The sequence below is a fragment of the Xyrauchen texanus genome, chromosome 25, assembly GCF_025860055.1.
Source record: "Xyrauchen texanus isolate HMW12.3.18 chromosome 25, RBS_HiC_50CHRs, whole genome shotgun sequence".
Classification (NCBI taxonomy): Eukaryota; Metazoa; Chordata; class Actinopteri; order Cypriniformes; family Catostomidae; genus Xyrauchen; species Xyrauchen texanus.
The window spans coordinates 14,944,418-15,016,506 of NC_068300.1; the positions used below are offsets into that span (position 1 = coordinate 14,944,418).

Below are 72,089 nucleotides of genomic sequence, written 5' to 3' on the forward strand. Positions count from 1 at the left end.
ATATATATATATATATATATACTAATAAATAAATAAATAAAATAAATAAAGCTTTCTTCCACTCCACTCTTTTGGTGTTCCACCAATGTGGTGTTTCTTAAAATGTGTCCTCATGTAGTGTCCACTACATCAGTTGCATTTGAAACATTGTCAGACCTGATCATTTCCAATTACCGTTCTGGTTATATCTACACATGTAGGATGAACTCTTGGCATTTTGAGCACTGGACCATGAGCTCATTGTAATGAGCGGTTCTGCAAAGACAGTAAACTGGTATTGCAGTTTTGGTCACGTTTGCCGCCGCTTTACTCTCTCGAGTCTTCATGCCAAATGTGATGCTGTTTTTTGTTAATGAAGCATACAATTGGGCCCTTAGCCTGCCTTCATTAAATATGCATAACTCTGGTGGATGACCCTTACACAGAGCATATGCAAATGCTATTGAAAATACGCCACAATTGCTCAGATTTGATTGCTGCTGCACAGCTGGTTGCAGAACATCAAATTGGTCTGACTTTGGCCTTACTAGCCAGGACAGTGTCTGTAGAGTTCTTGGGTCCAGAGGGGCACTTTTACTGTCATACACAGAGAGCTGATTTTCACCACAAAATAAATTGCTTACTGTGATCCAGTGGTTTTGCCGAATGTTCAATATCTGCACAAACTTTTCTTGTGGAGTTCCCACAATTCCTCTGCGTGCAATAGCACTAAAGGGCAGAACTGACTGAAACCCATCAATGTCCATATTGTCCTTTGCCATGAGGTAGCTGGCCAGGTCGATAGTATCACAGGTCAACCAGTAATCCTGGTGAAGGATTTGTTGCAGCATGTTTATTTTTGGTGGCCTGGATAGTCTTCTAGGGGCAGTTATTTCCAATGGACATGACTCGTTCCAGATTGGCCCCTCGATTTTCTCCTGATAATTACAGTAATATTAAGAGTCACTCTGAACAGGAATATATTGAAAGAATGAGCAAACCTATGAAGGAACACTTTATATGAGTGTTTGAAAATGGGACATGGTGTCAAGTGCTAGAATGCAGTTTGATGATTGGGGTGTTTGTCTTTACTTTTCTCCAAAACTATACAGTAAAATGACTTGACAATAATTACAGTAATAGTCAGAGTCACTCTGAACATTAATCAAATGTAAGAATGGGCAAACCTATCAAGGAACACTTTATATGAGTGTTTGAACATGGTGTAAGTGCTAGAATGCACTTTGATGATTGGGGTGTTTGTCTTTACTTTTCTCCAAAACTATACAGTAAAACGACTTGAAAATAATTACAGTAATATTAAGAGTCACTCTGAACAGGAATATATTGAAAGAATGAGCAAAACTATGAAGGAACACTTTTTATGAGTGTTTGAAAATGGGACATGGTGTAAGTGATAGAATGCACTTTGATGGATGGGGTTGAGTTTGCCTTTACTTTTCTCCAAAACTACACAGTAAAATTACCTGAAAATAATTACAGTAATAGTCAGAGTCACTCTGAACAGGAATCCAATGAACAAATGAGCAAACCTATGAAGGAACACTTTTTATGAGTGTTTGAAAATGGGACATGGTGTAAGTGCTAGAATGCAGTTTGATGATTGGGGTGTTTGTCTTTACTTTTCTCCAAAACTATACAGTAAAATGACTTGACAATAATTACAGTAATAGTCAGAGTCACTCTGAACATTAATCAAATGTAAGAATGGGCAAACCTATCAAGGAACACTTTATATGAGTGTTTGAACATGGTGTAAGTGATAGAATGCACTTTGATGTGTGGGGTGAGTATGCCTTTTCTCCAAAACTATACAGTAATATAACATACTTGTATATATAAATTGTGTGTGTGTGTGTGTGCGTGTGTTTTAAATATAATTTGTGTTTCATTCAACAGGTATGCAAGCATATTTCATAGATCAGGTTTTTATTGTTCATATATGCAATTCATGGATAATTGACAGATTAAAGCCACCAAAAGCCTAAAGTAAATAAATAAATAAATAAACATTTATACATGATGTATAATAATTAAATGTATACTTTATATATACACAAACATTAAAATCAACAATACAAATGTAAAATAAATGTATGATAATTAACATCAATATTACAGATTTCATTAGCATTAATAAATATATTATAATAATTAATGTATACTATATATATATAAACATTAAAATTAAAATAAGTCAATAAACATTAATACATATATATATGATAATTAATATCATACAATAAATATGGAAAATAAATGTATGATATATAATATTAATATTATATATCATTAGCATTAATAAATATATATATAATAATATATATATATATATATATATATATATATATATATATATATATATATATATATATATATATATATATATATATATATATATATATATATATAAACATTAAAAATAAAAATAAAAATGTAAAAATATTAAGGATGTATGATAATTAAAATGAATATGAACATGAATAAATTATGTAATAATTAATGTTAATCATATTTAGGCATACAAACATTAAAATAGTAAAAAAAAATATTATTTGTGTCCTAATAAGATGGAAAATAGCAGAAAATAGAGTCTAAAAATCAAGTTTGACCTCTTTCAGCACCTATACCGTAAGTACACGATTAGACGCGCATACTAAAAAAAATGTGCGGCTGGCTTGACCGTGTATTTTCAACGCGCGGCCCACTTGACCGCAGTCTAACACCTTGCTGATAACTCCGTTATGCAGTTTGCAATAAAAAAACTAATAGTGCAGTCTAGTTCAGTCCAAAACAATTCCTCATTAAAGACAGAAATGCATTTCAAAATGAAATCATGCAAAAGTATGTGTTTATTTAAGTTTGAATCAGACCCTTTTAAACGTGCTTCAACCCGCTGTAGTGTAGCTCCAACTGACTTTCAGTCTCGCTTTTTGCTCGTTGGGTAAAGTAGGCGGAGTTTAAAGTCCCTTTGCTTTCCAAAACAAGAAATGTGTGTCGACAAAAGTTACTGCCTCCCGGGAGAAGCGACGCGGTCAGCTGCGATGATATCATAAACAACATTACGATTAAAGAGGTAATAACGGGCGCATTGTGTCTCGAAAGCAGCCGACGTTCTGTTAGAATTCTCATGAATGTTAAACGGTTTAACTTATGTATCTGCACCTAGAGAAACCAACTGAGAAATCTAAAATTGTCAATAGCTGTGCGTTCCTGACTGGAACATAATGTTACACTTGTAAATGTGTTTACAGCAGATAAAGTGCTTGGTGATGTTCTGCCAATATTAGTCGTAAGTTTAGTTAGTACGAACAAACTTGTTTATTTAAGAATTGTTTTAAGTTATTTAAGTGTCCAGTGCTTTATTTGGGAACATTTATATTTTAAAGCTAATTAAGATGCTTAATACGTTTTTCTATTGGCCTATCCACAACGAATAGCCCTTGTGAACGAAAGATGTAGAGGACTCATGATAGTTGTCTTTCATTTGAGTTCTGAACGTCCCTTGCATTTTTGGTTCCATTTGTTAACATTAGTTAACATGAACTAACAATGTACGTTTACAGCATTTATTCATTTGTTTAATGTTGTTTTTCAACATTTAGTAATACATTTTTAAAATCAAAAGTTGTATATGTTAACATTAGTTAATGCTCTATGACCTAACATGAACAACTGTATTTTAACTAACTAACATTAAATAAGATTAATAAATGCTGTATATATATATATATATATATATATATATATATATATATATATATATATATATATATTGTTAGTTCATGATACCTAATGCATTAACTGATGTTAACAGATGGACCCTTATGGTAAAGTGTAACCACAAAAAGGTTGTATTTAATTACCATTAGTTAACCTGAACTAACCATTAACAATCGGATACGTTTACATCAGCAACATATACAAATACATTAACAAGTTACAGTGTTTTAACATTGGTTAATGCATTTTAAACTTACAATGAAAAAAGTTAATATATGATAAGATTAATATATGCTGTAAAAACATACTGTTCATTGTTAGCTCATATGATGATACCTAATGCATTTACTAATGTTAACAAAGAGAACAGAAATGTCTTATTCATTCTAGCATAGCAGGATCCTTTTTTATCAAACTGGCGACACATCAATGATGTCACTAAACAAGTTATAAATGAGCAGACATGTTTGGGTGGTATTTCTTCTCATTGTTCACTGTCCACCTGCTGTAGTTGGGACGTCAATGCTGGAAGAGCATGGACGCTTCTGAAGAGTCCATAAGAATGACTTCCATCCTCCAGAGCAAATCTGCTCTGTCAAGTCAGGACACACACACACACCTAGAAGAAAACCCATCTGCACAATCAGGTAAATACACTATCACACAGGTAACAGACATTAACAGACTTTGGTAATTGGTCACATTCTGCAGTAGGGTAATTCAAGCGGGCATAATCAGCAGGTACTGTAACTGGATATAATCTGTAATCTGTGTTCTTTCGGATAACACCTTTACTTTCTATTTTTCCAACCCTTTGGATTCTACTGGTCAGGTTTAAAGTAATATTGTGATTATAAAATGAAAATTCATACTTTGCTGTTGATAAATTACTTGGTAAAACTGGGTTATATATATTGTCACCACTGTGAAAGGTAAAGGCTTGTTTGTTTACTTTCATTTTAAATGCAAATAAGCTTGTAATGATTAAGTAGCATGACTCACTTACAATGTGGCTGATCAATTGAACTGCAAAAATAAAATTGCTTTGAAATATTTTAAATATACAATACTGTGCCAAAGTCATAGGCAAATTAAGCTGGCACTACACTAGCAGACTCTAAACAACTCATTTTGGCCGAGGGTGTCATACATGCAGACTGTTTTGTTGAGATCTCACTCTCTTCAGTCAGAGGTATGACACACTTGCCCAATAGAAATGGTGGAGGGGTGACACACAGAACGACTTACCGCAACTGTCTCTGACAAAATAACAACATATGTAAAACTGCAATTGCGATAGAGTGAATTGGGGTGTTTTCAGATCTGTAGCTTGCTTGGTTGTTCCAAAGAAGGGGCTGAAATAGTAACTAATAGTTAATATTGCATTTTCTTCATGGTTTGGTTAGCTGAAACTGTAAAATGTAAAACTGTAAAATGTCCATCAAGGTTATTTTTATCTGTCATTAGTTTCTTTTTTATTACTTCTGCAGAATGACAGAATCACTATGGAGTTAAATCAGCATTTGTGATGATATGCAGCTGAGTGTGATCAAAAAAAGTTTTTTCTGATCAGCTTCTCAGTGACAGAATGATGTTTTCAAACAAAACATTTGTGTCTTTTCATCGCTTGAAACCATTATCTAAGCAGGGAGTCTCGACGGTCAAGTGATTAACACCTCCCACTGAGAGGTGCTAATGGGTGTTCTTTATCCCTCTACCTGGCCAGTGATTGTGTTAATGAAGATAAAACCTGAAAATCAACAGAAAAATCAGCTAGTGTAGATCCAGCTTTAAATGTTTTAAACTTGAAAAACATTGTGCAAGTGTTCCTAGGAGAATTAGTCCTGTTATAAAGGCATAGTGTGGTCACACCAAATAATGATTTAATTTTTTGTACATTTGTAGATAAATACAAATGATTCATTAAAAGCATCTGCTATAAATTAATAAATGTAAATGTAATCATTTGTAGCTCTATTTTAATCAATCTGTCTTTATATTCTAAAAATAAAGTTAATCAAAAAAGCCTTCACTACATTATAATGAAAAAATAGTTGAGAAACGCCAAAGATAATACTGTATGTAAGGGTGCAGTCAGCCGGTCATTATTGCAAATAAACGTGTATTAACCAAAGGGGTTATTTTGCCAAAGTGTCTGACTGTTTATTATGCCACTTATTAAGAAAGTAATAAATAGGTTTACATGATAAATTGATTTGAGGTCAAAATAATTGTATTATTTTAAAAGAAAGTTGTGTTACTGCAGTGTAACAAAAGACGTGAAACTAGCAAAGCTGTGTAGTAAAACTGTTCCATAATTATATATTTTAATTATATTTTGTAATTATAATTATAGAAATTTGCTTATAAAAAATATATTAATATAAATATTAAAACAAAATATTTGACTGCAGAATGCCTCATTTGACCAGTCAGAATCAATTGTTCTAGAGAGCTTTGTAAGTGGTAAAGAAATAATCCAGCTTCAATACAAGTTAAGTTCAATCGACAACATGTGTGGCATAATATTAATTACCACAAAAAATCATTTTGACCGTGCTCTTAAGCAAAAATTATGATTACATTGGGGCACTTATAATAGAAGTGAATGGGGCCAATATTTTGAAGATTTAAAGGCAAAAATGTGAAGCTTATAATATTTTTATTTTACTGTTAATTAATTATTTAATTCTTAAAACTTGAGTAGTATTTGAGGGGGTTTTTTTGTATTAAAGGGTTTATGACATAACGTCGTCATGGCAACAAAGTTGTAAGTCAAGTCAAGTAATTTTAGCGCTTTTCACAACACACATCGTTTCAAAACAGCTTTACAGAAGATCATGCATTAACTGAAAATGAAACTGTAATATCTGTAATATCGTTGTGTAGTTTGATCAAATACAATTGTGAATTGTGTTTAAAAATAAGTAATTAATAATTGTATTTATAACCCTAGTGAGCAAGCCAATACTACTGTGGCAAGGAACACAAAACTTATTTATTTTTATTTTATTTCGAACAATAAGACATACATATAGCATAACATATAACAATGGCAGTAAGAAGCATTTGATTTTTAACAACATGATCAGTCAAATGATCGAAAAGGAATGGGAAGAAGTCAAACTTATTTAAACCCACCCCGATCTGTTATAGTAAAGGGAAATACAAGAGCGAAAAAACACTAAAAAAAGAAAACAAAAAACAAAAAAACAAAACAAACAACAACAAAAAATAGAAAAAAAGAAAACACAGCGTATCTTAATTACACACCATATTACCTCAGGTAAATAATTAGAGTACTATCAACAATGGTAATCCGAATACCTGCACTGCCAATATATACAAGAATACATCTGTAAGTAGTACCCGCAATGATAATCAGAATATCTACAAGAAAGATAACAAGCCTATGAATACATGAATACAATGATTTAAACCCCACACTCCTTGTACTGTGACAAGACCAAGAATACATTGACAACTTTTAAGTTCAAGCCCCAAGCTATTCCATAATTTAACCCCGCATACAGACACACTAAAACTCCTCCTGGTGGTTTTGACCATAGGTATAAAAAAGTTCCCATAGCTCCTCAAACTGTACGACTGCTCACTCTGTGTGAATACGTTTTGTATATTAGCAGGTAATAAGTTATGAAATGCTTATGAAGTTATGAAACAAGAGTTGTGCCGTGTTAAATTTGACAAGGTCCTGTATTTTTAATAACTTTGATTTGAGAAAAGTGGATTTGTATGTTCGAGATATTCAGCCTTGTGTATGGTACGTATAGCCCTTTTTTGTAAGGTAAGTAATGAATGTAAGGAGTTATTATAATTATTCCCCCATACTTCAACACAGTAAGTTAAATACGGTAGAATCAGGGAACAATACAGGGTACGGAGTGTATTGTAATCAAGGAGATGTTTAGCTTTATTTATTATTGCAAGCCTTTTGGAGACTTTAGTTTTTATGTGTCTGATGTGAGTTTTCCAAGTTAGTTTATTATCTATTGTAACTCCTAAAAATTTTATTTCAGAAACATTTTCAATTTGTATCCCATCTATCTCAATCATCTTTTTGGTATTTTTTATATAATTGCCAAATAATATGGCTTTAGTTTTGTTAAAGTTTAAAGATAATTTATTAATATCCATCCATTTTTTTAAATACCTTAGTTCAGTATTTAAAACATTAATAACCTTATCCAAATTGTCATCACAGTAGAAAATGTTGGTGTCATCAGCAAACAAAACACACTTAAGTAATTTTGAAACATTGAATATATCATTGATGTACAAGTTGAATAATTTACTATTAAGATGTTGGTTAATGGATAAAATTAACCTTGGGAGAAACCAGACTCACTGTGGGGGTCAGTTCCACTCTGGCTAACATCATGATATACAGGTGAAACTCGAAAAATTAGAATATCGTGCAAAAGTTCATTCATTTCAGTAATTCAACTTAAAAGGTGAAACTAATATATTATATAGACTCATTACAAGCAAAGTAAGATATTTCAAGCCTTTATTTGATATAATTTTGATGATTATGGCTTACAGCTTATGAAAACCCCAAATTCAGAATCTCAGAAAATTAGAATATTACATGAAATCAATAAAAAAAAAGGATTTTAAATACAGAAATGTCGGCCCTCTGAAAAGTATAATCATGCATATGTACTCAGTACTTGGTTTGGGCCCCTTTTGCATTAATTACTGCCTCAATGCGCGTGGCATGGATGCTATCAGCCTGTGGCAATGCTGAGGTGTTATGGAAGACCAAGATGCTTCAATAGCGGCCTTCAGCTCTTCTGCATTGTTTGGTCTCATGTCTCTCATCTTTCTCTTAGCAATGCCCCATAGATTCTCTATGGGGTTCAGGTCAGGCGAGTTTGCTGGCCAATCAAGCACAGTAATACCATGGTCATTGAACCAGGTTTTGGTACTTTTGGCAGTGTGGGCAGGTGCCAAGTCCTGCTGGAAAATGAAGTCAGCATCTCCATAAAGCTTGTCTGCTGAAGGAAGCATGAAGTGCTCTAAAATGTCCGGTAGACGGCTGCGTTGACTCTGGACTTAATAAAGCACAGTGGACCAACACCAGCCGATGACATGGCTCCTCAAACCAACACAGACTGTGGAAACTTCACACTGGACTTCAAGCATCTTGGATTGTGTGCCTCTCCTCTCTTCCTCCAGATTCTGGGACCTTGGTTTCCAAATGAGATGCAAAATTTGCTCTCATCAGAAAAGAGGACTTTGGACCACTGAGCAACAGACCAGTTCTTTTTCTTTAGCCCAGGTAAGACGTTTGACATTTGAAGCCCATGTCCAGGACCCGTCTGTGTGTGGTGGCTCTTGATGCAGTAACTCCAGCCTCAGTCCACTCCTTGTGAAGCTCCCCACACATTTGAATGGCCTTTTCCTGACAATCCTCTCCAGGCTACGGTCATCCCTGCTGCTTGTGCACCTTTTTCTTCCACACTTTTCCCTTCCACTTAACTTTCTATTAATGTGCTTTGATACAGCACTTTGAGAACATCCAACTTCTTTTGCAATTACCTTTTGAGGCTTTCCCTCCTTGTGGATGGTGTCAATGATGGTTTTCTGCACAACTGTCAGGTCAGCAGTCTTCCCCATGATTGTGAATTCAACTGAACCAGACTGAGAGACCATTTAAAGGCTCAGGAACCCTTTGCAGGTGTTTAGCTGATTAGAGTGTGACACTTTGAGCCTACAATACTGAACATTTTCACAATATTCTAATTTTCTGAGATTCTGAATTTGGGGTTTTCATAAGCTGTAAGCCATAATCATCAAAAGTATATCAAATAAAGGCTTGAAATATCTTACTTTGCTTGTAATGAATCTATATAATATATTAGTTTCACCTTTTAAGTTGAATTACTGAAATTAATGAACTTTTGCACGATATTCTAATTTTTCGAGTTTCACCTGTAATGCCAATATTACTTAAGTATAGTGCAAGTCATGGTTTAAAATTATTAAACTAAGTAAGTGTTAAGGGTCAGTGTTTATTGTGTATGAACTGAAAATTAATGATTAATGTCTTTGAAGTCCAACCTGGATTAACTGCAGAAGTTCACATAGATGCAATTGTCCTACAACATTAGTTGGCTGATCAAGGGTTTTGTTGGCAATTAATTGATAGTCTATGTATTCCATTTCAAGAGTGAAGTCCATCATTAGTCTGAGAGATCAGTTAGGTGCATCACAGTTCAACCTGACTGGTAATGTCGGTGAGGTCTATCCTAAATCCAAGGTTCTGGCTATGGCATATGAAGTATCCAATGCCTTATGGTTGGAGTTGGCATCAGTTCATCCTCTGAAGTCCACAGTAATAGACTGAAGTGATGTTTGGCTGGCACTGGCTGCTATTAGTCATCATCACACAGTCCAACACGAAGCAGGAATGGTGCTGGATGCAGCCGATTCTGGTGATAGGAGTCCCTAGGTTGAGACAGGGAAACAAATAAAATAATATTAACATAGATGCCATTCAATTTATTGCAGAATTATAGATCACGATCAATGTTTCTGGTTCTGGCAGACCTAACTAAATCAGCCTAATTGTGAGATGCAGGATAAATTAGGTGTATGCCTGGCTAAATAAATGAGTCTTTATTCTAGACTTAAACTGAGTGAGTGTTTCTGCATCTTGAACAGTGTTTGGGAGACTATTCCATAGTTTAGGACCCAAATATGAAAAGGATCTACCTCCTTTTGTGGATTTTGAAATTCTAGGATCTATTAAAAGGTCAGAATTTTGTGATGGTAATGAACATGATGGAATATAGTGTGGTTAAAGGTCACTTAAGTACTGCGGAGCTAGACCATTTAAAGCTTTGTACGTAGTTAACAGAATTTAAAATGAATATGAGTTTTTAACAGGTAGCCAATGTAACGATGATAAAATGGGGCTAATATGAACATATTTCTTGGTTCTAGTCAGCACTTTGGCTGCTACAATTTTAAACATTTGAAGTTTATCTATAGATCTTGCTGGACATCCTCCCTGTACTGCATTAAAACAATCTAGTCTTGAGGCCATGAACCCATTAATTAGTTTTTCGGCATCAGCAACAGAGAACATGTGTCTTAATTTAGCAATATTTCTTAGGTGGAAGAATGCTGTTCTACAATCATTGGTAATATGATGTTCAAAGGACAAATATAACACCTAGGTTTAACACCTAAGTTCTTCGCTGTTGAAGACGATGTAACAGTACATCCATGGAGAGTCAAATTATATTTTTATATCTATTTTTAGAGGTTTTTGGTCCAATAATTAGAACTTTTTTTTGTCGGAATTGAGTAGAAGGAAATTTCTTTCACTGAAACACTCAACTAATTAAGAGAATTGTGAAATCTCATCAGGTTTCGAAGAAATATAAAGTTGGATATCGTCGGCATAAAAGTGGAAACTTATTCCACGATTCCTGATAATATCTGCCAGGTTAAGCGTATACAAGGAGAAAAGCAGAGGTCCTAAAACTGATCCCTGTGGCACTCCATAGTTAAATTTTGTTTGGTTTGACAATTCCTCATTTACATAAACAAAGTGGTAGCTGTCTGCTAAATAGGACCTAAAGCAACTCCACAAATAACATAATTTTCCAGCCTATTCAAGTGAATATCGTGATCTATTATGTCGAATGCAGCACTAAGATCTAAAAGCACTAGAAGTGAAATGCAGCCGCGATCAGATGATAAGAGCAAGTCATTTGTAACTCTGATAATTGCAGTCTCTGTACTGTGATGGGGCCAAAATCCTGACTGAAATTGTTCATATATATTATTTCTCTGTAGAAATGAACATATTTGGGAGGATACTACCTTTATTAGTATTTTCGACATGAACGGGAGATTTGAAATTGGTCTATAATTAGCCAGTTCTCCAGGATCGAGTTGTGGCTTCTTAATAAGTGGTTTGATAACTGCCATTTTAAGTTTCTTGGGACATGTCCTAAGCGAGGAGTTAATAATATTAACCTATGACAGCAAAGGATTGAAGTTGCATGTGAGGAAAATTAATAGACACTGTTTTCTGAGGTGCTGTGACAGATGATTGCATAATTCCAATTTTATTTGTGATTATTTCAATTTTATCAGTAAAGAAATTCATTAAGTCATTACTCTTGTGCTGCGACAGAATATCTGGTTCTGTTGAGGGTTTATTATTTTTTTAAAGAAATGGGTGGACAAGTCTAAATTAATTTGTGTGGTAATCAACATTATGCCGCAAATGCTATTGATTGAGCTTAACTTGTGTTGATCATGAAATTTTCCTTTAAATGTTTATCTCCCCTCTCTTTAGGCAGTGGCGCAATTCTGGTGTTGTGTTCTGTGTCTGTGGCCTGCCTGAGTGGGCTGATGATGGGCTACGAGATGAGTCTGATATCTGGAGCTTTGCTTCAGCTCAGGGAAGTTTTGACTCTCTCGTGCCCCCAGCAAGAGCAAGTTGTGGGGTCTCTTCTGCTTGGAGCCTTCCTTCTGTCCCTGGGTGGCGGCAATATCCTGGACCATTACGGACGCCGCTTCTCTATCATTCTTACAGCCCTGCTGTGTGTGTTAGGAACACTTCTGAGTGTGTGTGTTGTATCGTTCTGGGCGCTAGTGGCTGGGCGAATGTTGGTTGGAATGGCAGTGGCACTGTCGGGCACTGCATCATGCCTGTATACAGCAGAAGTGGCTCCGGCTGCCTGGCGTGGGAGGTGCGTGTGCGTGTATGAGCTGATGGTAGTATTAGGGATGCTGTTGGGGTTTGGGTTGAGCTGGGCTTTTGCAGGTGTTCCAGATGGATGGAGGTTTACGTTCAGTGGCGTGCTGCTACCTGCACTGCTGCAAGCCGGCATTATGCCACTGTTGCCACGGAGTCCACGCTTCTTGCTTGCCCAACGGCATGAGAAAGAGGCTCATGCTACTCTCCTCCGTCTTCGTGCAGGAATCAAAGGAACGGATACCGTGGAGGAGGAACTTCAGGCAATTCGCCTGGCCCTTGGGGCAGAACACCTGCACAGCTGCCTGGACCTCTTCCGTTCCAGGGACAACATGCTTCACAGACTACTTATTGGTGCTGCACTGGTTTTTTTGCAGCAGGCAACAGGACAGCCCAATATTTTGGCGTATGCATCAAGTGTTCTCAGCAGCATTGGCTTCCATGGGAATGAGGCAGCGACTTTTGCCTCTACAGGGTTTGGGGTTGTTAAAGTGGGAGGGACCATTCCAGCCATGTTTCTAGTGGATAAAGTGGGGCCTAAAGTGCTCCTGTGTGTCGGAACTGTTGTCATGATGTTGTCAACCGCAACATTGGGGGCTGTTACCATGCAGAGCCGAACTCATGTTTCCAGCCTATGTCAGGGCCCCATGATCAAAGCAAACCTCACTTTATCCAGGATAGGAGATGAGACTGATATCCAGACAAACACACTACTTGGCTGGTACCGGCCCACCCCATCTCACCATGAACTTCAAACCCGCCACAGAATAAATCCTTACCTTATTGGTATTAATGACACTAAGGACCATTGGATTTTAAACCACACTAATGATCATAGGACAGCATTTGTGGACACGGCAGAACCGGCCAAGGGTTCTGAGAAAGATGGTTTGAAAGTTCAATCTGTTTCTGTTAATGAGGTATCGCCCTCTCTGAAATGGATTTCACTGGTCAGCCTGCTGGTATATGTTGCTGGATTCTCCATCAGCTTGGGACCAAGTAAGATTAAGGCACCATTTACACATTAACAATGCATTATAGAACAAAGAACATAATTGTTTCATCACATTCTAGATGCATTTAAAAAGTGAAGTAGGAATCATTCCTGAATCAACATCCTTTGTTGGTCCTGGAATAACATTCCTGTCAACATTAACCCTTTGAGCTCAGACTGTTTTAAAGCTTAGAACCCATACTGTATAAAGCATGTAGGCATTATGACCAAAACTGAACAAGTGCTTTGAAATTCACAGACAAATTGTGTTAAAAAAGTGTCCGGTTTTTATATTTTATTTGTAATTTTGAACTGTACATATTATTTTAATTGTTAAAAATATCAATCTGATCAAATAGCCATTTGTCATATGTTATTGGAAAGCTCTCAAAGCGTAGAATACAACCAGCATATTAAACATTGTTTTACTCACAGACAAAAATATAGTGAGTAATAGCTAAGTACATGTCTTTGACATACATGTTACATGTAAACAGATGTTGCAAATAAGTTGTGTTTTCTCTTATAAATTCACAAAATATAAACAGAACATAAAAAAATCATATATTTAAGTAAAGGATTCCCATTTAAACAAGCCCACACACAATATAATCAGATGAGTAGATCATTAAATAATCCACACGAAGGACATGTGCTATCTGGCTAAAAACATGTTTTCTTTCCTGGATCAGAAGACTTAATCGGAAATTATATAGTACATTGACCAGCGTCATGAAACGCTAAACCAATCATATTAGGATTCAAATTGCTGCAACCAGAGGTGGAAGTCATCCAAATATGGGCATAGAGGATTGTTCACTCTAATTATATTTGGCCACCAGCAGATGACGCCAAGTACACAACATACTCAATTATGGCTTGAATATCACAGAATGGAACTGATTGAGATATTGTTACTCATGCCTGCATGCTTTGGATAGAGAGCCTAATTTTAGTCATTGTTTAATTTGCATGTGTAATTAGAAGTGCTATAAATTTTGATTGCTTTGTTGTATGAACACAAACGTTTACTCAGTTACAAGGGACATGATTATGAACAAAACAAAAGTAGTTTTTCTGAGCTACCTTATTTAGACCTTGTGATATATATATTGTCAAATCAAAAAAATAAGAAAAAGTTTTTTTGATTTTCAGCTATTTCTTAGAGTGAGTCTCAGAATCTATCATAATATATATTATATATTTACAATTATACCAAAAAAATTGGCCCTCTTTGTTTTTTGTTTTTCTGTGGTTATAAGAATTTAATTTTGGCATGCCACTGAAACAGGAAACATTTAAAACACCTTCAGAGTTTAAAGGGTCTAACTTTACACCTGCAATCAGAAGACAATTCCTGCTTCTGAATTAGTATACTGTAAGATAATTTACTTCATCTGAAGTGCTTTAATAAAAAACTTTCTTTAGGTATGCAGGTTAGTATGAATACATTCCTGGAATTACTTAATTCAGTTATTTGGGCATTTTTCAGACATTTTTTTTTTTTAATTCAGCGTTTTAAAAAAAACCCTAAGCTCCCATGACATTATGGGATATTAAAATGTCCTGTGGATGCCCACTTTATAATCTCGGCGGATGTAGTAGGTGATCCAAAACTTTCTCGCCAAATATCTTATGAATACTGACAATTCAGATATACAGTAGACTACTACTCAATTGATACTGTATTTGGAATACTATATAGTAGAGAAGTATGCCTATTCAGAAGTGGGTAATGATTGTTTGATCTATATGTTGTTCTAGGTCCTAACCTTGTCCCTGATCCCTGCTGGTCGCAAATTGAGAATTAGAAACTATATAAGATAACCTTACCCTAATTCAACCTCTGAAATCAGAGTAAACTGATTGTCCAATCGGAATGTTGTTCCAGGACCAACAAAGTATGTTGATCCAGGAACATTGCCTTCTTACTTAAGCTTGGCTTCAATGAGAGTTTTTTGCTGAAAGTCTTTTCTGACATTTTCTGGTAATGCACAGGAAACTTAAGTGATGTAGCACTCTAACCTTTTAATATTATTCAAAGGTATTGGCATAACAATGTTTTTCATGCTGCAATTGGATTTAACGTGGCCACCTACCACAAACACAGAACAGCAAACAAATTTTGTTCAAACATGTTTAACAAGAAAACAAAAGAAACTGGTGTGTCAGGGCATGCACACACTCTGTTGAAATAATGATGAAAATAAATGAATTATAATTATATATATTATAATAAAAGTCCTGTTAATATTTGATACTTGTGAAAAGCTCATGTTACGCATTGGTAGTTTTCATAAGTTTATTTTCCTTTCCCCTCCAGATGTCTTACAATACGTCTTTCTCTTTTGCTTTTCTTTCCCATGTGTAATCATCAATCTATAGTGGTACATGTGGTTTTGAGTGCCATCTTCCCGACTGGCATCCGAGGAAAAGCTGTATCCTTCATCTCTGCATTCAACTGGGCAACAAATTTGCTCATATCGATGACCTTCCTTACCCTGACAGGTAACACAAGCACACAAAGGAGGATGTACACAGATATAAGATCAGTAAATCATAATGACACAGTTCTACTGCAGTCTGTTTATCAGTATCAGTTAGACAGCACTGGCTTCTGAAGGTCAACCAATAAAACTATGAATATTTAGATTTATCATTATATAAAGTGGTAAGTAAGCCCTCTCTCATGGGGTAAGCAGGTGTTTGTTAGAGACTTTTTGTGTGGGTCAGTAGTCCTTTTTCTAACTTTGTAACTTTTTAAGGCAAGCAGTATTATAGCCTATATTATAGTCCAATGTTGTTGCAGCATGAGGCTGTGTAAAATAAGGCATACAGTAAGAAACATTTACATAAACATTAACAACAATAAAAATGTAAATCAACAACAATCTTTATTTACAAAGACTTACAAAGGCTATTAATCCCAGACATTGGAGTGTGTGTTTACAGGCAATCAGCCAATTAATTTGGCACCTGTGGGGTTCTTCCTGCAGAGATGGAATGAAAACACAAGCTTATGAAAGAAACAAAACTTTTGAAGTTTAGAACAATAAAATAAACAAATACTTTCTGTGTGCTGCGATGGACTGGCGACCTGTCCAGGGTGTCCCCCGCCTTTCGCCCAATGTTAGCTGGGATAGGCTCCAGCCCCCCGCGACCCTGTACACAGGATAAGCGGTTGACGATGGATGGATGGATGGACTTTCTGTGTGTGTGTTTTTTTTTTTACTGACTTACTGTAAACTTTTGTGTTTGTAGAGAGGATTGGTTTGGCCAGCGTGATCTTCTCCTATACTGCTATGAGCTTCGTGTTGGTGGTGTTTGTGATGGTATTTGTGCCAGAGACGAAAGGCAGATCACTGGAACAGATTTCTAAGGAGCTTGCAATGAAGTAAGAGCACATGCACACTCATACACAAATCTCATGTTTATGGTACATGCCTCCTATTGAGGAATCTTACAAAAACACAAAACCAGGTCGAGAGTTTCCGAAACACAATGGCAGGGGAAGAGTCATTTATATTCATGAGGAAAGTTGTACCTGGTTGGACATATCATTAAAATTAATCAGTAAAGTGCAACCTGATTGGTCTGAGAAATTATAACCTAACCCTAACAAGTCAGGTAGCTCTTTGCTTTCCTATGTTAGGACCAGGTAACATCTCACTGAAAATTCTACAGAAAGAAATTCGATTTTGTATTAAGTAAATAAAGCCTTATTTAGGACCATTACGTTTTATTTATTTATTTATTGTTTGCATTGCGATATTTTCATGACTAATAAGCACATTTACTGTTCATATTTTTTTTTGCGATATTTTCATGACTAATAAGCACATTTACTGTTCATATTTTTTTTTTAAACGTAATGTGTTCAGATGTTTAAGATTTATTTTCTTTTGTGTACTTCTCATTATTGTAATTTATTATTCTCATTAGATTCATGGTGGAATGCCGTTTTAACTTCTTCATTACTGTTATACATTGTTTTAATTGAAATCAGAATAAATTACAGTTCGTACCATGATGTGCAAATCTTTTACAAACATATTATTACATTAAAATAAAGTTTTAAGTTTGTTGAATTACGTAATAAGAATTGGGGGATTGGGTGTGCTTAAAGGTATAGTTCACCCAAAAATAATTACAGCCCCAAAATCAAAAATATTTTTTTTTATTTTGCATAAAGAAAATTAAGCCAATTTTTAGGACCAATAAAAGGCTTTAATGACAATTAAAGTGTAAGCCCACACAAAAAGTTTAATTGTGTCATTATTTACTTACATCATGTTGTTTCTAACCTGTATAATTTAATTTCGTCTGTCGAACACAAAAGATGACTGACAGTCTCTGTCAATATTCACTTTCATTGTGAAAAAAGAGCAGCAAAATAATAATAATAATAATAATAATAATAAAATTATCCTCTTGTGTTCCACAAAAGAAAGTCATACAGGTTTGGAATGGCATGAGGGTGCATAATGACAACATTTTTTATTTTGGGTGAAATTACCCTTTGTCATGAAAATTGTGTCACAATGGCAAAAATGGTCCTAAAAGCAGGCTTAATCTTATTATTTTTTTAAATGTTATTATTGGTATTATAATTACTACACTATTCTTCAAATTCACAGTGTGATTTAGTTAGCAAGCAGCTAGAAACAGAAGCAGATTACAGCGTAATATTGTTTCAGTAACCTGTTCTACAACAGGCACAAAAGTGATGTTAGACCCAAAAACACATGTGGATTGACAGTGACTGATGCCTCTTGTACATTATTATGCACCAGGGAGTTTCTGTTCAAAGTGCATTGCATCATGTGCTCACATGTACAAGTACTTGTTCTGTTTTACAGGAATCACCTGAGCAGCAGGCTGTTGTGTCACAGAAGACAACAGGAGGCTAATACACAATCCTCACTGGAGGAAAAAGCCCTTGCAATTGCTTGACTTCTCACTCAAATGCAAAGTTGAAGAGCGAGATGAATTTTGCAAGTGATTGTTTTTGTTCAGACAGCAGAAACTCATGAACATGTATCTGAGAGACAACATTGATTGTTGTTGTCATGGTGACATGGTACCTTCTTGTGACATGAAAGGTCAGTTAAGAACAGTTTATTAAACCAGTTTGATTTACTTGTATTTGTATTGTTTTTTAAAAAGCAATTTGGTAACACTTTACAATAAGTTTCCATTTGTTAACTTGAACTAACAATGGACAATACTTTTAAAGCATTTATTAATCTTAGATCATGTTCATTTCAAAAATATAATAAAACATTTTTATCAAAAGTTGTATATGAACTAACAATGAACTAATTTATTTTATTAACAATAAAAGTAAAAAATATATTTTTCATTGCTAGTTCATGATAGCTAATGCAATAACTAATGTTAATGAATCGAATCTTATTGTAAAGTGTTACCCTGCATTTTAACTTTGCCTTTGTACACTCACTGTTGTGACACTTGGAAAATTATGCAGATATGATCTTAATCATGCCATTGCAAATATAAGCTAAGTTCTGGCACAACCACATCGTATTTGTGTGCTGGGCACTGCTGTGGTCAGATGTGTGAGATGACTTAATAGAAATTTGGTTTTCGATCATATAATACAATAGTACAATTCAACATTTTTGTTCATTAAGAAATCCACATGATCTCACTCTGTCAAACGATGAATATGTACTGTATGTGTAAAAGTAGCATTAAAGCAATACTGGAACATTCCTTCTTTTAAAGATGCACACACACACAAAAATAAATATAGAAAATTATCATTTAATATAGGGATTACTTTATTTTGTTTATTATAAAATACAAAAGTAGTCACATGTTACATAAACATATGAACCAAAGACTCCTTCACAACCCAGATTGTTCTTGTCCAACAGCATACACTAGATATATACATCATTTGCTGTTAAACTGTGAAGCGTTTGACCCTTAACCTCTCACTCCTTACTTTTAATATCATTAAATGAGCCATAAAAGATGTCACGAATCAACATAGATAAATTTCCAAAAAGTATAATGCAATCTTTAAATGTCACTGTTTGCCAGTTTTTAATTTGGTGTCCATGCATTGTATTACAGTTAATACGAATGTTTATAAACTACACAATGTCAGCAACACAATGCTCTAATGGTCCTCTTTTGAGCTTTAAGAGGTTGTCATTATTCGCTGTGGGGTCCGACCACCATTGTTCAAAGGCATGACTCTGAAAACACTCGACCCAGACCCGCTTGGACTTGAAATGGCAAAAGCTGCCTAGGAGACATACAGTACAACAGTTACAAGCCTTAAAACATACAATAAGGTGCTTATTTTTTCAAACCGGTGCCTATTAGTGTGTGTGTGTGTATATATGTGTTTTACGACAGTGTTTTCTGACACTCAAACAACAGAGGATAAATCTGTTCCACTGCAGATGCCACGCTCTGCACATTTGGTCCTAGAGAGAGGAAAATAAGTCAAAGATTAAGAGATAAACAACATTATAACAGTTACCTTCACATTTAACCCTTTAAGCTCTGAGGGTTTTTAAAGATCTCCTGTTTCAGTGGCATACCCCAAATTAAAGATGTATTGCTTGACCAAAAAAAAGGGGGGGTCAAGTGTGTTATCATGTTAAAAAAATATATTTTTTAAAGGTTTAATAATACAGATTATGAAAAATTTTGAGATTCTCTTCCTACCAAACTGCTGAAAAATTACAAAACAAACTTGAGCCAAAAAGTAACTTTTTTTCCTTTATTTGACATTATATATATCTGGGTGTAAATAAGATCGCTCATGATTTTCCCAATCATGTTGCTGATATGACAAAGCAATCAAAAGTTATAGTATTACAAAAATATCTCCAAACAAATAAAACATTATAATTATTAAAAAGACCTAATTACATATGCAAACACAACAATGACAATATTTGCGTAGCATGCAGAAATATTTTAGTAATGAGATTTCACAGAATGAGTGCCATTTGACTAAATGAGTCTTCACCATTGAGTCGGTGTCATGTACCATCTCCTGGTGGCCATATGCAACAGTCACAAATCACATGTCTCTCTCTGCCCAAATATGGATAATTTTTGCACTGATCTGAACCCAATGCGATTGGTAAAGCATTCCATGAAGCTACATCATGTCCAAAGACGTCACCTGATCCAGGAAAGTTAACATGTTTTTAGCGAGATTGCAAAATAGCCAGATGCTGTGTGTACTTCATGTGGATTATCTAATGATCTATGCATCCTTGTCCAATACCATGTGTGTGGGCTCGTTTGAAAGATAATCACCCCTTCCAAGTGGTAGTTTATGTTCTGTTTATTTTTTGTGAAGTTATAAGCAAAAATTATAGGCAACACCTGTTCACATGAAACATAAATGACAAAGACATACTTAGCTATTACTCCAATATCTATCCGAGCTTAAAGAGTTAAGGGTGATTCTTACCCCTCTATTTATTAAAAGTGTTAAAATAAGGAAATGTCTTTTTATGAGAACTTGGGGAAAAAAATTGCCTTTTTATGTACAATTTGTCATTTATTTTTTTTAAAAAAGAATCGCTATCCCCATTTCAGTTTATTAACATCATGCCAATCAATTTAGAGAACAAAATAATTTTTCCAAATAGTGTTTAGAAATGGTTATGATGGAAATAAGAACTGACAATGGAGCATATATCAGCCAGGGCTGCAGAGTGAGAGCTTTAAGATCAGAAATGTAGTTAATTTTAAGATTTTCATATCTTGATCTAAGGTGTTATTACTAAAGGCAGTTGGATTTGAGAATTTTAATTCAGAAATTAGACTGAATAAAAATAAATTATCTTAAAGCAAAATGACTGCTAGGTTTGTTGTGTTAGCACAGCTTAAGCTTATCCATCTCCAAAAAGTGAAAAATGGAATTGCTATCGCACATAATATAAAAAATCCACAACATCACAAATTATACCAAAATTCACTTAAAGGCCAATCAAGGCCTTAGTAAGATCTTTATTCCAAGCCATGTGATAAATGTTTACATTTCAATTACATTTGTTGAAAGACGTTTCATTTTTTAAGATTTCAAGAGGTCCTGATTGAACAATCTCCCTTTAACTGTTTCCATTTTATGAATAAATGTTCTGGTACAAAAGAACATGTAATTGGTTAACAGTGTCATGGACGATTCCTTTTTTCTTTTTTACTCTGTAGCCGACTGTTTGCAAAGCTGCATTATATTATTCTTCTGACCTTTGTGGTGCCACAGCATGCACCCAGTTGGATGTCTTTAATGTGATGTGGCTAAATAATCTAGGAATGTAATCTAAGGTATGTAACTCATTCAGTAATCTGTATGATCTCTGTAGGGGCATGTATTGAAGAGGCTTTCCGCCAACTAACATAACATCCAGGGGAGATAAAGCCATATTTTCCATAGGAATTTATTACATTAGGAAGATTGGCTTTGTATTAAAAAGGTAAGATCCCCTATGGGGTGCACCTGAGCTGATAAATTGATAAGAGAGAAAGGGTCATGTAAATATATTTTACCTGTAACAGTGATATTGCCTGTGGAAAACACCTGCACTGTAGACTTGAGGTTTTTTATTCTGTATGTCGCAGCAGGATGGAGCTCAGGTTCATAGCTGAAAATATACACACACAAAAACATACTCATGAGATTTCTGCTACAATCCAACAATACGAAAACATGTTTAGCATGATGAACAAACACCTCAGATGTTTCTCTTTGCAGGATACATCATTTCACCACTAGAGAGCTGTTTCTTTTCTCTATAGGGATGGTGTAATGAATAATAATGGATTCCCTAATGGATTTGCTTTTAGTGAACTTAAGAGTACCAATGAGGGTGCCAAGAAGCTATAATAATTACACAGGTCTTGGATAGCTTAAACTGACATGAATCATTTATTGAATACTCTAAATGTTATTATTAAAGTTGTCCATGACAATAAGGATGAGTCTCCACTGAACATGCAATAACACACAGACGTAGTGAGTGACGAATGTAGTCACAAAAACGAAGACCCTCCCCTTGATGAAAATATGATCACAACTGGTCACAGGAGATACACATAAGACATGTAAATACACATTTGTCTCAGCAGACCACTTGTGATTGGATCACCCAAAACAGATGGTATTACCAGGTGTAAATGGAGCTTCAAGTAATACTGTCCATTCAATGAAAGTGTACATACTATTTAAATGCATAGTACAGGAGTACAAAACAAATGTTGCTACACTTTGCATTTAACGTGCAATTGAAGGACACACAAAAAGGAAATACAGTGGATTACCTGGCAATGGGCCGGTTATTCTTGGTGAACTCAATAAGACGGATCTGGAAAGGCAGGGAGCAAACTGCCAGCACATTTACTACCTTAAAGTCTGAGAATCTCACCTGGAGGAGAGCATACATTTAAACTTCATCCATATGAACAAAACAAATTGACGATATTAACAAAACAAAATTATCTAGTAACAATAAATCCAGTCAGACACCTTGAATCCAATCTTCTGCAGACAGCGGGCCAACCGCCGGGCACCCAGTTTGGCCTCCTCCTCGCTAAAAAAATTAATTAAATATATATATATATGTATATGTTATTTTTATATATATATATATATAAATAACATATACAGTATATTAGAGCTGTTAAAATTAACATGTTAACAAACGCGATTACTAAGTTTAACACATACATTTTCCGTAATTGCGATTATCTTGAATTTGACACTGACGCCCCGATGCAAGTCGTGAACACAGCTTCACAATTGCTGTAGCAAAGTGTCAGAGTCAAATTTCATCATTTATAAAATCAGTAATTAATCACGACTATAAAAATGGATGTGATTAAACACGATGACAAAATTTAATCGACTGACAGCACTAAAATATAGATATATACACTGGAGGATTAACTGGAATAATGAACAGATTTTGCTCTTTTGGAAAGAAATTGGTACTTTTTTATTCACCAAAGGGGCATTCAACTGATAACAATGTATAGTCCGGACATTAATAACGTGAAATTTGTTCAGAAATTCTTAAACTACTAACTCAAAATATCCTCTATGTGCAGCAATGACAACTTTGCAGATCCTTGTCGTTCTAGCTGTCAGTTTGTCCAGATACTCATTTGACATTTCACCCCACACTTCCTGCAGCTCTTGCCATAGAAGTGTCTGTCTTGTCGGGCACTTCTGTAGCTGATCCCACAAAAGCTCAATGGGGTTAAGATCCATAACACTCTTTTCCAATTATCTGTTGTCCAACGTCTGTGTTTCTTTGCCCACTCTAAACTTTTCTTTTTTGTTTCAAAAGTGGCTTTTTCTTTGTAATTCTTCCAATAAGGCCTGTACCCCTGAGTCTTCTCTTTACTGTTGATCATGAAACTGCTGTTGAGTGGGTAGAATTCAATGAAACCGTCAGCTGAGGACATGTGAGGTGTCTATTTCTCGAACTACAGACTAATTGTCCTCTTGTTTAGTCGTACATTTGGCCTTCCACATCTCTTTCTGTCCTTGTTAGAGTTAGTTGTCCTTTGTCTTTGAAGACTATAGTGTACACCTTTGTATGAAATCCTCTGTTTTTTCGCCAATTTCAAGCATTGTATAGCCTTCATTCCTCAAAACAATGATTGACTGATGAGTTTCTAGAGAAAGCTGTTTCTGTTTTGCCATTTTAGACCTAATATTGACCTTAAAACATGCCAAAGTATTGCATACTGTGGCAACTCAAAAACAAACACAAAGACAATGTTAAGCTTCATTTAATGAACCAAATAGCTTTCAGCTGTTTGATATAATGGCAAGTGACTTTCTAGTACCAAATTAGCAATTTAGCATTACTCAAGGATAAAGTGTTGGAGGGATGACTGCTGGAAATGGCGCCTGTCTAGATTTGATCAAAAATGACTTTTTTCAAATAGTGATAGTGCTGTTTTTTACATCAGTAATGTCCTGTATACTTTGTGATCAGTTGGCTCTTTGGTCAATTAAAGTACCAATTACCTTCCAAAACAGCAAAATCTGTAAATTATTCCAAACTTTTGGCCACCAGTGTGTGTTATCATAATTTACCAGTAAAGCTTCACAATTAAGGCAGTTTTTTCCAATTCAATATCAATATATTTCAGTTCTATTATCTCTTTTGCTTACATATGAAATAAATTATTTCCCAGCTAATGCTGTTAATTATACAGGGTAGGGATGGGCGGATCGATACAAAAGTATCGATTCTTCCGATACTGATGTGGTATAAAGAATATCGATCCTCACATAAAAATATTGATTCTGAAGTTTTTTTTTAACTAGTGATCTTATTAATTAGATAACATGCATATTAATGCATCTCATAAGCTTCGAAGTGGAAAATAATAATTATATGAGCGAATTGTTGCATGGCACTGGAACAATTTTATCTTCCGCTCATCTTGACCCACAGAAATGCTAAAATACACCAGCAGACAAACAGCGCTAATCCTTTCAGTCATAGCGCTCGTTCAAAGAGGAAGCAGTTCTTTACTCAGGTAAAGACAGAAAAACAGCATCTGGAGTTATTCACACCAAGTAATGACAAACCTAGACATGACATGTATTATTATGGGCTTGTGTGACCATTTGTACAGGCTTAATTAAATTCAGAGGTGTTAAAACATTGATAATGATCTTTAATCCTTGTTAATAAGTGATACACTTATGAAAACTGCCCATGGATTACTGTAGTAATATTGTAGTAACCATGAATAGTAACCATGTTATTTTTGTTGTTGTTCTTTTTTGGCAGTAACCAAGGTTTTGATACAATTAACCATGGTTTTGCTAGAGCATTACTGTAGTATCCATATGGTAACATGGTTTTAGTAATAGTAACCATATAATAATATCAATGCTTAATTTTGTGGTTTAATATGTTGCTTATACTTACTAATTTTAAAAAGGTAAACAATGCAGGCTAATAATTTTCTGCTTAGGCCTATTAATATCTAAAAAAAATTAAGTAATAATTTAATTTACTAATTATATCCAAAGAATTAATAATAAATAAATATATTAGAGGTATTGGTATTGGTATCGATTTTGGCGATACTGGCCTAAAAGTACTTGGTATCGGATCGAAAAAAAAAATAAGTGGTATCGCCCATCTCTAATGTTATTTATTATTATTTTATACCTTCTAACTACGCACATTACGAAAATATAATTTTTACTCATTATATTTGTCACATTTTAGCTTTTAAAAATGAACAAATCCATGCATTCAATCAATAAATATGATAATATTCTGCTTATATTATTTTTTGTTACATGTTTATTGTTTAATAACAACATTTTTACTATTTACAGGTATTTACATTGATTTGTTGAACACGTGTTAAAACCCTGTACTGTCTCTTTAAGAAAGGTGGCATTTCTCTAAACAGCTTCCAAGAGTCTATCTTATCTTTCCTTTGCATGATTAGAATTAAATGTTTTTTTTTTTTATGAGAACATAAAGAGTATTAAAAGAGACTTATTCAATGACAAATTTTCATGTGGACACACATTACAAGTAACAACTTTTACTCTCAACACGCAGTGAAAGAATGTCACTGCTGAATACTTCACTATCCTCCACAATCACTGATAAGTGAAATCTTAACATTTACCAGACAATTGCCAATATACATTTTAATCGCATAGCACAAAATTCGGTTACTAATGCAAGCTATTCTCTCTCATTGCAGTAGAGGGTTGCATAAGAGTAAAAGATCAACCTAGGGATTTAAGAATAGATATTGAGATCGTTCAAAGATTTGCAATGCATCGGAAAATCTATATTTTCACACACCCCTATTCACAAGACTAAACTGCAGCTCAAACAACTCCAGGCTTAATATTTAGTATTCTAAGATTTACAATGGAAATATTACTGAGACCTTGTTGCTCCAGTGCAAATAATTTTTCCTGACGACCATATAGAGGCAGTGATGCGTGGTTTCCGTAGCTTCATCAGGACTTTCTGGAAAAACAGGGAAAAAAACATCCATAGAGCATAAGCAACAATGTGTGTTAACGATTGGCCATATACTAATACTGCTGACAATGATGATTCCAGGCAATGGGTGAGTACATAACACTGATGCTGTAACTAATCTTTGCACTCATAGTGTACTAGTCGCTCTGCTGATGATGTACATTCAACCTGACTAATGCATGTTTATACAGGATACAGTATTCATTATGAAAGCATTGATGGTCTAGACTTACTCCCATTTCAGGTTTGTAGATGACATTAGTTCCCTCTAGGCCGATGGTGCGCAGGTTTAGATGGCACCTCGTTCTAAAGACCGATACAACGTTGGAAACGATGATATCAAGCACCACATCATTACTGGGTTCCATTGGGGTTGTTCTGGACGTTATTATAAGCTTGACAACCCCTTTAAAGATGCATGTCACAATCCAAAGCACAACCTGCAAAAGCACATAAACAGATAAGAATATAAACAATGTGATTTTACAGTACATTTATGTGTATTCATTTAGTTAAATATTTATGCAAGGTGACTTACAGTACAGTTATTATAAGTGGATCCTCCCTTGGCCTAGGTTTAGAGCACAGGGTCAAGTAGTGTAATGACAAAAGCTGGTAACCAAAAGGCTGCGGAGGTTATTCATTTACTATCACCATTGTGCCCTGAACAAAGGCACTTAACCTTTTCAAAGGGAGTTATCCCTGTAATACATGTACTGCAAGTTGCTTAGGATTGCATGCATGCATGCACCAAAGTGAAAAAGCATCCAAGTGTACAGCTAGTGATTTGACTACATGAAAAACCATGGCTGCTTTGGCATTATTCAGCATTCACTCGTTCTCTCTTTATTAGTACAAGATTCACGCATCCACAATGCATGCAAGTCAAATGCATCCACAAAGCATTGTCTCGGAGTTTGAACAAAGCAAATGACAATCATACTTGAACAACAAAGCCTCGTACTCACATGCAGCGACTTCACAGTACAGAGACTAGCGACATCAAGCGATAAAGTCACTGAATGTGTGCACGAGGCATTACGATAGCAACAAGCAACTGCAACTTGTCAAGCAAGCAGGATGTTAGTACATGTATGCACCAACCTCTAACCATTAAGTTACAGTTTATGATCAATCGTCATGTCAATATAGTAACATTAATTTAGCAAGCACATTTATATGTATTATTATTGTTATTCATATTCTTATTATTATTAAGTATACAGCATACGCAATTTATACTTTCAACATTAGAAGAACTTATCCGCAATTAGTGCTCGAAAGAGTAGAGTTGCACAGTTAGAAATACACTGTTATTGGTCGACAAACATGCATAAGCTACCATAAATTAGATTCAACAACAAACGCAGATTTAATTTTTACTTAAACGAATAGCAAACACACTTAGCTAATAAAAGTTTCACTTACTTGACTGGTGAGGCGTTTCACTTACTTGACTGGTGAGAGAAAGAGAGATTTCTGCTAAAATGGCGATGAAACGTTATAAAAACGAGTGTTCCGGTGATTAAAAATGTGGGTTCGAATCATATTAACGGTCGGAAGAGCATTAGAAGTAAACAAAAGCCTCAACAGACAACCGGCGATTGTTGTTAAGGATCTCTCAGTTCCTGCGCGAGATGAGTAAACAGTCCATTCAAAAACACTACAGCGCCTCCTGGCAGGAAAGGAGGACAATAGACCAAATTCACAGTGGCGCCATCTTTGAGTTTTAGCGGGAATGACAACGAGGTTGTTGGGGATTGACATACAGTCTCTTCAATTGGTTGAACAGTTGTTTAAAGTGTCTTTGGATCGTTCTGCTGACGAAACATTGAAAAATATTTTACCAAGAAATTTCAGTAGACAATAACCCTAGACAACATGAGTTGTGGAAAATTGTAATCTAGGAGCTTTTTGATAGCTGCCTCACAGCCTTGTTTTCATTCCCATCAAAAATCAAATATGGTGCTACTGTGAATAAGGTCTATAGCTAAATAATTTTTTAGGTAGAAAGACATTTCACATTTATGCCTTTTACACTGGGATTTTCGAGGAGGCACAAGGGAATATCACGAGGGAACACAGCTTGAAAATGGTAATTCTATTTCTGGCATAATGGACCACAATTTGAACAGCTCTTTTTTAGATTCACCCCCCTGTGATTCGTGTCCACCTACATGTGCTGCACCCACAGATCAGGGCTAATGGAAACCTCAGTTATGTTTCTTTGAAGTATCAACTTTATCTCAGATGTTTCTCCAAAAATTCCTTAGAAAACATATAGTATAAACAGACGAGACGATTCTTGACTGTATAAATTATATTGTGGTGTGAAAAATGCATGTAATTTGGTCTTGGAAGAATGTAATGACAAGTTTGAGTTTTTTTTTAGATTTCTAACTGTTGATTATAGTCTTTAATTGGTATATCGTATTTGAGAACATTATGAGACATTAGCCCCTTTAACAAATTGCAGCAAAATTGTTGATTACCTTTACTGGTAATATCACATCTACTATTCACACATGCAACGGTTTTCTTTTTTTATTTTCGAACAGGATGTGTTCACACATGGCATCTAAACTGAAAATGTATGTTAATTTTCTGAAAAAGCTGTGAAAACAACTATTGTTGATATCTCCCTAAAACTCTAGAGGGGACATACAGTATGTGAGATTGCTAGTGATAATTCTCAGGAGAAATGTCTGAGAAATATGAGACCTTAGCAAAAGTCACCATTTGCTCCAAAAGCTCATTGTTGTCTAGGAGATATTATTGAGATGTCAATTGTGATTTTTCTTTTCTGGCAAAACTAGAGCAAAGTGTATACAAGTATTTATTTATTTAAGTTAATCAAGTACTCTTGGAAAAGGTGTTTCTTCAGCTGATTTAAAAAAAATTCCAGTGGATTCCTCTGTTCAGGTGAAGTTTGGGAATCAATAAATTCATAGGAAGCAAACTCAAGGTACACTGTATATAGCCAACTTAATAACATTTGTACATTGGTCATCTGTCTGTTAGCCTGACTGTATCATCCAGCATTGCACTTATAAAAGTTTCTGTCTGACACCCTTTTTTTCTAAGATATTATTCACAGCTTTCCACAGATTGTTTTTATTTTGTCCTTTTTCTGGTCTAGGTTTAGGGGTCAGCAGCTTTTGTCCAAAGTGGGCACATCTGAATGGAATGCAGTGTTAGTGGTTTTGCGGTTTCTGGAAAGACGGAAAAGGACTTGAAGTAGCCATTCTGGCATGGTTGAAAGAAGATGATATAGAGGAGAGTCTTGATGAACCTTTAACGGTGGTTGAAGATCAGCAGAGTTTTAATGAATGAACTCACCACACCTAGTCCTCAGCATTCCATGATAATGGATTATAACTACTCTGAGACAAATTGCCCTCATTTATGTGGATATTGTCAGTAAGTTCGCAAGAAGAAAGGCCATATTACTTTTATCTGTCCCTAATTTTTCATTTGAATGTGTTTACTGAGCCATTCCGATTGTACTAATTTGGGCTCGGATGAACTCTGTTGCACCTCAAGACCCTTGACTCTCTCTATCTATCTCTCCCTCTCTCTCCAAACTGGAAATTTCCCAAGCAAAACAGCACAATAGCTTCAGAGTGATTCAGTGCTGTTGTTTGGTTCCTCCTTGGTTACCAGATAGGCTTTGTGAAATCTCAAGGGCCTCTCTGGCAGAAATATACTGAAGTAAATAAAATAAATTGTGTGTGGAAAGCCCTGTAGAGATGTCCAGAGCTGTTTACTATAAAGCCTGAGATTTAAAGCAGGTTAGCGCTGTGTCAGACCACAAGCGACGTCTCCCCCAACCCCTCTTGCCATGCCCCCCTGCCGCACTGAATCTTCAGAGTCTCAAGCGTGTTTATAGACTATAAAATAGAACTTAGCATCATTGAAATTCTCTTCCTGAGAGAAATAATGCACTGTTCATTAAGATGGAAGATACATAAACAGACAAAACAGGGAGCGTAAACACATTCTCCATCACTCCCTTGCTCCTCTGTAAACCCTTCTCAGCCACGACCACCAAGCTCCTCTCAGATCTTCTTTTCTCCTATCCACTAATCTTCGGATGAGGGAAAATAGCAGTGCCTTTAACTCCGGATGATTCCAGAACCATCATTCTCGTTTGATGGACTACACTCTTGAAATGGAATACATTGACTATAATTTAATTGCCAACTAAACCCTTCATCAGCCAACTAACAAAGGACAATGCATCTATGTGAACTTCAGCAGTTAATCCAGGATGAACTTCAAAGACATTAGTCATTAATCTTAAAGTAAAAAATAAATAAAATAAAATTTATAAAAATAACAACAACAAAAAACAATGGACCTTAACGCTCACTTAATTTACACAATTAAAACTATGACTTGTACCGCACATAAATAACTAATATTGCCATTATATTCAAGTTGTTTAGCCAGAGGGGAACTGGCCCCCACAGTGAGCCTGGTTTCTCCCAAGGTTAATTTTCTCCATTAACCATGGAGTTTTGTGTTCCTTGCCACATTTGCCTTCAGCTTGCTCATAGGGGTACTAAATACGATTATTATTAAATTATGTATTTTTTATACACAAAATACAATCACATTTAATCAAACTACACAATGATCACTTTAAGACTTTATAGATATTACAGTTTCATTTTTTGTTAATGCATGATTTCCTGTAAAGGTGCTTTGAAATGATGTGTGTTGTGAAAAGTGCTATACAAATAAAAATGACTTGTCTTGACTTGACTTTACAGCTCTGGAGGTCAAATAGAGGAAGTGCTATCACTTTTATCTCCTCTGACAAACAGCATAAACAGCATAAAATGGTCCAATGTCTCAATACCAGCATGACACCCCATTTGCATATTGTGCTAGTGCAGAGGACATTGAAGGTCATTCTGAACTAGGGTCAGAGGTAGAGAAGAGTCGGTTTTGTAGGAGCGTGTTTGGGGTTAGTTGAAGGCTATTTGGACAGTACATTCTTAGCTTTGCTTGTATAGGAGGACGTGAGTTCCAGAAACCTTTAGAACTTTGTGAAAGAAAAATTATAATAAAAAAAAAAATCAGCCACTTTGTCTGGTTTGAGGACTGAGATGCCAAAATGTCATCTCATTTTAAACATTAGACATTTTCTGAGGTTATGAGGGTGATTTGTAAACAAGCAGGGGTGGAGCATGATCTCCACTCCATGTTTACATTGGGCAGACATCACAGAAGTAGACCAGTAATGCATTCTGGGTAATAATACATGTTTGGGAGTAGCCATCTCAGATTTTGTGTTGTTTAGATGACTATGCTGTTAAATGGTCTTCATAAGATTGTCATCATAACAGTACGGTGCTTCAGATTGAAATAGAATCATTCTAAAGACCGATACAAGACCGCACATTCCTCTGTCCACTTCGCTGCTGTTAGAGAGTGAAGCTGTACAGAAACTGAGTGATCTCAACCTAGTTCGGCCTCTTTTCCACTGACTTGAGATCTGAACAGTAATCAAACTGACCCTGTTACAAACAAAACAGTGCATCGCAGACTTCACGAATGCTGAGGCAGGAACTGTTGTGCAAATCATGAAAACGACTCAGAAACAAGCAAATAAAACATTACAACATATCAATGTTTTGAATCACACCCTAAATAGAAAGAGCAAAGAACACTTACTCGTGATGTACATCCCAAGAAACCTCTAAAAAACGGCTGCTTTAAATATACACTCCAGACACTTTCATCACGTCTAACTCCCGCAGGTGCGTTCAGTCAGAAGTAATAGTCCCTATTCCCTTCAAAGACAATTACCCTCCACTCTGAGGGATTCAGGGGTCTGAAAGGTGATAACAGTCAGTCACAACTCACTTTTACAGTGATTTTTATTGGAAAATCTGTTTGGAGAGACCCCTTGCGAAGGAACCATCAGCGCAGGTGAAAACACAGCCATATGCGGTGTGCAGCTTAATTGGGTGGGCGCCATCTCATTATAGAATGCATTTGATTGGACAACGTTTCTCTTGTACAGTATGACTTCATGATTTGTCTAGCCAGAAGAGCTATATATATATATATATATATATATATATATATATATATATATATATATATATATATATATTTAAACTTCTGAAAGCAAATTTTGCTAACCTTTAGAAGTACACTGGCATATAGATGAATCTAAAGCTAATAGATATGGACTAAAAGCAGCGTTTTGATTTCACAGAGTCTTAAAGCTGATTTCTGGGTTTCTGGGACACTAGAACCGCCGAACAAAATTGCACAAAAAAAAAATACATTTCAAAACAGCTTTCCGAATACTCCCCTCATCCAAGTAAGTAAAGCTAAATGCAGATTTCCACATGGGGGCGTGGTTACTCCAGAAGGGGGCAGGGTTAGGTTTCTTCAAAATGGGAACTAAGATAGTCCCGCCCCCAACCCATTGATTGAATAACATTGTTGTGGCTAGTCTAAACGGGTCTAAATCGAGAAAATGAACCTTTGAATGGCTTACTCACGATTGTCTCTGCATATTAAGCTGGAATATAGTAATACTGAAAATAATTCCGAAAAAGTTACATACTTCAGCATTAAATTCTCTAATTTTAATGACTTTATTTCATCTGTTTCACAGTAGCGCCAAATATTAAGGCTGTCACTAAAAGTCTCTTCAAGGCATGCACTGTATAAAACTGAATAAAGAACTGAATAAAGCTCCACATCTAATTTTCCACAACTCATGTTTTCTGGAGTTTTTTGTCTACTGATTTGTGTATTTTTTCGTCAGTAGAACGATCTAAAACACTTTGAACAACAGTAAAACCCACTGAAGCAACTGCACTTCTATCCCTCTCAGCCTTTTATTCCCATCAAAAATAAAAGATGGCGCTACTATGAATAATGACTATGGCTTAAGGCTGTCGATAGGCCATGTTTCCAATGTGAATTGAAGATGTTAATTTTTTTCAATTAACATATGTGGGGTTTTTTCTAAGTTCTAAATAAATTCTTTTGAAGTTTCATGTGATTGAAAATGTCAACATTTAAATAGAAAACTAGAGAAAAATGCTAATAGTAATATAACTGTTTACATGAATTTTAAATTCCCACATTGTAATTTTGACTTTTAATGTTTTATATATCAGTTTACATACCATTATTTCATACCACTTGGGTAAAAATTTGTCCCATTCTTCATTTGAGATTTTCTCAAGCTTATTCAGGTTAGTTGGATGATGCATCATAACTTTCAAATAGTGCCACAGATTCGATTTGATTAATCTCTAATAATTATTGTTCAGTTGTTTTCAATTACTTTGTTGTTGCCTTTTAAATTTTGCAGATAGTCATTAAATATACAAAATTCTTTGTTTGAATCGTGAACAATATTCAACTTAACCACAGTTTTTCTTTTTTAATTTTAATTTTATACAAAATATATAATCACCTACTGAATTTAGTTTTGTGCAAATATATGCTTAGATACGTTTATTTGACCTTCATGTAACCAGGAATGTTATTTAAGAACAAAATTCTTATTTACAGCATGGCAGGTGTGTACAGCAACCTCCTGAACACCAACAGCATACATGAAAACACACTAAGACACAAAGATAATTAAAATATCCCAAAAGCTGTGACAGAGATGTAAGTATCAATTTTCACTAATTTCTGCAGGTTATTTCAGTCACTCGGAGCAGCAAAATTAAAAGCAAAATGGCCGTACACACTTTTTCATACATAAACATATAATCATACATATAAATCGGACAAAATGTGATGTTTCCTGAGAGCTTGCAAACAGAAAAGCAATTTAAACAATAACTTCCCAGCTTTGTAAAGAATTATGCAGTAAAATCACAGAAAGCGAGAGAGCATTTTCTCAGATCTCTGTATCTTTATCACTCTGGCAAGAAAGAAAAAAGTTAAGTCAGAGCTAGAGAGCAGGAAGAGAGAGTGGGGCTGAGAAAGATGAAGAGAAATATAAAAGAAAGAGACACAATCACAGTCACAGTCACAGAGAGAGAGAGAGAGAGAGAGAGAGAGAGAAAGAGGCACACACCTGCTTAATGCACTGGTTTATTCTCTAGTGATTTAAAGTCAAAAGATTTATGAAGGCTGGAGTGTCTGGAGTTTCAGCACTAAGCCATAAAAAGAGAGCTGACACAGGGTTTAAGTGTGTGTGAGAGCAGACTAAGTCTTAGTACTCAGCCATAAACACAGATCTGGGAACCTCCATGTGTTTACATCATCTATTCTTACTAGCTAAATCATGCAGTACAATCGTCACAAGCTTCTAACTTATGATTCATACAAATATGTGCAAGTCTTCAATCGCATATGCTATTACCTCCATTCGATCCCAAAATATACACATAAAAAAGTTTGAATAGGCTTAGTTAGCAACATTAACCTGTTGATACGCCCCCTTTGAGTAGTTTTGGTAGTTCACACCCAAAATTTACATTTTGTCATCATTTACTTTGTATTGTTTCAAATCCATCTGTAGAACACAAAATGATTTGCTTGGCAGAATATCCATGATGGTGGGGAAGAGGTCAGTTGGTTTCCATGGAGATGGAGTGCTAGGGTGTGGTGCTCTGGCTGTGTTTGGACTAAGAAAGAATGGCAATGTAGTCGTGTTTATAAAGGCGAGCCTTTCTCATCACAAACGCTTCTTTCTTCTCCCTCCCTCTTTCCGCCTTTCTATCTTTCTCTCATCCTATCCTTGAGATAAATAAACTGATAAAAAAGGGGGGAAAGGCCATAATAGTTGCCATTACGTCAGTTGGACACCTTAAACTGTGAGCGATTCCACAGATCTCCCCGACTGTCGTTCAGGCTGAAGTGTTTTAGTATGAGGGGTTATCCTCTCAGCGCAACTAGCAAAGAATAAGCAGAGCTGGACACTATTCGTAAATCATGTACTGTGAAGCAAAATGTGCTTGTCAATATGCAAGCTCTGTTTTAGTTGGTATTGATGATTGCTTAACTGGGGTCTGGTTAGAAAGGTTAGGTGACATGTAGTCATGTGTACCCAGACCTTTGAAAATTGGCATTAACTTAGGTCCAATTTGCAGCTTATTCTAGACAGGAAGTAACCATTTTACAACACGTAAACAGTGTTAATCTTGTTAATTAATGATAAAAAAAAAACCATAATTGATGAAGGCCCTTTTTAATTTGTCAACAATAACGAAGACTAGATGAAAAAAGTGCATCTTGATGATAATTAAATGATTTTCATAAAGCACTCTTTTGATGAAAATAAGATGAGATAAAAATTATACTGCAATAAAAACAGAAGAAGAAACATCTAGATTATCTGTATATCTAATCCATTAATCCAGTATGCTAGGAATTTCTCAGTTTAATCTGCATGAGTTTAACACGCTAACACCAGGAAATGAACAGATTAAAAATGGGGTAAATACCTAATTGAAATGCATCCTATTAATACATTAGATTGGTTACTATATCAACAACATCCATCAATATGTAATATAACAACTTACATCTGCACAGCGAAGCAAATGATCAGGTGAACTAGAACTTAATGATGCGCTAGTCAGAATATGCATAATTTCCGTTTCATAACTTGCGTGGTGAACATGCTACTTCTGTAAAAAACATGCAACATGCAATATAATATATCCTTTCACGGAAATGAATAGGTCTCTAAAGCATCACAAATTCAGAATATATTAGGCTAACTTCCAAAATATTGCTAATACTTCAGTCTATTCTTTATGATTTCAGGAGCTCAGATTTTTCACATCAAGGTCAGTATGTTACATATATAAATATGCTTTATACATGTTTACATTAGGAAATGTTTATAATTTTTTTTTCTAAATATTGATTAAAGTTTGGTCTGTCACAGATTGAAACACTTTTTTGTCCATTTTGCACATCATCATCAACTAAAATAAATTATTTTCGTTGACTAAAATTATATATCATTTTCGTCAGAGTAAACATATTATTGACTAATTTTAAAGGACATTTTGTACTAAAGACTAAAACTATGACTATAAACAATAAACTGTGAAAAAATTAACACAGCACGTAAAGCAAAATTCGAACCACTGTCCCTAGTGGCTGATGCTGGAAGTGTTGTGAAACGTATATGGGCATGTGTGAGCTCAAGTTTCTGGGTGAAGTGACCACAGAGGGGCGCTAATATCAAGTTCTAAAGCTAGTTGTTTTTAGTTATAAATGATTTGATACAGTCAACAGGAATGCATATTTTATTAACCATGCCCTAAAATGCAACCTCCGAATCAAGTTCATCATTGATTATGTGAGCTTCCTGGTTCCCACAAAACCAGATCCTGGAACCTTGTCAACATTACTTAATTTCCAGGCAGAATGTTAAAAACTATGCACCCTGACTTCAGAAAACCAACCATTCTGTTTTGAGCTTGCTATTTCAGCCAGCTCTTGCTATTTTTGTGAATATGTATCCAGGGCTGGATTGGTAATCTGGCATACCGGGCATTTTCCCAGTGGGCCGACGCACTTTGGGGCTGATCAGCGGCGGACTGGCCATCGGGAGTACTGGGACTATGCTAACGTGAGCCGCCACGTTATGCAGAACGGGCCACAAAACTGCACCGTGATATGCCAAAGCGGGCAGCGATATGCAGAAAAGGACAGCGACCCCCCCACACACAATTTTTGCGCCAGTCCACCCCTGTATGTATTAAACTATTAGTGAACAACCTGTGGGTCGTTCAGAGGCTGGCGGCTGAGACTAGGTGATTTTTAAACAGTGACATAAGTCAGTGACCACCACATGAAATGTAAGTGGCCTTTGGCAGGAATTGTACAAGGTGTTGTATTTTTTGTACTGGAAGTACCAAAGTATATCTGGACAGATAACCCCAGTGAGTGACTGAGGAGGTGAAACAGTACAGATAAGAAGGTGAATAACTGTTTGACCTCAGACATATACATCACTGTCTGCTCTGGCAAAGTGTGTATGTAATGAGTGTGTGTAGTTTTTCAGGGGGTAGTGTGTTGTACTGTTATCTTATGGGGGTTAGTTTTTTTCCACCAAGACAATTTATGGAGTAGCCCTCACACATAAACACTGAAGGCTCTTATATGTGTGTGTGTGTGTGTGTGTGTGTGTGTGTGTGTGTGTGTATAAGATTTTTTTTTATTCTAAACACCCAGATACACACACTTACCCAGGGAAGTGTGATTAATAATCAAAGTAGTTAATAATAATCTCACTTTAAAAATATGTTGGGGAGTGTATGGTGTGTTTGCATGTGTGTGTGTGTGTGTGTGTGTGTGTGTGTGTGTGTACAGAGTGTAGGGTTGTGGGGTCTTGGTTTTGGAAGTGAAGGTTTCAAAGTTAGCACTCCCAAAGTAAAATTTTAGTCTTTCCTCCAGTCTTCTCAGAGGGAAGGGTGGAGTTTCAATGAATGTTGGATAGGATTATTTTTAGTGTCCGTTCCAGTTTATGACCTTTATACCCTCTTTGTGTGCATCTGTATGTTTGTTTGTGTATATAAATATGTTTTAGTATGCGTGTGTGTGTGTGTGTGTGTGTGTGTGTGTGTGTGTGTGTGTGTGTGTGTCTGTGTGTGCGTGTGCGTGTGTGCGTGTGTTTTAATGTTGGCCTTAACGATGGAGAGTTTTAGGAAAAGCATTCTTAGAAAATTATCCTTCATCATTGCCATGGCAGTCCTCATTAGGAAACATAATGATGGATAATCCTGAGCTAAATTAAAATAACAATGAAATGACACAAAATTCACCTCTCAGATCTGATGATGTTATTAAAACTCAAAATCCTGACCAATAAAAATCTGTTAAATACACAACTGACCCCAGCACAGTGAGATTAAGCAAAACACTCATTCACATGTGAGTTGTATTTCCCTTCTTGGGTTTCATATCCTGTTACAAATGCCTGGGTGACTGGTTAAATTCAACAACGCTGTTCTCTCTTTCTCTATGTGCATTTGCATAAATTAGGGAAGGACTCATTTATGATGACATCGATTCAGTTTAGTGCATAAGTGTATGGGGTGTTTTGCTGAATTAGAGTACGTTTACAGTATAAAAAGTTTTAATAACTATTTTAAATACTACAGTGTCAGAGGATTTTTTTTCTGCTGGATTAAAGCAACTGTGTATATGTCATTACAAGTGGAAAAACATCATGCACACATCACCATTTTATCTCATTTCCTCAGCAGAGGTTTTCTTTTAGATAACTTAAACAGGCTAAATAAATTGTTCATGTTTTCTGCTTCCTTTTGAAACACATTCTTAACATCAGCAAGAGATTTAGAAAGAATGTTCAGATAAATTATAAAAGTTGGAGTTTCCAATTTAGGATCCAATGTGGAGGCAAAGGAACAGGTTTTATTGAATATTAAACACAGCAGAGCTGGAGAAGCGGGAGAGAAACCCGGCACCGACTGCGGAATGGAGATGGAGAGAGTGATCGTTGGCTTGTGCTAATGACCTTCATGATGGGAAGAGGTCCTATGAATTTGGGCCCCAGCTTAAGAGAGGGGAGTCGGAGTGGGATGTTCTTAGAAGACAACCAGACCTTCTGCCCACAGACGTAAGCTAAAGGCTTAAACCGGTGATGGTCCGCCGACTTCTTAACGCATGCGCCAGTCCGGAATAGGGCTTCTATGGCTATCTGCCAGGTGTGACGGCACTGCTGAATAAACGCATGTGTGAACAAACCTGGGAACAGAGGGGCTGATAACCTTGGCAACACTGGAACGGTGGACATACTCGACCCAGACTAAATGAGAGCTTCAAGATGAAGGATTATGGGAGTTGGTGCAATGCAGGGTCTTTTCAAGCTCTGGATTAGCTTGCTCCGCATGCCCATTTGTCTGGGGATGGAATCCAGAAGACAGACTCATGGTAGCCCCCAAAAGCTGGCAGAATTCTGCCCAAAACCGTGACGAAAATTTGGGTCCCTTATCAGAAACCACATAGACCAGCAAGCCTTGAATGTGGAATTTAATTTTTTGAGGGGAATTAAATGAGCCGCCTTCGAGAAGCAGTCCACCGTGGTCATGATGACCACATTGCCATGGGACAGGTGAAGACTGGTGACAAAATCCAGGGCAATGTGAGATCAGGGTCTCAAAGGGACTGACAGTGGTTGGAGGAGCCAGGTTGGAGGCTGATAGGATGTCTGGTTAGCTGCACATATAAGGCAAGCGGACCCCAACCAGTGAATGTCCTGCGCTAGTGAAGGCCACCAGAATCGCTGTCTGAGCACCTGGGTACAAGCAGCCCCTGGATGGCTGACAACCTTTGATGAGATACATTTTTAGAGCCCGGACAATATGACAAGATGCGTGTAAGCATGTAAAAAAATAGTGCCAAAAGAGCCTGTCTAGAATACATTGCTCCGTGAATGTTTTAAACATTTTTATGATCAGTTCAGACCACGAAAGGTACCCCCTCCCCCTCTAATCATTGACACCACCCCCCTCCCCCTCCCAAGACCAATCTGACAGCCAACAATTCTCAATTACAACATCATAATTCCATTCTGCTGGGGTAAGTTGGTGCGAGAAAAAGGTACACAGATGCACCTTCCCGTCCGAGGAAGAGTGCTGTGACAGAACAGCTCTGACACCGACCTCTGACACATCCACCTCCACCACGAACTGACATGAAGTGCTGTAGCAACTCTCTTTTTTAATTAAGAAAACGTGGCTTCAGCCCACAGTGACCAGAAAAACTCAGTACGGGTGGAGCTGAGATCTGTCAGAAGCGTGGCAAGCTGGCTGTAGTCTGTAATGAAACGCCCATAAAAATGGGTAAACACCAGAAACCTTTCCAGGAATTTGCGGAAATCTGGGATTGGCCAATTGGAAACAGCTGACCTAAACCAGATCCATGCACACTCCCTCGGAAAAGATGATGAACCCCAGGAACGGAACCAATTGCACATGAAAAGCACACTTCTCCATCTTAACGTTTCTCGATTAATAATTCTTAACGAAGGGTTCTCCAGCAGTCACTGGAGCACCTGCCTAATGTGCTAGACATGGTCCTTGATATTCTGGGAGAAGATCAGAGTATCATCTAAGTAAACAAACACAATTCGGTCGACCATGTCCCGAAGCACGTCATTCACATGCCTCTGGAAGACCTGGAATATTCAAAGTGCCCCCTATGGATGTTAAAGTCTGTCTTCCACTCATCCCCTTTCCTGATCTGATCTGAACAAGGTGATTGCATGGGTCCAACTCCATAAAGACGGACGCTCCCTGCAAGAGTTCGAAGGCTGAAGACATCAACAGCAAAGGATAACGATTTTTCACCGTGATGTTATTCAGCCCCCTATAATCTATCCAGGGTCTAAGCGAGCCGTCCTGCTCCACGAAGAAGAAACCTGCCATGGGTTCATCCAGCTTGATCACCCGAATCCACTATCTGGAAGCCGTGGCGACATCCAGGAAATCCCCCTCCACTCCAGAGTCCACCTAGGCAAAGACAGAATGGCTGTTTGGTTCGCACTGCAGTCGGGCTGGGAGATGAGTCTGTTGTGCAGAGGTTTTGCTGAGTGGAGTTGCACTTGCTAGTAACCCCCTTCCTACCGACGAGTGTTGGCTTTTACTGGGCAGTTTACATAGAAGTGACCGGCGCCAACACAGCAGAGGCAGGGTCTCTTGGTGATGTACTACTGTTTCTCTTCTGGTGACAGCCTTGTCCTCCCGATCTGCATGGGTTCCGCCACAGACTGCAGTTCTGATGTCCTGGCAGCAGGAGTGGGATGGTGGTGACGGTCAGCTAGCATCAACGTGCAGAGTTATGCCGAGAATTCCTGGAACGATGAGCAGCAGGGGTGTCCATTGTCCTACATAGCGATTCCCCACTCGCCGGCCCTCCCGGACAGGAACGTTATGACAAAAGCCACCTTAGTTTTCTCCGAGGGGAATACAGAGGGCTGCAGCTAGCACTGAGAGAGGAATTTGCGGCATGAACCCACCTCATCTGAGAATGGAGCAGGAGTGTTGAGATGGGGTTCTGAGCATCCGATACTGGTGGAACTGCTGGGGCTGGTGTGGGAGCTTCCGCATTGGGACCAATATAGGAAGGAAGGCGAAGTTGTTTGACCAGTGATGTGAGCTCCACAAGCTGGGACACCAACATCTCAATGGTACTGTTGGAAGCAAAGATTTGGTCCTGCTGGCGACCCAAAAAAATGCACTAATATGCGACTGAAGATCCATCCTGGCTAGATTGTTCTGTCTGATGGATGAGACCAGCGATCCAAGTGTGGAGGCAAAGGAACAGATTTTATTGAATATTAAACACAGAGCTGGCAAAGCATTAGGGGAACCCGGCATCGACTGCAGCGTGGAGGTGGAGTGTGTTCTTAGGCTTGTGTGTGTGTTGTGGTAGTGAAGAGCGCAGGTCTGCGAGGAATCCTGTGGAGAATAGTGTGTTCATAGGTCTGTGTGCATCGTGGTAGTGTGTAGAGCAGTTCCAGTGCAGAGAGGTAACCGATGAGGAATACTCAGGTGAAGTGTCAAGGCGAGAAAAGCAATCAACAGGATGATGACCACAATCCAGGCACCACAGCGAAGACTGGCAATCGATATAGAAAACACGCAACAGGACCGACAAGGGTAGAGAACTTGTGGTGAATAACTAGCACACAACAACAATCTAACAAAGAACACGGATCAGAGTAAGTTAAATAAAGGCAGAAAACCAATCACGATCAGGTGCAAAGCTGATTCCGTGAGCCAGCGGCACCTGAAACACATGAAGAGAAAGTAAACACAAATTGAACAAAACATCAGCCTCATCAAGACTGTGACAAATTCTTTCTTAAGCATTGAACTTTTCCACCAACTCCTTATTTTTACCAGCTTCTGTCTCATATTAAAGCCACTGACAACTGATTAATTTAGCTGAATGTGTGTGTGTGTGTGTGTGTGTGTGTGTGTGTGTGTGTCTGTGTGTGTGTGTGTGTGTGTGTGTGTGAGCCTGTATTTATCACTTTGTGGGGACCAAATGTCCCCATAAGGATAGTAAAACCCGAAATCTTTGACCTTGTGGGGACATTTTGTCGGTCCCCATGAGGAAAACAGCTTATAAATCATACTAAATTATGTTTTTTGAAAATGTAAAAATGCAGAATGTTTTCTGTGAGGGTTAGGTTTAGGGGTAGGGTTAGGTTTAGTGGATAGAATATAAAGTTTGTACAGTATAAAAACCATTATGTCTATGGAAAGTCCCCATAAAACATGGAAACACAACATGTGTGTGTGTGTGTGTGTGTGTGTGTGTGTGTGTGTGTGTGTGTGTGTGTGTGTGCGCTTTATGAGGACATAGACTAGTGTCCCCATATTTCAAATCGCTTAAAAATCATACTAAACAATGTTTTATTGAAAATGTAAAAATGCAGAAAGTTTCCTGTGATGATTAGCGTTAGGGGTTATGTTAGGTTTAGGGGATAGAATCTATAGTTTGCACGGTATAAAAATCATTATGTCTATGGAAAGTCCTCATAAGGATAGGAAAACAAACATGTCTGTGTGTGTGTGTGTGTGTGGGTGTACAGTGCACAGCTGCGTATGGATGAGAAGAGTGCACATTTGCATTAACCCCTCTTAGACACCTGTGTGTGTGTGCGTTTGGGTGTACAGAATATATGAACGAGACACCATATAGAAAAAGACACAAACAATGAAGAGCCTATACAGTAGGTTAATTGTCTTTAATCATGGGGAAAAGAGATAAGGACATACTGTACTTTTATTGGCGATGGAAACTAGATCCAGAGCTGCAGAACCCAACACTTGGTATGTAAAACATGATGACGGTATCCAGAGCCGGCCCAAGGCATAAGTGAACTAAGCGACTTCTTAGGGCCCCGTGGCCACCAGGGGGCCCCCAAGAGCACATGAAATGACAGCTTGATTTTGTTTTTTTGTTTTTGTGATATACTATGTCAATGGACAATGGTAATTATACAAAAACTTAATATTAAGTTAACGGGCTGCAGGATGCAAGCAAATTCACAATCAGCAATGTCACAAAAAAGGACATATTCCTCTGGTGCAGTGAAAAGGAAAAAGAAGAAAAAGAGGAAGAGAAAAACAGCAAGATAAAGGTATGTTACGTAGCTAGGCTATGTTACAAGCTAACATTAGCTGGCTAGTTAGTTAACATAGCCTATGTAGCATATCTTCGTTTTTAGGAAAGTTTGATTAAACATCCGTAAATAGCCTTGACATCTTAATATATTATAGTACAACATATTACTTTGCTAGTTTTAGATTAAAGTTTTTGTCTTCTGTGTAAAAATAACTTTCCTGGGTATATATTTTTTTAAAATAAAAATAAGCTTCTGTTCCATAAACTTGGTACTGATAACAACTTAACATTATTTACATTAGTCTACCATTTTGGGGTCTTTGCTATTATATTCCAATATCATTATGCCTCAGTTAGCTAGTTATAGATTAAGAGTTGTTGTTTTAGGAGTACAGATGACTTGCTGCTGTGTATAATAATTTGTGTTGAGAAAATAACAGCCTGTTCTGTCAAATATGTACTCTTATGAAACTTCCCTAGGAGCACTGTTGAAATATTTTGGAGGTGGGGCACAACCAACGCCACCTGCCCCAAGTGCCAGTGCTACATCTGATAAAGATTTTTCAACATTATCAGATCAATATATTTATATGGATAAACCATGCCTTTTGTGAGACCTTTTTTTTTGTCTTTAACAGACAGTTGCATTACCTTCTAATATGACATCTAACATGGCTAGCTTTTATTATTATTATTTTCATCTTTCATCAGGTCCATCCTCTGCAGGCGAGGAGCACTTCCCAGCATGTTCATCCACTGATCCTACTGTTCCTTCCATGTCTGTTTCAACCTCAGCGGATGTGGCGAGTTAATAGCACAGCAGCCTTTGTATTTGCTCAGTTTACTGTAGAATATCCTGAGATTCATATTTCTAATTAAAATTATTAATGTAATTTCCTTATAGGTCCTTCTACTTCTGTAGTCATTGGGATCGATGTCACATCTACCCCCTTAGCAACTTCCAGCCTACGCCATGGATCAGCAGCTACTCCAGTTGACCCAGCTGAGTTGTCATCTATCCTGTCCGACTCAGAAAGGAGAGGGGCACTGCCTATAAAGGAAAACTTCACATTCCCTGAAAACACCTACAGAAAATGAATTAATGGGGAAATAATGTAAGTGGAGCTGGCTCACTTATTCAAAAAGAAATGATGCAGTCTGCAGCTTCTGCTGCAAATTTTTCTCTAGGAAGTCCACAAAGCTGGTAACAGCGGGATAACAAGATTGGGTAAATATCGGTGTGCTACTGTTACTATTAAAACCGTAGAAGGGTAAAATCATGCCAGGCAGACATTGGTATGTTGTAAGCAACACAGCTACAACTAATAAATTTGATAAGGGGTGTGTTAGAATTATAGTGTGCGAATAATCAAGCATTGACAATATTCAGTCATATTGGCGGCACCGAGGGGCCCCCAAATCAAATTCTGCTTACGGCCCCATAAAGGCTTGGGCCGGCCCTGACGGTAACAATCAACAGATAATTTTTTTGATAATGAACAGGTAATTCTGAGTAGAATATGAACTTCAGATTTCACAAAAAAAAAAGTTACTAAAGTAACAACTAAATCAACTATAAAAACGGCTTAGATCTACTTATAAACAGTTAAAATATTCCAGCTCATTCATTATTCAAGCCCCGTGCATGCTAGGAATACCAGCTTCGAAATGTTTTGTCAAATGTACTTATTTTATTTTCCTGTGAAATTTACTTAAAATAGCAAAACAAATATGACAGTGTTTTCTACTTTAAGATTGATACATGATGATGTATTCTAAAGATAACAATTATAAATAATATTGATTTATAAGCCAGAGCATTAATTTTTACATGTTTGAATTGATTACAAATGTAGAATTTATTTAATATTTTCAAGTTCACACTTAAAGTAACTTTTTCAATGTAGAAAGTACTTAATTGTTTCTGCTATATTTACTTCAAACAATTAACTTTTTTTTTTTTTAATGACATGGCTGGTGGAGTTCAGGGCATCCACTCGTCTGTGTGGGCACCTCGTGCCTCCACCCAGCAAGATGCTGCCCATGCCTTAATCCACCACTGCTCACACATTATGTATAATTCTACTATAAAACACTCCTTTTATCCTTTCAAACACCTCTCTTCTCTGCCAAACCTGACATCTGTTCAAATCCAGGAGGCATAGCGATGACATTAAAATTGCTAATATTTCATTTTTTAAACATATACACATGAGCAACAGGAGGCGAAAGGTGCTGGATCAAGGCAAAAGATGCAGAAAACTAGAAACAGACATGCAGTTAAAACATAGTCTGACCTTTGACCTAAGGAAGTTTTCTAAGAAGTGTAGCTCAAACACTCAGCTTGTTTTCTTTGCACCACAGACACTCAGCCTGAACTCTATCCACCAATTTGACAGGAAGACTTGACACATTTTGGAGATGTTAAGCATTTTTTTGCTTGTTTGGAAAAACTCTGACCGGCTGCACTGTGAGTGAATGTGTGGATGAATCAGATAAACTAAGTTTGAAATCTGGCCATAATGCAAATTTACTGCACAAGTTATTCAGTGACAGTTATCAAAATATTTTGTAAAAGTGCTTTAAGGATACTGGTGTTATGCTGAAGAGAAAAGAGTGATGTTTAAGGTGAAAAATGTGTTCTTAAAGTATTATATGAAATCTGGTGGAAGGCTTATGTTTAAAATTTCAATTTGAGATTTTAAGCAAGTTGTGCAAGTTTTAAATTCAAACAAGTTTAACATCAGTGTTGATCAGTTACATGAAGTCTTGGACTTGACTGAATATCTTGTTGATGGTAACCCTTGTTCTGCAAAATGTTTTGCAAGATTCAGATGAACCAATCATTCACTGTTTAGATGCACATATGAATGTGCCATGTTTGAATTGAATGCAACCGTGAATGAGATTTGAGAACAATAGTGGAGGAAAAAAATTCAGTTAATAACTTCTAGAACTTCTGTCATATGGCTTCAGAAGACTGGGAATATACTGCAGAGTAGGCTAATAGATTTATAGCACGTGACTTGTATGGACTGTATTATGGCACTTTAATGGTGCAGTTTTGTCACCATTCACTTTCAATATGAGCAAAAGAGCAGCCTTGACATTCTACAAAATATCTTCTTTTGCATTCAGAGGAAGCAATACAGCTTTGGATTGACATGAGGGTGAGTAAATGATGACAGAATTGTAATTTTTGTATGAATTATTCCTTTTAGATAAGACAAAATCTATGTGTGCATATGTGTTTCGTTAAATCATTAGCGAGTGAGTGTTACTACACACTGAATGATCTTTGCAAGTTCAACTGCATTCATCAGCTAAATTCCACATCATGCTTATAAACTGCAAGAAGGATGAAAGAAGGACAAAAGGACCATAAAGGGGAATCTAAACATTTATAAGGTGTTTATATGTGTTTTTGTTAATCTCTGCCTATGTGAGTGCATTTAGGCCTATATGTGTACATACAACAATTAGTTCCGGTCCTTGAATCTGATTGGACGAAAGACGTTCCATGAGTACTGATGGTCTCACACATCAGCACTCTGATGCTTCACTGTGTGTATCACTCCGCTTGTGTTCGTGCCATTCTAAACTAAAGTGTGAGAGCAGTGCAGATGTTTTAAGAGCTAATGTGTCTCTTTACATTAACATTTTTGACATTACATATTTTAGCCAGCAGGTGGCAGCAAAATACCCTTTTTGTGTAATGTGATCACTCTTATTACTACAACACTACTAAAGCTAGGAAATAGCTTTAAACGGTGTTAAACTAACAACTTCAGCATTAAGGCTCATCACAGCTGAGACACAACAGACTGATTAATTACACAAACTCAAGGAGCTTACCTCTTACCGGAGTTTCCACATTGGAGAGGACAAACTGTTCAAAGTGGTGGAGGAGATTGCGGTTTGTACAGTGAATGACTCTTGTGCACCAGCTACCATGATATAGGGAGGAATACCCCTGCTTGATCGGCTATTTTTCCACTTAGAAAATAAGTAATAAAATTACATTATCTTCAGAAAGCTGACTAACAAACTACAACATCTCTGCTTGGGAGTGGCAACAGGTGATGACACTGCTCCATCTCTCTCTCTCTCTCTCTCTCTCTCTCTCTCTCACACACACACACACACACGCACACACACACACACACACACATACACATCCTTGTTTCTTCAATAAATTGTTAGAAACAGCCCAAGCCGTGATACTAATTCTAAAGTAACATTTTTAATTACTAATGAAGGCTTGGATGCATCATCTGGTTTGAACTAGCAATGGCAGGTTCTGATCCATCGCGTAAGAAAGTACAGTACTGTGCAAATTTTTAGGCACTTAAGATATTTCACAAAAACATTTGTCTTAAGATCAAATCAAAGCAGCAATGTAGGGCCATATCATACTCTTGCTCATGTGATATTGTTTAAATATGAGTGAGAAAGAGATCATGCTAAGACTAATTTCTCATAAATCACTCAGCATTGACTGTCCCTGAGTGTTGACATTAAATAAAATGTCTCAATCATCAGTCATCGCTCACCTCATCCCTGTATAACAGAGCCTAAATAGACCATTAATGAACATAGCTTCAGCTCCAGAGAGTAAGCCATGAGTGTTACGAGTGTGTGTGAACATGGGAAGTGTTGTAGAATGCCTGCAGCTGGTCTCTTGAGAAGCAGACACACACTTAATTCTGTGCTAGACAGACAATAAACAGAGTTTAAACATCCACAAATACCACCAACCAAACAGAATAGAAACAAATATCTTAGAAGGAAAAAAGATGAATAGTTTTATTTAATTTTTTTACACTTTTACCATAAATTCACCTCCTTGCCCAGAAGGTGGCGAAATGCACAGAAAATGCAAATTGGCAAAAACAAACAAAGAAGAAGAATGTGAAATTGAAAGTGGAGATTGTTGTAAAAAAGGTCTTAAATATTGATCTGTTTCTCACACACACCTTTCATATCACTTCTGAAGATATGGATTTAACCACTGGAGTCTTATGGATTACTTTTATGTTGCCTTTATGTGCATTTTGGAGCTTCAAAATTTTGGTACCTATTCACTTGGATTGTGAGGCCCTACAGAGGGCCCCTTCAAAACATATTTGTCTGTGTTCAGTCATACACATCTGGGATGGCATGGGGATGAGTAAATTAGGAGAGAATTTTCATTTTTGAGTGAACTATCCCTAAGTAAGTACATTTTTTTATTATTTCTTATATATATATATATATATATATATAAGAAATCATTTTAAAATATTTTATTATATATACGCTTATTTTTTACTTTTAGGGATAGGGTTAGTATGTGGTCTATAATTATATAATTTGCTTTATATAAAACAAGTTCAAAGATCTTTGTAAAGAGGGATATAATGAGCAACATCTCCTTGAACCATTGTCCCATTTAACACACACACACAGACCCAAGAGACCACTTATCTCTCATTGTGTTCCTTCCTGTAGTAACATCCTTTTGGAAGATATTATACCACATTAGACCAACCTCATCTGACCAAGTGTTGAAGGATTTTCAAGTGGCAGTTCTGGGGTTCAGTCTCCGCTCTGACCCTTAATACAATTTCTCCCTATTTAGAAATATTGTAGTCCATGGGCAAAAATAAAATAAATAAATAATAATAAAAAATCCTCAGATACAATCTCAGTTTTAAGTTTGATCTCCTTTAAAGTCTTTTGTAATAGTGGAGTAAGAGAGAGTGTGAGGAAATTCTGAGAGAACAAAATATTATAATATTGAGCCTAAATACAATGCCTCTATCTAGCCTTCACCCATATCTCACTCTTAAAAATAAAATTTCTCCTTAAGTGCACCTTAGCACGGAACCATCTTCTTATCAAGAACTATTTGTAATTTTTTTTGTTGCTATGTAGTGTTTCTGATAACACTTTACAATAAGGTTCCATTTGTTAACATTAGTTATAATGAATTAACATAAACACAACACATAGAGACTGTGTCACCTAGATATCACATGGAGACTGTGTCTGTTCCCCGAACTACCAAACACAAAACTCTCACTAAATCATTAAGAAAAGGTCAAACTTGAACAAAACAAACAAATAATGAAAGATAAAGGTCGGGCTACTAAACATTAGATCTCTCTCTACCAAAGCACTAATTGTAAATTAAAGTATTATAGATAATAGTTTGGATGTGCTCTGTTCGACCAAAACCTGGCTTAAACTGGATTAATACATTAGTTTAAATGAATCTACTCCCCCAGTTTATTGTTATAAACATGAGCCTCGTCTGAAGGGTCGAGGAGGAGGTGTTGCTACAATGTACAGTGAATCTTTGGTGTTACTCAAAGGACAGGATAAAAGTTTAAGTCTTTTGACCTAATAATGCTTAATGTGACACCGTCAAATATAAATAAAAAAACTCTGTCGTCTTTTGCCCAAATATTTTATCAGACCTTGTAGTTACTGTATTTAGAGCTTTAATTGTTGGTGACTTCAACATTCACATAGATTATGAAAATGATACATTGGGATTAGCATTTGTCGATATTCTCAACTCTCTTGGAGTCAGACATTAGCTGTTATCAGCTAATGTCACTCAATCTACACCACGCAATCTTTCAGGTAGAACAATTTTTTGACCACTAAAGATAGCTTCACTAATAATCTTCCAGATCTATATCATAGTAAGCCCCAAAGCCCAGAAATACTTGACGAAATAACAGAAAATATAAATGCAGTCTTCTCTAACACTCTTGATACTGTCACCCCCCTTTGATTAAAGAAAATTAAATAAAACTCCCTGCACCATGATGCAATGATCACACTCGTGCTCTCAAGAGAGCAGCTTGGAAAATGGAGCACAAGTGGAAGAATACAAAATTAGAGGTATTTCACGGTGCTTGGAAGAATACTGTCTGTAGCTGCAGACAGGCACTAAAAACTGTCAGGTCAGCACATTTTAGCATACTCATAGAAAATAACCACAACAATCCTATGTGTTTATTCAGAACTGTGGAATTTTTTTTTAGGAATAAACCCTCAACAGAACCAGATATTCTGTCGCAGCACAAGAGTAATGACTTCATGAATTCCTTTACTGATAAAATTTAAATAATCAGAAATAAAATTGGAATTATGCAATCATCTGTCACAGCACCTCAGAAAACAGTGTCTATTAATTTTCCTCACAAGCAACTTCAATCCTTTGCTGTCATAGGTCACGAAGAGCTAATAACATTTATCAAAACATCAAAAGCCACAACATGTTTGTTAGAGCCAATACAAACTTAAAAGAGATATTCCCTGTAATCTCAGAACCTCTTAATATCATTAACTCCTCGCTATGCTTAGGACATGTCCCAAGAAACTTAAAATGGCAGTTATCAAAGCGCTTATTAAGAAGCCGCAACTCGATCCTGGAGAACTGGCTAATTATGGACCAATTTCAAATCTCCCGTTCATGTCGAAAATACTTGAAAAGGAAGTATCCTCCCAAATATGTTCATTTCTACAGAGAAATAGTATATATGAACAATTTCAGTCAGGATTTAGGACTCATCACTGTACAGAGACTGCAATTATCAGAGTTACAAATGACTTGTTCTTATCATCTGCATTTCACTTCTAGTGCTTTTAGATCTTAGTGCTGCATTCGACACGATAGATCACGACATTCACTTGAATAGGCTGGAGAATTATCTTGGCATTTGTGGAGTTGCTTTAGCATGGTTAAGGTCCTATTTAGCAGACAACTACCACTTTGTAAATGTGGAATTGTCAAACCAAAAAAAGTAAAGTATGGAGTGCCACAGGGATCTGTTCTAGTGCCTCTGCTTTTCTCCTTGTATATGCTTCTTGTGGGAGATATTATCAGGAATCGTGGAATAAGTTTCCACTGCTATGCCGACGATACCCAACTTTATATTTCTTCAAAACAATTCTCCAAATTAGCAGTGTGTATCAATGAAATAAAAGATTGGATGGCCAGAAATTTCCTTCTACTTAATTCTGACAAAACAGAGGTACTAACTTTTTGATGAAAAACCTCTAAAAACAAGCCACTAAAATATTATTTGACTCTCGATGGATGTACTGTTACATCATCTTCAACGGTGCACAACCTAGGTGTTATATTTGTCCTTTGAAAATCAAATTACCAATGATTGTAGAACAGCATTCTTCCACCTAAGAAATATTGCTAAATTAAGACACATGCTCTCTGTTGCTGATGCTGAAAAACGAATTAATGGGTTCATGACCTCAAGACTAGATTATTGTAATGCATTACTGGGAGGATGTCCAGCAAGGTCTATAAATAAACTTAAATTGGTTCAAAATTCAGCAGTCAGAGTGCTGACTAGAACCAAGAAATATGATCATATTAGCCCCATTTTATCATCGTTAGATTGGCTACCTGTTAAATTTCCTATTCATTTTAAATTCTGTTAACTACGTACAAAGCTTTAAATGGTCTAGCTCCGCAGTACTTAAGTGACCTTTAACCACACTATATTCCATCACGTTCATTACCATCACAAAATTCTGACCTTTTAATAGATCCTAGAATTTCAAAATCCACAAAAGGAGGTAGATCCTTTACATATTTGTGTCCTAAACTATGGAAAAGTCTCCCTAACACTGTTCGAGATGTAGACTGTAATGTTTTGTAGCTGACAATGGCAATGACGATGAAATGAAGAACCCAAGTGCAGTTTAATAATCAATGTGAAAACCAAAAACCTTAACTATAAACATGAATAAAACGTAACATGAACTTGGTAGGCTAGGCTTAAACTTAACATGAACTTGAAATGTGCTACACAAACAAACATTAATACTAGACAAAGGACAATGGTAAACATGAGGGCTTAAATACATGACATGGGGAAACATAAACCAATGATCAAACAGAACACTAAACAAGATAACAAGACTAATAACCTTAAACAAATGACAGACTAGAACTGATAAGACAATAAACCAATGAAAACAAGACACATGAACATGGAGGGAAACATTAAATCACATGACAAGGGAAACAGAAACTAGAATTCCAAAATAAAAGACATGAAAACAAAACATTAACAAAAACTCATTACATAGACACACTCACTCAGTTTAAGTCTAGACTAAAGACTCTTCTATTTAGCCAGGCATACACCTTATTTATCCTTCAACTCACAGTTAGGCTGATTTAGTTAGGTCTGCCCTCAAGTTTACCATGATCTATAATTCTATGCTAATATTATTTTATTTGTTTCCTCTTATCCTGAGTTCACCAGAATCGGCTGGATCCAGCTCCATTCCTGCTTCGTGTTGGACTCCGCTGCTACGTTTCTCAGAGTGATGATGACTAATAGCAGCCGGTGCCAGTCAAACATCACTTCAGTCTATTACTGTGGACTTCAGAGGATGAACTGATGCCAACTTCAACCATAAGACATTGGATACTTCATATGCCATAGCCAGAACCTTGGACTTAGGATAGACCTCACCGAAATTACCGTTCCGGTTGAACTGCGATGCACCTCAGTTCATACAAAATCTTTGTTTAAACACTAAAATGCTGTAGAAAATATATTGTCAATTGTTTGTTCATGATACCTAATGCATTAACTATAATGTTAACGAATGGAACCTTATTGTAAAGTGTTATCATGTTTCTTTTCTTGGTTTTAGATATAAATAATTTGTGAATATTACAATAGGATTGTTCAGATCAGCATGTTGGTTCTAAGTATCATCCGTTAACAGAGGAAATGTGATGATCAAAAAGTGAACCTGGGTTTCCTTTAGAACAGGTGTTTCTGCAGTTCTATGGCATAAGATCTACTTTTTTTATGAGGTTATGATAATAAGATGTACCATGCAAAATGTGAATTTACATTGTAAATAGCATTGTCATGATGCCAAATTTTCAACAGCCAGTACCAATAACAGTGAAATTTGATTATTCTTGATACCAATTTCGATACCAAAACAGAAACTAATACAAATTTGTTCATGTAAACATTGTTTCAAGTAATTATTTACAAGTAAACAGTAAGAAACTATTAACAAAGAAAAAATTACAAACAGTGACTTTTTTGACAGTTACTGTATGATTATAATATGTTATTAAAGCTAGTTATCCATCCAAAAGCAGTAATGGTGGAACTTCAATTTTCACATTTGCATAAATGATGCGAGAGGTGAAATTAAATGGGTTAGACTCCATATCTAAATTGATAGGCCTCCCTCTCCTCACTGCAGTGGATTTAAATCTATAGAAAATAAAGAGAAAGGTATGTGTGTTTGTGTGTGAGGATAGGGAGGCAGACATATGCAATATCGTAATGTAGGAGTTTGAGACATTTGGCATTAGAAGCAGTCATCATGTCCACTTTATCACTGCTGCGATAGGGCTTCTCTCCGGCTGGGACGACACCCGGCAGGCTCCAGTATGCCTCTCCTTATGGTTATCAGCATCAGGCTGTGAGCTCAGCACTGTAGAAGCCCAAGAGATCTCCAGCCAAACCATTCTGATATCTAGGGTTCCTGGGAGAGGGACAGAACCAAACTCTGACTCCTACTACACAAATGCAAACACAGATATACCACTCATTACCATAAAGTTCTTTAGCTGGGCTTGCTCAGACTAATTTTCGTTGATAAGACCGTGTGGGAAGTGAATGTGGGAGTGTGTTTGCCTGTGCATATACATGTATGAGTACAGAACTTGTCATACTAAACACTAGACATCAAGACACTGCTTCAAATTTTCCATCAGAAACCCAACCCTTGATCTTGGACGCCCTAGAACAAAGAGAGGAGAGAAAAACTGCCTCATCCATCCAAATCTTTCACGCCAGCATCTCATTCCCCTTCTCTTTACTGCATGATATTAATTCCTGTTTTTTAAACATAAACAACTGGTGTCAGGCTTGTCAAACAGAGTGATGGAAGTATGATGCTGGAGTATGAATATTGTGTGTGTTTGGTGTTTAAACTATGAGTCACAGATGTAGTGTTACGAAACAAGCAGTACAGAGCCAATTCTCTTCCTCTCATTATCCCACTAATGGGATGACTGGCAAAAATACAGCCAATGATGTTGGGAAATATCAGACATGTGTGTGAGAGAAGACACAGAAAGGGAGAGGGGTTTATGAGTTTTTGTGCTGTAATTTTGTGGATAAACTAGATTTAGTAAATTTGGGTGTTGATGGGATTAGTCTAGACTGACAGCTGGCTTTTTCTGAAGAAAATTACAAAATTTGTGTCTCAGTATGGATATCCACTTGTTTGGTTGTTCTGCATTTTTTTATGCTACCTTGTTTCAAATCACTGATAATTAATTACACAACTTCGAAAGAAATTAACATAATAACTTTATTGTTTATGGATCTACATGTCCTCCATGTTTCAGAGAAACTGGTCTCAGTTCTAAACAAAACACTGAAACAAAAAGCACATTATTAACTCACATTAACATTCTTAACTCATATTTACTTGTGCCTTTTTAGCTGAAGCAGCTTCGATGTTGCTTTAACAAACTTGTCATATTCCTTGCTGTGTCGAGCTTTAAGGTGAGTAATCAAATGAATTGTGTTAAAAGATTTAACGGTAGCTCCACCTCTTGAAATTCTAGCAGTGCAATGCTTTGTATGCTAATTGTCTGATGTTTTTCTGCCCTCTTTTGACAGTAAATAATTGTCACTGATTATCGGCTGTTTTTTAACAATCTGCTGATGCCCAGTAGTGCAGATTATTGCTGCTATCAGCCTATACCGATGTTTAGCCCGTACATTGCCGCATCTCTAGTGCTTGCAAATCGCCATTAAATGGTAGGACGTTCCGGGTGTTATTATACTGTATGGCTGCTAAAGGCCCCGCTATACTTTATACGAAATCATAGACCAAACAGATGTGATGTAATTTAGAACAAACTCTGGCCAAAACATTGGTGTTTTTGAATTTGATTCAGTGGTTCCTAACAGCTCACCTAGGCAAATTTTTAGGAAAACTACCGGCTGCTAAACACCTACCTTGAGGCTGGCAGCTAATACCCATTTATGGCGTTCGTTCAGTATAAATCAGTCAACATTATAACACCAGTGTGCCAATATTACCAAGCTGGTGCAAATTTACCTACCTCTTTACAATTATTTGCATAGAGACATTTTCCAAGAACACATACATCCCAAAGTGTAAACAGTTGTTTGGCTGTTTTGTACGACTTTTTATCACTGAACAAAAAATGAAGAAGATATTCTTCTTCAGAATATCGGGCTTTAAGGTATTCTGAGAGGCTGCTAGGTCTTGGTAGACTTTTTTTTTTTTGTGTGTTTTTTTTTTTTTGTTAGTCACATTCATTTACATTACATTTATGCATTTGACTGATGCTTTTACCCAAAGTGACTTATCCATCCCATGATCTTGGCTTTGCAAATGCTATGCTCCACCAGTTTAGCTACAGGAACCAGTTGAGCTACACATACAGGACTCAGAAAATATTGGTGTCTGTCGTCTAAAATGTTATTTGAAATAAACTTAAAGAGACTTTTTTTATTCAAACTTGCAGCAAGCAATGAACACAGGAATATGGAGTCTTCAGTTGTGAAAATTGACGAATTACAAATACTCACATTACTGTAATTAACTTCTTCCCAAGAATTGTACTTTTTTAAGTAGTTACTTAAGTATACTTTTACTTTTACTTGAGTATATTTTAAGAGCTGTTACTGTATTTTTAATGCGCTATTTTCCCACCATCTGTGTTCGCTACTTCCCTGTCCTGATTTTCTTTTAGTCTATCAACATGATTGGCTAGGGAGAGTCTCATGACTCCCATCAAATCAAATCACAAGTAAAAAACTTGAACGGCAGCTGCAAATCTGGTGCCAACTGTTATGGATCTGGAGTAGTGATGTGAGTTTAACTTGCTCAAGGCAGATATCAGCATTAATCCTGCCTATAATTTGAAGAAACATATCAAGGTAAATTTCATATTTCTACTTACTAGATTCTGTGTGTCTACAATGTAGCCTGTAATTTAACTATCTATCACTGAGATTTTTGGGCTGCAGTGAGTGATTAATGCAATGGAATCAATAGCGCTGGGCAATAAAATGATCTAGATGTTTATCTGAGAAAAGTGAGATGCCCTCGATCAAACATTTGGGTAGTTTTCTATATTTAGCCTATGTTTTACATCTAGAACAGGGGTGTTCATTACATTAGTCCCAATAGCAAGAGCACCACTGGTTGGTTGATCTAGATTAAATATAAAAGATTGACTTTTTATTTCCTAGACAGGTGGCTAATGTTTGAGCGGTAATGCGGGTATGTGCCTAAATAGTCAAATACACAAATACACGTCTTGGTGAGGATTTAATGTAAACACAGTAATTTATGTCTAAAGTGAATTTAAACCGTGGGAAAAAAGTGTATTGTTGGACTTGAAGTGTACATGTATCTGAACTGAGCACTGTCTAGTAGACTATGTCATATAAAGGCTATTAATCAAACAACATTAACAAGGAAACGAGAAAACCTCTCACTACTTTTGACAGAATAACTTGAGTAGCTTTAAAAGTATTAATGTAATAGAATAAAATAGTGAAATGTTTAATAAAAATTGTTCGTTATTTAATAATACTGACCCCTGATGTAGAGAGTGTGTTAATTGGAATAATAAATTACCAGGAAAGTAGAGATGATAAAATCATTATTTATATATTTATAATTATGATTAGCCTTTATAAAAATAGAAAAGTATCAACATTTGTAGAGCAATACTTCAGCAGAACTTTCCACCAGTCACAAACTTCAGAAAATTGTGCATCGTGCATTAGAATGAGAACACAACTATGGTAAATGGTCTGCACTTATATAGCGCTTTTTTTAAACTTTGGGGTTACCAAAGTGCTTTACACTGTGTCCCAATCACCCATTCACACACACACTCATACACCAATGTGGCAGAGCTGCCATGTAAGGCGTTAGCCTGCCATTGGGTGCAACTTGGGTTACAGTGTCTTGCCCAAGGACACTTTGGCATGTGGAGTCGTGTGGGCCGGGAATCGAACCACCAACTCTGCAAGCTGACCTGCTCTACCTCCTGAACCACAGCCGCCCCAATCTATTACTGAGCTTAAAAAATACAAGAACTAAATCAATGTTGAACATTGTATCTCAAAAGGAGGACAATGTGGCCCCCCATGTGCTACTTAAAGAAATAATTAACACCAAAATGAAAATTCTCTTATCGTTTACTCACCCTCATGCCATCTGTCTATGACTTTCTTACAAATTAAGATTTTTAGAAGAATATTTCAGCTCTGTATATCCTTTCGATATAATGTATATGCCAATTTGTATATGCTCCAAAAAGCACATAAAAGCAGCATAAAAGTAATATATAACTCCAGTGGTTTAATCCATGACTTCAAAAATTATTTGACAGGTGTGGGTGAGAAACAGATCAATATTTAAGTCCATTTTTGCTAGAAATTCTTCTCTCTGCCCATTAAGTGGCGATATGCATGAAGATTGTGAATCACCAAAAACACATGAAGAAAGTGAATGTTAAAGAGGAGGTTGACTTAGCAGGGAGAATTAGTAAAAAAGGAATTAAATATTGATCTGTTTCTCACCACATCTGTTATATCGCTTCTGAAGAGGCACATGGATTAGACTACATTTATGCTGATTTATGTGATTTGTGGAGCTTCAATATTTTAGCACTGATTCACTTTCATTGTATGGACCAAAAGAGCTGAGATGTTCTTCTAAATATCTTAATTTGTGTTCTGCAGAAGAAAGAAAGTCATACACATCTGGGAAGGCATGAGGGTGAGTAAATGATGAGATAATTTTAATTTTTGGGTGAATTATTCCTTTTTAAGCGTGTTGTAGCCCCTGTACCAAACAACTTTTCCCATGCCTGCTCTACCTCCTCTATTGTGCAGGACATGACGTGCCAAGTGATCCTGCTTACTTAGCATTTTTTTGCATTCCTTGCATCGTTTGAACATGTTTTATGCACAACAATAATGCTCTGTTGGCATTAAGGGAAATTTAGACCCTACATGTAAACTGATTTTAATGTTTCATACATTACGATTTAAAATGGTGAACAGTGTATTGAAAATAACTTTTTCATCTTTTAATTTCTGTCATCATGTCTTTTTGGAATCAGATTCATGTAGTGATTATCACAGATAAGTGATGTATTTTAAAAGTTGGCAGTGTACAGTGTCCATTATAATGGGGCATAGGTTTTGCAACTCAGTTCTCAGTACTCACTACTCATGAGTACTTTTAAACGAAATTAAATGAGCTACTCTTTTACTCTTACTTACTAGTTTTTAGGACAGCTACTTCTACTCTACTCACACGGAATTCTTTGGGAAGTAACTTTGGGAAGTAACTATGATTGTTCTGTACTCTTTACACACCTGGGAGTCTTATATCAACAGAAACCTGCTAAAAAGATCAGCATATCTAGTCATTTTGGATGCTGGATGTGCTGATGTCATCACCAGGCTTCTTAACAAGCTTAATCAGCAAGACGTTCTTGCTCAACCAGCTTCAGCAAGAAAGACCATGTTTTCTTTTGTTTGTTTTGGTTTTTTGCTGGTAAAAGCATGGCTGTGATGCTGATCCACTAGCTAGACCAGCACCAATTCAGCACTATCCTTGCTGGACCAACTTGGAAATTCATGCTGGTCTAAGCCAGTCTTTTTAGCAGAGTTTTTAAGGGAGTGACTCAGATGGGTTATCACCAAGCCTGTTGGACACAAGAGTTTTGCTGGGAATTTGGGGGGTTGTAAGCTGTATGAGCTGTCCTCAATAGTCTGTACTCTATTCCTGATGATAACAGGCTCTCTATGAACATCAATCATTTAGCTTCATAGATTGCTCTGGCTCTTCTCATTTGAAAATAGAGAATTTGTCCCTTGTGCCTGACTCCCACAGGAATCATGGACAAAGATTGCATCCTTCCATCTCTATTTCTCTTTTTCTATCTGTCTCACTCCTTCTCCATCATAGTTACACAGTCTACACATGCATGCAGTATGAAGTTTCATGCACCTGGAGAGTGTGTGTGTGTGCATAGACTGTAAATGATTAGAAGAGGAGCAATAGGTTGAGTGTGATGAAGCTCATAAAGAGGAGAGAGTCATTTATCTCTGGTGTGTGAGAGATAGAATGTAAATAATCTCAGCCTCACACGATCGATTTATCAGACACTCGGCTCAATCTTGCAAAGCGTCCCATAAACACAGCTTCGGGGTGACCCCACATCTGTCCGACCGTCCCCACATGTACAATTTTAGTATAAACCCATAGTGTGTGAGTGTAGAAAATCCTGTCTTTCTTTTATTTAAATATATCTTTAAAAGAACCGTACCATTTAGAATTATAATATTGTGAACTGTTTTCTTATCTCCTGACTGGGTAAACGTAAAAGTGATGCTGCCACAGAAGAGTTTTTAGGGTCGGAGGCTAAATGTTATTTGTAAACATTCCACTAAATATAATTAAGTTGGAAAGATGTATTTAAAAGGAAACATTAGCTTTTTTGACACAAACATTTGAGGGTTGGATAAAACTAATAAATATAGTTGTTGGAACTATTCTACGTGACTAATGAAACATTTTATTTCCAAATTGGAAACAGGAAAAGTATAAATGACTAAGTTCAGGCATGAAATTCTTAATGGCGCAGGCTGATAGGTTCTTTAAACTTGTCGTCTGTTGGCAAATCAGCTCATTCACATGTCAAGCCAATCGGCTCACATGGCGTAAGATGACAGGTCCTTTGATGCGTAATCGGGTAGCCAATCAACATAACACTTAAATTTGCTCAGTTTGCAAGTAAGCTGGTTTCACTGCAGCACACTGCAAGAGTTTCCTCTGTAACCCTCCTCCTCCCCAGCTCCACAAATTATGGAGTTGTAAACTTTTTGGGGGAAAAAAAACATGAATTGTAAATCACACACTTATAACATTAATTTCCGTATTCATGTGACCAGTTACAAATTCTGTTTTCTGTGAAATATTGAGTTTATTTACTGTGCCATCTCCTTAGTCTGACTGAGATGATCTAGTTGGCAACTAGGCTATGAAAGTGTTTGACCCTTTCAAAAAGTTGTAGGTTTTTGTATCAACACCTGATGATTTTTTCTTTATGCATTTCATGCAACTTCATTCCAGATATTATTTTTGAGTTGTAGCTCCTAAAAGTACTTTTCTCTTAAAGTATTCATGTTGTGTCCTCCCTTAAAACGGTTGTGACAAGTTAAAACACTTATGCATTCCGACTATGGACATTGACCTTGGCAGTTAGCAGCTCCAATGCAGGGGGAGTTCCAGCACCATTCCTAGCCTCCCTTCCCAAAAACACACAAACATAAGGCTCACACATACACAAATACAACACACACACAGCTGCAAGAAATCTCGATAATATCCAACAGCCAATCCATTCCACATCAGAGTTTATCCCGGACTGCACTTCATACCCTTGTCTCCCCTCTCACTTAGGTCCACGTCCCTTGTGACACAGTCACGATGCTACAGTTAGACTCACAGACACAACTGTAGTGTCTATCTGTTGGGGATGATTGGCCTTTTTCATTATTATCTAAACAAAGAAGTCTCATCTCCACTGACCCACGAATTTGCTTGGTACATTCCAAAATCTCGTATGTGTCAGAGTCTTTAAGCAGCATTTAAAACCACACCATCAATCTGTATTAAACAGTTTGTCAGTTATAAAGTCTTTCATGAGGTGTTATGTTTTTATTAACTGACTCAACAATGTCTGACCCCAAGAGCTGCCTAACTGGATAATTTGTATTCAAGGCAGTAAATCACATTTTTGTCTTGTTTTGTTATTCTAATATATCTTTTTATTTTAATCAGGGTTGTCACTTAAAAATTTTCTTTTCTAAAGTTAAGTTCTGGCCAGAAATTGCCGTTTGTTAGATGCCACGTTGCAGAGAGTGTGCTGTTGAACACACATTTAAGATTAACTGTGTGTGCAGTTGCTGTGATCCGTCATCTTACGAGTTGGGTGACCGCCTCTCGTGTTAGTGTGTATATGTGAGTTTGTGTGTGCATGTTTGAGCTTTAAGTTGGATGCGGACATGTGAGTGTCCAGTTTCCAGTAACCTTTGACCCTACATGGCTAATTAGTGATATCCCCACTAACACCACTGAGAAAACCACATTCTGTTGCATTTGTTACTTCTCACTTTTGATTTATAAAGGCTGCTGTTCACCTGTTGTTGTCGGTCACTATTACAATGGAGGGACTGAGAGGCAAATCTGAGTAATTGCATTGAGTAATAAAAAAAGGCTTTTGCAATCAATGAATCATGTGTCATGAAGTGTCACAATTTGCATGTATTGTGTGTAGTTGTTAAAATGTGCAAAAGGTGATGCCTGCATTGACATTTATAATAATAATAATAATAATAGATACATATTATTATTAAATATTAATAGTATATGATTATTATTATTTCATTGTAGCATTTAAATGGCACCGCTACACTCATTCATATTATACATACATTCATATTATATATGAGAATGGATGCTCCAATTTTTATATGATATGTAAAATGTTTTAAATAAAATCTTTTTAACCTAATTCCTTTTATACACTGAGTACAAAATACGGGCAGTTTTGTATTAACCTGTCTGTTTATCTTTCTAAGTTTTAGTGTCAAGGAAGATGAGAAAGCTGAATCTGAGTGTGACTGCAGTCTTCAGGAACACAGAGGCTATTTTAAGGTACACTAGGACAGGACCATTAATCTTATATCCTTCTTTTATTTTCTTTTGACCAGCCCACCCACAAGAGAGGGAGGTACAGACACACTCAGAGTCAGAGAAACTGTATGGCCCTATTACCATATCTTCCTACCTTTTATATACCTGCCACTGAGCATTCATCTTTTAAAGTTTGTTCAATACTTTTGCTTAATCTACAATTAAAACAAACATTGCATCCAACTAAAATATATAAATAAAATGAATTTAATCTATCTATCTATCTATCTATCTATCTATCTATCTATCTATCTATCTATCTGTCTGTCTGTCTGTCTGTCTGTCTGTCTGTCTGTCTGTCTGTCTGTCATTTGATTTACCACCCAATCTCAGTAAAATAGCATGCCAAAGAAAGACTTTGAAACTCTGAGGCAGGGGCAAACTGGCCGTCGGGAGCACCGGCATTTTCCCAGTGGGCCACTAGGTAATTTCGGCCGACTTATTGCTGCGCAAGTACCAGCCAATCCATCCTACAGGATATAGGCCCCATTAAAGTGCGAACATTCAAAAAAACATTGTAAGTTAAAACCAATACAATGACTTTTATTTTGAATAACTAAAATTACTTTAATTTTTAAATTACTTACACATCATAGCACATTTCCTTAAGTGTGCATTAACTTTGTACCTCGTGTGGACCTCATTATTTGACATACATATCACAATAATGGTGACAACCAAAGACAACATATTAGATGAGCTCTGAATAATCACAAAATGACAAATCACTGTAAGTCACAATAAATACAATAACAGCAGGGTAAATAAAATCGGCAAACAGTAAAGCTGTGAACAGTACATTGTAATTTGCATAATTTATTTATACCGCAGGGAGCTTAAGTGCAGTTTGCTGAATAACACTCACGCCTGATAAAAACGCAGAAAATAAGTCATGAAAAATATTACTTTGTGTCTATTTGAGTCTTTGAGGCTTACTTTGTTTAAAGGATATCAGAAACAGTGCTTGACAAAGCATTGAGCTTTTCACTTTTTCTCAAGAATAATCTGGGAAGGAATTCAAACACAGCAGATATAAAGATGCAACAAGCCCAGAGTAAAAATATGAGCAATAAATCCACAAAATATCTGCAAAGTTCTACACTTTAAGAGGTATGTTTATTTTGTTTTACATATATTTTTAATAAATATTTACACATAGTTATGTGAGTAATTGATATGAAATTGTAATCATTTTCATTAGTGTCCTGCTGTGTGACACTTTCTTCATCTAACTATTGTATGACATTGTATATACATATATAATATATAATTATTATACTTATTGTTTCCACAACCTCATATTAACTAAGACAATAGTTTATTTGCACTTCTAGAAAAAAGTAGATAGGTCATTAAGCTCTTTAAAAACTTTGAAGAAATGCTGCTCTACAGTACTTATTTTTAGTGCTTTCGCTAAACAAATCCACTCATCACATTTAGTGGTTTTATAGGTTTTAAAGTTATGACCATTTTTGCACTGGCCCATTTTCATGACTAGCAGTCAATAGAAATGTCTTCTTTTTTTATATTATAATTTATATTATAATTTGAAATTAAGCAGGAAAATGAAATCAATGAGCCAGTGTGTTATGGTGTAGTGTGTTGTGGGCCGGGTTTGGTGGGCTGCTCTGGGACAGAAAGTCCAGGGCCACTTTTTGTCCCAGTCCACCCCTGCTCTGAGGTGTCAGATGGTCTCTGCAGAATCAGTATTTCCTTATAATTAGCGGTTGAGCATATCGTTGTTCTTGCAATTTTACGTGTGATTTCATGCATTTTTCTATGCATCGCCATAACTAAGGGCATCTGAGGATGATGGGCTCTAGTGATAACAAATACCCCGCGTGTGTCGTAGCAATCATCACTTGATTTAAAACTACTCTTGAGTCGCCTTCAACCTCACCACTTAGAACTCGGGCAGATCGGGATGTTTTGGCTTGAATTAGGAGGTTGTATTAGAGATCGTGTGGGGTGCCGTTAAAAAAAAGCAAAACATGGGGTTTGGGGACGCGGAGTATCCATTTCACGTGCCTCTCCGGAGGCGCCAGTGGGCCATTTGAGACGCTTCTCGTGGGATCCTATTAGAGGGCATCGGTGCTGAAAGCTGGATGGACTCTCCCAGGAACAATGCGCGAATACGTGAGCCCCATCACTGTACCATATTATGCATCCCAATGTTCCATTGTGCGCACAACTGCTATTTCCGGTCAAACAGACAGCATTAAAACACTCAGCACAACCTGTCAGCTTACAGGAATTCAAAGGACACGTGCAGGTGCCCCTTGCTGCTGTTGAACATGAAACGCGTACAGCATTTAACCTACCTTGGTCTGTAATTTAAACATATTTTTAATTGATGTTATGACCTTTAGTGAGGAGTTGGTTTAATAAAATATAGAACAACAACAATACAACAGTTTTGAAAGCATATTATAATAATAATGATCATAATAATAACAATAACAAAAGCAATAATGCTAAAAAAAAATATTACTATTATTAGGCTAATTATTATTATTATAGCCTAATAATAACGTTTTAAGAAATTTGTTTAGAAGAGGCTATAACTAAACATCTCCTATATAATAATTGCAATAGTTGTTTAACTGTGAAACATTGTAAGCATGTATATATATATATATATATATATATATATATATATATATATATATATATATATATATATATATATATATATATATATATATATATAAACATTATTTTTATACTCAGCAGTTGCTTAGTTTCTGATTATTTGATCAGCCACTCATACATCTGGAAAAATGAAAATAAGTGGGGTGGCAAGAATGTTTTACTGAAAGGATAAATGCTGAGAGCAAGACGCTCTACGTATATACTTGAGAAATGCTAATTTCATCTTAGATTAGAAATATGTACTTTTGAAATGTTTAAACCAGAAAATTCCTCTGAATGCATGGGTTATGCTTGTGTGTAGTCTTTTACCTGAAATCCAACAGGCCCTAAACCAAAAAACTATTACACATAAATTAAAGCCTATAAATTGTTGTGAAATCACAAAACATCGCTGCAAAATTGGTCTGAACAGAATTTGAACTGAACTGCAATGATTCGATCATACATAGAAGAAATGATCTTCCCACTTCTTTGCCGCGTGCGGGGGTACGCCCCTATGCGCGAGAGATAAATGGTAAGATCATTCTGCGAGTGAGTTACAAGTTAAGGTTATCCTTAGCTCGCACATGACACGTTTTTACTCCACAGACAAGTTGAGGATTCGTTTAGAGAACCACAATCATCTCTTCTCCTCAGACTCGTTTTTCCCCACACGTCCTCAGGTCCTCGCCTCCACCTTAACATGTCCACGGGTTCCATCAGCGACGTGGATGAATTTCATGAGGCTGAGCTGCTGGATGGTCTTTTGAAATTCGGTTCCGGTAACGACCCTGGGACATTAAACGAGAGCACGGAGGACAGCTCCAACTGCGAAGGAGCTTCTGTTACAGAACATACCGGAACCACGGGAAAGCGGCGTAAAACAGCTGCCATGCGAAAATCGGCACCCAACGGTGTGGCCCAAGAGGGAAAGCAGGTCCAGAGGAACGCGGCAAACGCGCGCGAGAGAGCAAGGATGCGCGTGTTGAGCAAAGCCTTCTCCCGGTTGAAGACGACGTTACCGTGGGTTCCACCGGACACCAAACTCTCCAAACTGGACACATTGCGTCTGGCCTCTAGCTACATCGCGCACCTGCGACAGATCCTTGCCAATGACAAATACGAAAATGGCTACATCCATCCTGTCAACCTGGTAAGAGACACGTTTAAAAATGTCAATATAATTTTTTAGAACACTATTTGTGTTTGTGTTTTGTATTTATAAGCGTAGGTAGGCTACTTATATATTTGGGCATATGAATAATAAATTAGCTGGCCCAAATTAATCATATAATTGTTCTGAAATTGATTAGGCCCTCTTCCCGTTAATTGACATATGGAAATGTGCATATTAATCCCCTGCTTTTTTATAAATCAGTTTATAAAACTGAAAGAAATTAGTAGCCTAAGCTCCATATAAGTTGGACACAGAGCAAAAAATAAACTACAAAATAATTTTCCGTATTATTTTATGTTTAGTACGATATTTTAATACATAGAATTGTAATAAAATCAAATGTTTTTTTTTTTTCCACAGACGTGGCCGTTTATGGTGGCGGGAAAACCGGAAAATGAACTGAAAGAAATGTTGAATTCAACACGTTTATGCGGCACTACAGCTTCCTGAAGCATCAAATGGAGCACATGGACAAAACATGGACCTATTCTAACTATTTTAATTAAAGAATAACCACGTCATCTCCTATCTAAAAACACACGAGTGGGAATAACTGGGGGAAACATCCTCACTCGCATTCCTGTAAAGAAAAAAAATGATATCTATTTAAATATTCACGCATATGTGCCTTGCTGGTTCAAGGCAATAATGTGTGCTTTTAATCAAATGTTTGTTTTATATATAGATGCTGTCATCACTTTTTTATTAAAAGAAAAACGCGAAAAATTATTTTTTAAATGTAAAATGGCTTTGGTGATGCGGAGTGAAGATCACACGCCTTTGCATTAGAATATTTGTAAATAAAAATAAAAAGTACTGATTTTATAGTTGTGATACTAGCTGCCTTTATGAACTTATTGTGTTTTCAAAAGGGACGGATAGTTGATGTTTATTCACTTTGCTTTGACCTGTATGAACCTTGCTATCGTTTTTGCCCACCTTTTTCTCTCAAGATCTTTGAGGAGAGGACATGTCACCCTGTCATCGTGCCTGCAAGAGATAACATGATTAATTCCCTTAATCGGAAGAAACGTAAACCTTCTCTTTATCTTGATATATCTGTCATCAGATAAGCAAGGCTTTACCACACTGGAATTCAGAGAGAACGCTTTTAATGATAGGAAAACTTACTTTTGGTTCTTTCAAAGTCTTCTTCAACACACTTTAATTCCCCTGACTCTGGGGTGGGGGGTACTTTTTTAAAGTATTCAGGCCAGAGAAATGTATGATGACGTGGTCGGTGTTTAAGGTCAGTTGTTTTTAGACCAGTAAATCGCGCGGCTCTTAATCTCGCGGAGGAGCCGTTGTTTAATTTCGCGCGGGGTTGTGACCGTTCTGTTTATATCGCGCGGACAGATATTTATGCGGCACTCCTCTGAGGGGCGCGAGAGTCTGAGTTACCCGGAGTTACAGATGATGGGACGCCCGATGTCACATCCACGCTGGGGCCTTAGTGCTTAGAAAAACACTGCCCCCGCGCACATAACTGTATTCCACATTAAACTAGTCATCACTGTTCTCACACAGAATTACAGAAATCCGCGCGGTGAGACAAAACGGTTTGATGGCGCAAGACAATAACAAGCCTGCCGCCATCATTCATCACGCTCTGTTATTGTAAGGAGAGGCTGAAGGGGTGATGCGCGCGAGGCTGCGCGCGCTCACACAGTTGTGCAATCTTTTGATAAGACTTAAAGGAATATTCCGGGTTTAATACAACTTAAGCTCAATCGACAGCATTTGTGGCGCCATGTTGTTTACCACAAAATGTATTTCGACACGTCCCTCGTTTTCTTAAAAATATTTACATAAATAAATAAAAAGCAAAAAGCTGGGTTACAGAGAGGCACTTACAATAGAAGTGAATGGGGCCAATCCGTAAACAATACAATAGGCCTAATCATTGTTTTAAAAGTATAGCCACAAAATGTAAACTATATGTGTTTTAACATGATTTTAGTGTGATAAAATCGCTATCTAATCTTTTTCTAAGCCATTACGATGTAAGCAACACTAAAACGACCGTAAAAATATTATTTAAACAACCTTAGGCCTACAGCTCAAATAATAGGCCTACACAAGTTTTAACCGAGCAATTAATGTGGGTGCTTTTTTTTTTTTTTTTCAATTATAAGCTTCACATTTCTGTTTTAACTCTCCAAAAATTGGCCCCATTTACCTACTCACTTTAACCTTGATTTTTGCTTTTTTTTTTTTTTTTTTGCTCTTTTTTTTAAGAAAAGGAGAAACAAGTATAAATATTTTTTTGGTGGTAATCAACATTATGCCACAAATGTTGTAGATTGAAGTGACAGATGATTTTAGGTGTAGCTACCTCAGTGCAGGGTGAAGGCCATTCAAATAAAAATAGTTTTGTTTACTTGAACTGCTACTTCCCTTTAGTTTTTTATTATATTTTATTTGTTATTTCTACCTTTTATTGAGCATCATTTAAACATAGTCCAATGCAAATGGAGAGGCAATTTAATGTAAAATGTAAACAACAATTAAACCAGTTAATTTTAAAGATGGACGTATTCAATCTTTTATCGACAATTAAGAAGGAAAAATATTTTCAGTTTTGCCTTAATTGAGATTCTTTTTATATAGGCCTGTGTTTGTATTTTCACATATTTCAGTATGTCTAAATTGGTTGAATTTCCTTTTTTCTTTTTTAGCTTTTAAAGAGTTATTTGATGCAGGGCTATTTGTCTAAATCTGCTGCAAGCAGTGACATTTACTATGAAAACTTTTAGAGGCACTGCAGAGGATATAAAACAAATAGTCTCACACTAATATGTTTTAAAGGACATCCTTTTCTCAGGGGAATCTAGAAATCTTGCCATACCTCCCTTATAAGAGCATAAGAAAGAAGAACCTTTTACTCTCTCTATTCTTTGTCTTCTTTTTCTCTCACCATCTTTAAATCAAAATAATGTTTTATTGTTATTATTTAAAGGGGTTCCCTGATTTCCTGTGTGAAGCACACGTTCATCATATATATCAGCAAGAATAAGGCAAATCGTTCCATCACAACGAGACCACCGCAGAGAACACTGAACAGTCTCCGGGTCAGCTTTGCTCTGCCCGGCAGCAGGAGGAGGAGGAGGCAGGGGAGGGTTGGTCATTAGAAAGATAAAGTGGGCCCTGGATTCCCATGCACTGCGAAAAAATGGCTAATTGTTTTGTTGGACGGCTTCCCAAACCACTTTTTTATAGTCCTAAAGTCTCTTGAGAGGGAACATTGGCATGTGGTCTAGATGCACATACTACAAAAACTGCTTCAGATAAGAGTATGTGTGTGTCTGTTAAAGTTTATGATGAGGTTTAGAAGTTGGTTTAAAACAGAGCTAATGTTAAAGTACTCGTGCCTGGATTGTATCTTGTGGTTGACACATAGCTGGTATGTCACCCTTCACTCTGAGCCCCCTCTTTCTATATAAAGTATGTTGTTTATTTCCCCAGTGGCTTAAATGTATTTATGCTTGACGTTAAACAATACCAAAACTAAATGACTAAGGCCTTTCAAAATGTATCTCAGTAAACTGAGTGATGCTGCAGAGAACTGAAGAGTGTGGGAGAAACTGCATCAATCATGACATGATAGATTTCAGCACCAAGACACTGAACAGCGAATGGGAAAGCCCCAGTATAGGTTACAACAGCAACATCAACATTGCAGCATTATGCATTTACTTGCTGCAAGCAGGCCGGGAGGGGCCAAATGCATGACAGAGTAAAGACACTCATGCTTCCAAATCCAGAGAAATTGATTTCTATGTCTAAATATGCTATAGAGTAACTTCAAATTTTAGTGACCTGTTTGTTAAGAGGGTATACAAAATTAAAATTTCTGCTAAAATACCGGTAAAAACTACAAACCTATAATATAAGTTTAATATTTTGGATTTGAGAAATTTAGATTAGGGTACAATGGGGCCCCGTAAAGAACATATGCATTTTTTTCCCTGGTTGCAGAGTGTATCAAGATTGAAAAACTATATTTTATTGAATAATGATGGAGAAACATAATTTTTGTGAATAAATAATAATGGAATGATTTTTGAATTAAAATCTTGTTTCATTGGGGTCTTTAGCCCATTCAGCAAAAGGTGGTTTTCACCCCAAAATACTATCCTTATTGTACAAAAAAAAAAAGAAGTAATAAAATAAAATAAGTATTTTTGTCTCTAAATAAATTTGATAATTTTCATTAGCTACATAAATGATTTGTGAAAAATGTTTGAACATATTACCTCCAACTTAAATAAACAAGAAAATAATCCTGCACTCTTAGCTGTTTGCAAATAGTAGCCTATAGAATTTAGTAATACAACTTTTCCGTCATTCGACCTTTGTTGACCTTCAAATAAATTACCTAAAAAAAACTTTTTGACATTGCACACAATGACCTCATTTGACAAGTCTTTTATTGAAAAATGTATCAATTAACATACATTTCTCAATTAAGCATATACTAATATTTTCAACAAAACTGATCTATAGTTCGTACAAAAGTTCTAAAGTTGCCTTCTGCTGGTTACTATTAGCCTATGTGTCAAATTCAGTCACTGTAAAACAATCACTCTATACTTAATATTATAAGTGTTTTGGGATCGCTAAATATTACTGTGTGTATTATGGTGTAGGAAATTGTTAGTTTTGCCTTAATGTGTCTAATGTAAGAACTTCAAATGTTCCTGTCTAAAGAGTGCTTAGTTGTGAGCCCAATTTGATGCAATATTTAAAGAGAAAGTACCTGTTGGAACAGACACGTCTTGCAGAGGGCGCTAAAAGACAGTATTGAACTGAGGCACCACATGAGGGCATGAATACTTGTTATGAAAATAGCCACAGGGTGGCAGTATGACTGCACGCGGGCATTTTCGATCTCTCTTCTCTCTTCTCTGCTCTTGTTTTTGAATTTTTACCCCTTAAATATGACTTTCCATAGACATGAGTGTTTATGTGCGTGTATCTGCATATCTACAAAAACCTACATTCCAGCGATAGAAACACACACACACACACACACACACACACACACACACACACACACACACACACACACACATACACACACACACACACACACACATGTTGTGTTTCCATGTTTTATGGGGACTTTCCATAGACATAATGGTTTTTATACTGTACAAACTTTATATTCTATCCCCTAAACCTAACCCTACCCCTAAACCTAACCCTCACAGAAAACTTTCTGCATTTTTACATTTTCAAAAAACATAATTTAGTATGATTTATAAGCTGTTTTCCTCATGGGGACCGACAAAATGTCCCCACAAGGTCAAACATTTTGGGTTTTACTATCCTTATGGGGACATTTGGTCCCCACAAAGTGATAAATACACGCTCACACACACACACACACACACACACACACACACACACACACACACACACACACACACACACACAAAGAGTGTCCTTCATCTTATAAGTATTTCATTAGAACCATATTTTAAATTGAAGTGAATATGCGTGAGTGTTTTGACTCATTTGGATAAGTGTGCCAGGGTGGGTCATAGCAAAGTCTTGTAAACTTTACCATGATGAAAGTGAAGAGAGTAAATTGCTCAGAGGAACACGCAAGGTAAATGTTAGAGGAACATGACCATGAGCGTGTGTATAGGGTGTGAAATGTTTGCCCAGGTGGGGGTGATTACTGATTGAGGGGTGGGCTAGGAGAGTAATTCACTGCGAATCGTGTCCTTTGAGAAAAAGCAGGTGTTTTCCTCTAATTTTAACTCCTGGATGTCTGTGTCTCTTTCTTCTCTCGTTCTCCCCAGTCTCTCTGCATAAAATAAGCAA

General features: G+C 36.6%; 3 protein-coding genes across 5 annotated transcripts; 2 read left to right on the forward strand and 1 right to left on the reverse strand.

Moving 5' to 3' along the window:
* The first annotated feature begins 2,990 nt into the window (after positions 1-2,990).
* slc2a12 (solute carrier family 2 member 12) lies at positions 2,991-18,653 on the forward strand. Its single transcript, XM_052090886.1, has 6 exons — positions 2,991-3,076; positions 4,235-4,370; positions 12,062-13,462; positions 15,843-15,965; positions 16,719-16,851; positions 18,317-18,653. The coding sequence occupies exons 2-6, from the start codon at positions 4,259-4,261 to the stop codon at positions 18,408-18,410; spliced, it is 1,863 nt and encodes a 620-aa protein (XP_051946846.1). The 5' UTR covers positions 2,991-3,076; positions 4,235-4,258; the 3' UTR covers positions 18,411-18,653.
* Positions 18,654-19,219: 566 nt separating this feature from the next.
* Positions 19,220-28,119, reverse strand: tbpl1 (TBP-like 1). Of its 3 annotated transcripts, XM_052090894.1 has the most exons (8): positions 27,926-28,119; positions 27,036-27,068; positions 26,731-26,937; positions 26,400-26,482; positions 22,981-23,044; positions 22,776-22,879; positions 22,005-22,099; positions 19,220-19,918 (listed from the first exon to the last, which is right to left on the reverse strand). In XM_052090894.1, the coding sequence occupies exons 3-8, from the start codon at positions 26,863-26,865 to the stop codon at positions 19,839-19,841; spliced, it is 561 nt and encodes a 186-aa protein (XP_051946854.1). In that variant the 5' UTR covers positions 26,866-26,937; positions 27,036-27,068; positions 27,926-28,119; the 3' UTR covers positions 19,220-19,838. The 3 variants fall into 3 exon arrangements, with proteins under 3 accessions (XP_051946854.1, XP_051946855.1, XP_051946852.1); XM_052090895.1 differs by lacking the exon at positions 27,036-27,068 and having other exon boundaries at positions 27,951-28,119; XM_052090892.1 differs by lacking the exon at positions 27,036-27,068 and having other exon boundaries at positions 19,224-19,918.
* Positions 28,120-65,317: 37,198 nt separating this feature from the next.
* Positions 65,318-68,445, forward strand: LOC127618449 (transcription factor 21). The gene is made up of 2 exons (XM_052090896.1): positions 65,318-66,233; positions 66,618-68,445. Exons 1-2 carry the CDS (start codon positions 65,784-65,786, stop codon positions 66,705-66,707), a joined length of 540 nt encoding a protein of 179 aa, XP_051946856.1. The 5' UTR covers positions 65,318-65,783; the 3' UTR covers positions 66,708-68,445.
* Positions 68,446-72,089: the final 3,644 nt, after the last annotated feature.

What these genes read in the sequence shown, in the direction of transcription:
- tbpl1 (XM_052090895.1), bottom strand. Translation starts at nt 26,865, where the DNA reads ATGGAACCCAGTAATGATGTGGTGCTTGATATCATCGTTTCCAACGTT. An exon ending in ATTTGCACTGGAGCAACAAG is followed by an intron (nt 23,045 to 26,399) that starts GTCTCAGTAATA and finishes TAATTTTTTTAG; the next exon opens with CGAGGAGGAGGCCAAACTGG. An exon ending in AATAACCGGCCCATTGCCAG is followed by an intron (nt 22,100 to 22,775) that starts GTAATCCACTGT and finishes GTATATTTTCAG; the next exon opens with CTATGAACCTGAGCTCCATC.
- LOC127618449 (XM_052090896.1), top strand. Translation starts at nt 65,784, where the DNA reads ATGTCCACGGGTTCCATCAGCGACGTGGATGAATTTCATGAGGCTGAG. An exon ending in ACATCCATCCTGTCAACCTG is followed by an intron (nt 66,234 to 66,617) that starts GTAAGAGACACG and finishes TTTTTTCCACAG; the next exon opens with ACGTGGCCGTTTATGGTGGC.
- slc2a12 (XM_052090886.1), top strand. Translation starts at nt 4,259, where the DNA reads ATGGACGCTTCTGAAGAGTCCATAAGAATGACTTCCATCCTCCAGAGC. An exon ending in CTCCATCAGCTTGGGACCAA is followed by an intron (nt 13,463 to 15,842) that starts GTAAGATTAAGG and finishes ATCAATCTATAG; the next exon opens with TGGTACATGTGGTTTTGAGT. An exon ending in GACCTTCCTTACCCTGACAG is followed by an intron (nt 15,966 to 16,718) that starts GTAACACAAGCA and finishes TTGTGTTTGTAG; the next exon opens with AGAGGATTGGTTTGGCCAGC.